This window comes from Elaeis guineensis, chromosome 13 (assembly GCF_000442705.2).
Source record: "Elaeis guineensis isolate ETL-2024a chromosome 13, EG11, whole genome shotgun sequence".
In the NCBI taxonomy this organism is placed as follows: Eukaryota; Viridiplantae; Streptophyta; class Magnoliopsida; order Arecales; family Arecaceae; genus Elaeis; species Elaeis guineensis.
In genome coordinates this window covers 55,421,296-55,493,384 of record NC_026005.2, presented here as the reverse complement: position 1 = coordinate 55,493,384, position 72,089 = coordinate 55,421,296, and the positions used below count along the sequence as shown (strand labels likewise).

The window sequence follows — 72,089 nt, the reverse complement described above, 5'->3', positions numbered from 1 at the left end:
CTCTTAATGGGAAATGATATCCCTGCATTACAGGGAATAAAGATTTGGCTGTCGTCGACCTTCAGAAGATCGACGGGAAGGAGAACCTAGCCGACCCATTCACTAAAGCCATTGCGGTGAAGGAGTTCGACAACTACAAGTCAAAGATGGGTATTAGATACTGCACCGATTGACTTTAGGCCAAGTGGGAGATTGTTGAGAATAGTGTCCCAAAGCCAATCGTCAGCCTGTTGACGGTTGTGCTCTTTGTTGTAATAGTACATAAATTATAAATAAATAAAAGTTATTTTGATATTTTTTCATCACAAAATATTTCATCTTCTAAACTTCTATGTTGTGGTGAAGTCCTTAGGACTATTTAGACTCGACAAAGGAGGATTTGTCGTTTAGTCCTTAAACTTGTTTGCAACCAAATGATACGTTGTTACCAAGGACAACAATATTTATCGAGCATAGGTCGTTGTGTGCCATATAAGTTGGTTGTCCTCTTAACCAAGGAGTGTGGAGACACTGGTATGGCATACAGGTGAGATGTAAAGATACATCTGCACTGAACGTGACCAACTCTGGAGCTATTTCTGCTATCAAAATTTATTTCGATGGAATATGGGTATAAATATCCCTCCGACCTGAGACTACCATGGTGACTTGCAAGCAACTCACTGCACTTAGGCACTGGACTACCTGAATTTTTAATTCAGTGATGGAAGGCTGTTGGGTGTAGTCAAGTACTTGACTTGTCGGTGCGTGTGTCAAGATGGGATTGACCACTCCAGTTTAGGAGCTGTGTACAGCCGTGTTTCAATTTAGCAAAACTTTGGCCAGGGTAGTCCTTGTGAGGAGTCACAGGACTGTTTGAGTTGAGCACGATTCGGATGATTTGATCAGGGTTGATAGTTTAACCCTGAGTCGTCCTAAACACCGGGGTCAAAAGGATGAATTATACAGTAACCATATTCATGTAGGTTCTGAGTGTTGCGATTGTGACTCTTCGACCTATCCGGATGTCGGGTACCATTGCTAGATGGTCACTTCGATTAGTACAGAAATTGGTTCCTGTGCTACCGGCTTAGGTTTGAACCTGTGGGGTCACACACATTAGAGGTTCCTATCTGATCTAATGGCTGATGTAGAATCCTACATATTTGGGACTCAGTGATCGAGAATCAGGATTCTCTGTTCACGAGTTCCACACATTATGGGTACCGAGGTCAAGAGTCCCACTGGTTGGGACTTTTCGATCAGGGTTACATATCGATGAATTCTGATGCCCAATTGCCCATCGGATTTGCACAAAGTATTTATGAGAGGTTTTATTAGTGATTTGATCACTAATTAATTCAATTTGATTGAGTAATTATTTTTGGATCAAGTCCAATTGAATTGGATTCAGTTGGGTTTAACCCGATTAGGTTAAGAGTTGACCTAATCGTCGAGATGGTTTGGTCCCTGATATGATCAAGGGTTGGGCTTAATCAATTTCTGATTTGATTAGAATTTTATTGAGCCTAATTAAGCTTAATTAAGTTGGATTTAGATTAGTCTAATTGGGCCTAACTTATTTGGTTCAATTAGGTTGGTTTAAATAATAAAACCACCTTGACCCATTCTCCCTGCGCCACCTCACTTCCACTGCGCCCATTTGAATTCACGAGAAGTTCTCATGAATTTTTTCTCACGTAAAGCCCTCCTCACACTCTACTTTAATGTGCCAAATGAGTGGATAAGGATGATTGGTTGGTCATTCAAATTCAAAATAAAGTTTGAATTTGAATGAGCAACCAATCTTAGCGCCTTGACCTTATCCTCTTTTAATACCCCATTTATTACACAAAAAAATATTTCTCATGTAATCACTTATGCACAAATTAAGCCATGCCCTCCTCTTCTCACACCCTTAGTGGATAGGGATGAATTGGTTTCCATTTGAATTCAAATGTGCAATTACTCACATTTATCCTCTCACGTGGATAAGACGTTTGTTGTTGTTTTAAAAGGCAGAGAAGAAGGGGGCGTGGGTAGAAGAAAATTTTGGAGAGAAAATCTGGGGTGTGAGGAATTCTTGTGCGCAAGGTGAAGGTCCATATCCTTCCGAGAGAAAAAGAAAGAAAAGAAAGAAAAAAGGTGCGCAGGGTTTCAGTGAGTTCCCCAGGGTTTCAGCCTGGGATTCGGGAAGCGAGAAGGTGAGCTACGAGTGTCGTGAGCCCACCAAATTTTAGAAAGATCTTCATCATCCTCTCAAGCACGTCTACTGATGATCCAGAGTATCCAAAGAATCGGCAGACATCGAGTGAAGGAGTTCGATCAGCATCGGCCGTCGAAAGGGCTCTACAACGAGCTAGCACTCGTGAGGAGTCGATCAGATCGGGAACTTCATGTGGATGATTGGAAGAGGTCAGACATGCTGTGTGGCTGCATCGCGATGATCAGACTCTCCCGACGGTGATCAGATTACGATGATCTACAACCCGCACAAAGGTATTGTGTTCTGAACATATTACAGTAAAGTGTTTACTGTTCGAATTTGAATTTCAAATTTAAATGAATGCATGCTATATATCATATTTAGATCCTAGTGTAGGATAAATTTATATTAATTAATTAGATTAATTAATAATTTTTACTGTAAAATAATGATTTTGAAAAGTTTTAAAATTACCATTTTACCCCTGCACTGAATTACGCAACACTAGGATTGGTCGAGCTACACTCAGATCCGAATGTAGTCTATGTGGATTCTAGTACCCACTAAAGAATTAATGTAATTTCTCGAGTTGGAGGTAGAGGCTACTAATTTATATAAAATTATGAGAGAACCTTTAGACTAAAGTCTATATCTTTGGGATTAAAAGTAATTCATACACTAATAGGCTTTTATTTTTTTTTCAGCTATGGCCAACACATTATCCCTCTGTTCACTGTTGGACAGCGATAAGCTCACCAGACCCAACTTCGATAGCTGATATCAAAAGTTGAAGATCGTCTTGGAGCACAAAAAAATTCGGTACATGCTTACAGATGAGACACCTAAAGAACCTACTGCCAACATTTCTCATGCTGTAAGAGACTTACTTAAAGTGGCTCAATGATCGCACGACTATGCGTTGTGTGATGAGGACAGCGATGAACGATGAATTTAGCCATAAGTTCAAAGATGTGCAGCCAAAGGAGATTATTCAAATATTGAACGAGTCCTTCCGCACCCCTGAGGATGTGGAGAGATATAAAACCTCTTGTGCAATATTCAATGCCCATATGCGAGAGAGAGCTTCAGCCACCGATCATGTATTGTACATGATTGAGCAGATTGAACGTCTGAGCAAACTTGACTTTCTGTTGCATGAGCAGTTAGGCAAAGATGCTATCCTCAATTCGCTATCAAAATTCTATCTACTCTTTCTGAGTCATTATAGAATGACAAAATCTATAGTAAACTACCATGATTTGATAGGGTTACTACAAACTTTTGAAAAGGACCATCAGCTCCAGAAAGAGTCGGTGCATATTGTGGGAGGTTCATCTGTAGGTCGTCGATCCTCTAGGAGAGAAAAGAAGAAAAAGGTGCAAAAAAATCATGCAGCTGATCCTAAGCAGAGAAAAATATCGAAAGTCGATAAGAACCTGGTGGAATACTTTTTTTGCAAGAAGCTGGATCATTAGAAAAGAAATTATCCTACTTATATAGCCACCCTTGATCCAAAAGACATAAAAACAAGAGAAAAAAGCAAACGATTGCTTCACAATGTACTTATATGATAACTCCTTATAATTTCTCTATTTATGATACTGCTATCTAGATATTGAATATCGAAAGTCTAATTAATATATGCAATTAATTATAGAGACTGCAGGTAAGTAGGAAGTTTCGAGAAGGCGAGCAGTTCCTGAATGTTGGAGATAGAAGCCTTGTTCTAGTTCTGACTTTGAAAATTTTACAGCTTATTTTCGAGTTTAGTAATGTCATGTTAGATGATTGTCATTATTGTCCTTCCTTTTTGATGAATGTCATCTTTATAGGCCTTTTGGCCAAACATGGTTTTAAGTTTATAATAAAGGATGATTTTTGTGACATCATTATGAATGATACTACAATTATGTGAGGATAATTAATACACGACATATACATAATATCACGGCCTATTGGTGTAATGTACACATCCAGTAAAAATCCTAAATTAGATAATGTCGATGAATCCTATCTTTGGCATTGTAGTCTTGATCATGTAAACAAGATAGGATTGACAGATTAATCAAGGAACGCATCCTTAAAATAGATGATTGTAAATCATTACTAACCTGTAAATCCTGTCTACTTGAAAAGATAACTAAATCACCTTTTAAAGGAAAAGATGAAAGATCCAATGATGTCCTAGATCTAATATATATAGTGATGTATATGGACCTATGAATATAGATGTCAGAGAAGGATACTGCTACTTCATTATATTTACAGACGACCTATCGAGGTATGGGCATATCTATCTTATGAAGCATAAATCGAAATCATTTAAAATATTCAAACGATTCCATAGTGAAGTAGAGAAACAGACTGAAAAGATATTAAGACTTTTCGATCAGACCAAGGAAGTGAATACCTCACCAGTGACTTCTTAACATACCCAAAAGAGAATGGGATTCTCTCACAGTGGACCCCTCTTGGAATACCACAATATAATAGGATGTCTGAAAGGAGAAATCAAACCTTGTTAGATATGGTCCGATCCATGATAGGCTTTGCAAGTCTGCCAATCTTCTTTTGGGGATATGCTCTAAAAACTACTTGCTATATTTTGAATAAGGTGTCAAGCAAGTCTGTCAATAAAACTTTGCATGAGATATGGATTGGGTGTAAGCCGATGCTCTCACACCTTAGGGTCTGAGGGTGTCCAGCTTATGTCAAGCATTTAAAGACAGATAAATTTGGACCTAAGTCTGATAAATACTTGTTTATAGGGTACCTAAAAAAAACTAAAGGGTACTACTTCTACTTTGTTGAAGAACAAAAGATGTTTGTCAGAAACAGGACAGTCTTTTTGGAAAAAAAATTCCTTAGAGAAGGAACTAATGCTTGTAAAATCGAATTTGGTGAAGTTCAAGAGATGGAAGGACCGACATACATAGAATCAGATTTGATTGAAGAATCAAATCTTGAGCCAGTAGAGGCACCATTGACAAGATTCGGTAGAGTACTGTGTTAGTCGGATAGATACAATAATTTTTTTATCTAGAACGGTGATCCCATCGAACTAAATGAGAATAATGAGGATTCGATCACCTATATAGAAGCCATGCAAAGGTCCGACTCTAAGAAATGGCTAGAAGTTATGAAGTTCAAGATGGAGTCCATGGAGATTAATGGTGTATAGACACTAGTTGATCTGCTCGAAGGGATAAAACCTATAGGGTGCAAGTAGATTTTCAAAAAAAAAAGAGCAGATGGAAAAGTAGAGACCTATAGAGCCCGTCTAATTGTCAAAGGTTTCCGTCAATATTATGGTATTGACTATGATGAGATGTTCTCTCTTGTGGCAATGCTCAAATCCATGCAGATTATGCTTGCTATAGCTACACACTTAGATTATGAGATCTGACAAATGGATGTCAAAACCATATTCCTTAATGAGGAGCTGGAAGAAGAGGTGTATATGATACAGCTTGAAGGGTTCACATCCACAGATGAGTCTGAGGTGTGCAAGCTTAATAGGTCCATTTATGGACTTAAGCAGGTGTCTAGGAGTTGGAACATGCATTTTGATAAGGTGATCAAAATATATGACTTCATTGAACAGAGAAAAGCCTTGCATCTACAAGTGGGCTAATGATTCTGTGGTCATTTTTTTTGTACTGTATGTAAATGACATACTGTTAATAGAAAATAACATCCCAACTTTGGAGAGTGAGAAGCTATGGTTATCATTAGAGTTCTCTATGAAGAATTTGGGAGAATCATCCTATATCCTAGGGATGAAGATCTAGAGATAGATCTAAAAGGTTGCTTAAATTGTCCTGATCCACATACATTGATACCATTTGAAATATTCAAATAATTTTGTAGTGAAGTAAAAAAATAGACTGAAAAGAGTATTAAAACTCTTCGATCAGATCAAGAAGGTAAATATCTCACCAGTGATTTTTTGACATATCTAGAGGAGAATAAGATTCTTTCTCAGTGGATCCCTCCTGACACACCACAACATAATGAGATATCTAAAAAGAAGAATTGAACCCGATTAGATATGGTTCAATCCATGATGAAATTTTCTAATCTGCCAATCTTTTTTGGGGATACGCTCTTGAAACTGCCTGCTATACTCTTAATAAGGTTTCGAGCAAGTTTGTTGATAAAACTCCATATGAGATGTGGACAGGGCATAGGCCGATACTCTGACACCTTCGGGTTTGGGGATGTCCAACTTATGTCAAGCGTTTAAATAAGTTTGGACCAAAGTTCGATAAATACTTGTTCGTAGGATACCCAAAGAAAACAAAAGGATACTATTTTCACCTCACTGAAGAACAAAAGGTGTTCATCAGCAATAGGACAGTCTTTTTGAAAAAAAAGTTTCTTGGAGAAGAAACTAATGTCAGTAAAATTAAACTTGATGATGTTCATGAGGTAGAAGAACTGGCACACACAGAATTAGATTTGATTGGAGAATCAAATCTGGAGCTTGTAGAGGCACCATTAAGGAGATCCAGTAGAGTACCATGTCAATCGAATAAATACTACGGTTTTTTGATCTGAGATGGCGATCCTATCAAACTAGATGAGAATGATGAGGATCCGATCACCTATATGAAAGCCATGCAAAGGCCCGACTCTCAGAAGTGGCTTGAGGCCATGATTTTCGAGATGGAGTCCATGGAGATCAATTGTGTATGGACACTAATTGATCTATCTGAAGGAATAAAACTCATAGGGTACAAGTAGATTTTCAAAAAGAAAAGAGGAGCAAATAGAAAGATGGAGACCTATAAAGTCTGTCTAGTTGCCAAGAATTATCATCAATGTTATAGTATTGACTATAATGAAACATTCTCACCTATGGCAATGCTCAAGTCCATCCAAATTATGCTTGCAATAGCAGCACATTTAGATTATGAGATCTAGCAAATAGATATCAAAGCTACTTTTCTAAACAGAGAGCTGAAAGAAGAGGTATATATGATATAACCTAAAGGGTTCATATCCACAAACGAATCTAAGGTGTGCAAACTAAATAGGTCCATCTATGGATTGAAGTAGGCATCTAGGAGTTGGAATCTATATTTTGATAAGGTGATTAAAATGTATGGCTTCGTTAGGAATGGAGAAGAGTCTTGCATTTATAAATGAGCTCATGATTCTATAGTCATCTTTCTTATATTGTATGTAGATGACATACTGTTAATAGAAATGGTATCCCAGCTTTGCAAAATGTAAAGCTGTGGCTCTCATCACAGTTCTCTATGAAAAATTTGGAAGAAGCATCCTACATCCTAAGAATGAAGATCTATAGAGATTGATCTAGAAGATTGTTTGGATTATCCCAATCCACGTACATCGATACCACGTTGAAATAGTTCAACATAGAGAATTCTAAGAAAGGCTATCTTTCCATAGGCAATAAAACTACTCTCTTCAAAAAAAATTGTCCGACAACCCCTTAGGAGAGAGCATATGTGTGATAGCCCAAAACCTAGCCCAAGCCCAAGCCCAATCTCAGCCCACCAAAACGAAAAAAGAAAAAAATAGAGGAAACCGGGAAGAAGACTCCCGATAGGAGTCTTCTTCTCCGGTGAAATCCGGGCGAGACCGGGAATCCTAGGACCCCTCGGAGTCCTAGGGTCCCCTATAAGAAGACCCCCTCTCCCTTGAGACCGAACATCGGCCTCTTCTTTCTCTCCTTCCCTTCGATTTTTTCGAAGTAAAGCCGCGGTCACCGTTTTGATTTCTCACCGTGACTGCCACTGACGAGGTCACCGGAGGTCAAGGCACGGAAGAATCTCCTAGAAGTTAGTCGATCTGTTCATTTCAGTGCTCCGTGAAAGGTAAGTAATGAATCATCTTCTCGAGGTATTCCATATTTATTCTGAAAATAAATAATTATTCTCTAAAATTATGCATGATTTATGAAATTATGTTTTGAAGAAAAGTGCTTTTGAAATGTTATGGTATATCGATTTATGCACATGTTTAGTGAAAGATTATGATATATATTATGGTACAAAGTATTTTGATACAGATCGAATTTATGCTCTCAGCCTAACTATGTTTCAGTGGGCTCCGCCAATGGAGATTATACGTTGGTACTCAGTGGACCCTGCCAGTGAGGGTTGTGCGCTGGTGTTTGTGGACCCTGCCAGTGGGGGTTGTGCGCTGGTATTTGTGGACCCTGCCAGTGGAGGTTGTGCGCTGGTATTCTGTGGACCCCACCAATGGGGGTTAAACGTTGGTCATAGTCAAGGCTGTTGAGTTACGAGTGTTTTAAATCGAATCAGATTTATGATTATATTATATGTGAATATTTGAAAATATTTGATTTGTATTAAATCAGCATGAAATATACTCTTATGTTTATTTGCAGCATTATTCTTGAAAATTTTATAATATCTGAATTATCTAGTTGAGATATTTGTTACTTACTGGGCTGTCTAGCTCATTACCTTTCTTTTTATTTTTCAGATTCAGATAATTAATATCGAGAATGGGACGAAATATTGGGACAGAGCTTTTAGAAGCGAGATTAGCATTGTCAACTTCAATTGAACTTAGATCTATTGTTTTTATTTTTTTTAGCAAAAATTTTATTGGATGTAAGACATTTGATTTAATTACTTGAATTAAAGTTGAATAATAATTATTTGAATTTATTCCGCTGTGATGCATTGATATCGTGATGAGATGCCTTGCATGCTTATGGAGAGAGTTCTTCATGAGTATGCGGCGGTTGCCGCGACCCTCGATTCATAATCTCGAGTCGGGGGCGTGACAATTAATATGGTATCAGAGCATAAGTGGATAAATTATGACACATAAAATTTGACATAGTATGAGTGTAGGTGGGTAAACATTAGGAATATTGGGACGTTAGAGTATGAACATCATAATAAACCCATCCTAACAAATAGATAAATGAATCTAATAAGGTTTTACTACTACAAGGTTATCATGCCTCCCCGTAGAATGACAAGAACTACTCAAGGAATTGCAAGAGAGACATCACAACCACGGGATGGTAGCACTCCCCATCTGACCAGTGGCACCCCTCAGGAGGAGGGAGTCGTAGATCCTAATGGGAGTACTTCGAGAGCACGTCAAGAACCAGATATGGCTCAGTTAATGCAGACCCTAATCAGGATGGTACAAGCACAACAACAAATACAGCAGCAAATGCTTGAACAACAGCAGATACAACGAGATACACAACAACATCAGCATCCACCACCACAACATGGAGAGCAACCAGTACAACGGAACAACATTTCAGAATTTAAAAAGCTTGCTCCTCCAGCTTTCAAGGGGACTACTGAACTTTTGGAGGCTGATAACTGGATAATGGAGATGGAGAAGGCTTTCGCTGTCCAAGAGTGTCTTGATGAAGAAAAAATTCGATATGCAGCTTATTTACTACAAGGAGAAGCATACAACTGGTGTCAGCGACTACAGCGCAAGCATGAACAAGACGGTGAAATACTTACCTGAAAAAGATTTCGGATTGCATTCTATGATCAGTATTTTCTCCTGAGTATAAGGATCCAGAAAGAGCAAGAGTTTATTTATTTGAAGCAAAAGGGTATGAGTGTGACTGAATATGAAGCAAAATTTACAGAGTTAGCAAAATTTGCTCCGAGATTAGTGGATGGTGAGCAAGAATGTGTTCACAAGTTTGAGATGGGACTGAGAACCGAGATTCGAAAATAAGTGGTTCCATATGAATTGACAACTTATGCCGACGTGGTAAACAAAGCACTGATAATTAAAAAGGAAGTCAATGAAGAACGCATGGAAAGAGAAAGAAAGCAAAGAAAGAGAGTAAAATCAAATGATACACAAGGGCAGAATAATAAAAACATCAAAAGATCAGCTAAGGGAGCAGTAGACAATAAGACTCAACAGATTGATGGTGAGCCGTGCTCTAGATGTGGCAAAAATCATGCAGACAAAGATTGCTATTGGAATACAGGTGCTTGCTTCAAATGTGGTCAGAAGGATCATAAAATTTCTAGCTGCCCGCTAAATACTGAAAATCAAGTTGGCCAAAGAACTTATGAAGGATAACATAAGGGTGGTGGACAGATTCCTAAAAACCAAGGAAGAATGAATGCGCTTACTCTACAGAATGCACAAGCTTCCAATACTATGGTGACAGGTATGAAAAATTTTGAGGATGAAATTTCTTTTTAGGGGTGAAGAATGTGATAGCCCAAAACCTAGCCCAAGCCCAAGCCCAATCTCAGCCCACCAAAATGAAAAAAAAAAAAGAAAAAAATAGAGGAAACCGGGAAGAAGACTCCCGATAGGAGTCTTCTTCTTCGGTGAAATTCGGACGAGACCGGGAATCCTAGGACCCCTCGGAGTCCTAGGGTCCCCTATAAGAAGACCCCCTCTCCCTTGAGACCGAACATCGGCCTCTTCTTTCTCTCCTTCCCTCCGATTTTCCTGAAGTAAAGCCGCGGTCACCATTTTGATTTCTCACCGTGACTGCCGCCGACGAGGTCACCGGAGGTCAAGGCACGGAAGAATCTCCTAGAAGTTAGTCGATCTGTTCATTTCAGTGCTCCGTGAAAGGTAAGTAATGAATCATCTTCTCGAGGTATTCCATATTTATTCTGAAAATAAATAATTATTCTCTGAAATTATGCATGATTTATGAAATTATATTTTGAAGAAAAGTGCTTTTGAAATGTTATGGTATATCGATTTATGCACATGTTTAGTGAAAGATTATGATATATATTATGGTACAAAGTGTTTTGATATAGATCGGATTTATGCTCTCAGCCTAACTATGTTTCAGTGGGCCCCGTCAATGAGGATTATACATTGGTACTCAGTGGACCCTACCAGTGGGGGTTGTGCGCTGGTGTTGTGAACCCTGTCAGTGGGGGTTGTGCACTGGTATTTGTGGACCCTGCCAGTGGGGGTTGTGCGCTGGTATTCTGTGGACCCCACCAATGGGGGTTAAACGTTGGTCATAGTCAAGGCTATTGAGTTACGAGTGTTTTAAATCGAATCGGATTTATGATTATATTATATGTGAATATTTAAAAATATTTGATTTGTATTAAATCAGAATGGAATATACTCTTATGTTTATTTGCAGCATTATTCTTGAAAATTTTATAATATCTGAATTATCTAGTTGAGATATTTGTTACTTACTGGGCTGTCTAGCTCATTACCTTTCTTTTTATTTTTCAGATTCAGATAATTAGTATCGAGAGTGGGACGAAATATTGGGACAGAGCTTTTAGAAGCGAGATTAGCATTGTCAACTTCAATTGAACTTAGATCTATTATTTTTATTTTTTTTAGCAAAAATTTTATGGGATGTAAGACATTTGATTTAATTACTTGAATTAAAATTGAATAATAATTATTTAAATTTATTCCGCTGTGATGCATTGATATCGTGATGAGATGCCTTGCATGCTTATGGAGAGAGTTCTTCATGAGTATGCGGCGGTTGCCGCGACCCTCGATTCATAATCTCGGATCGGGGGCGTGACAATATGAGTAAGATCCTATATGCTTCAGCTGTGGAATCTATTATATACGCCATGACGTGTATGTGTCTGAATGTAGCATATTTACTAAGGGTAGTGAGTAGGTATCAGTCTGATCCAGATGAAAATCATTAAAAGATTGTGAAGATAATCCTTAAGTATTTAAGAAATACTAAGGACCAATGACTTATCTATGGAGACACTAACTTGAAACTTATGGGATATACTGATTTTAATTTTCAATCAGACCATGATGACAGTAGAAGCGTGTCGGACTATGTATTTACCTTGAATGGAGGAGTGGTATGCTGGAAGAGTTCCAAGCAACATACTATGGCTGATTGTGTATGCAAAGTAGAATACATTATTGCATCTGATGCTGTAAAAAAAGTGGTGTGGTTGCAGAAGTTCATCACTGAACTTGAAGTTACACCCATTGTTGATGGCCCTGTTCTGCTGTATTATAACAGTACTGGACTTATAGCTCAAGTGAAAGAACCAAAATTACACCAGCATACCAAGCATATTTTGCATCGCTATCATCTTGTACTTGAGATCATAGATCGAGATAATGTTGAGCTTTAGAAGATCGACGGAAAGGAGAACATAGCCGATCCCTTCACTAAAACTCTCGGGATCAAAGAGTTCGATGATCATAAGTAAAAGATGGGTATAAGATACTATTTCGATTGGCTTTAGTTCAAGTAAAAATTGTTAGAAAATGTATCTTAAAATCAATCATTTAGACAATTGTGCTCATTTTGTAATATGTATATGAATTATTAATCAATGAATAAAAATTATTTTGGCATCATTCATTACAAAGTTACATCTTTCTTGCTAGAACTCTTGTATTGTGATGAAGTTCTTAGAACTATAAAGTAATTAATAAAGGAAGATTTATCGTATAGTTTTTAAATATATTCGCGACCAAATGATACATCATTAAAGGACGATGATGTTTATCGAGTGAAGGTCGTTGTGTGCCATATAGGTTGGTTGTTCTCTTAACCAAAGAATATGAAGACACTGGTATGGCATACAGGTGAGATATAGGAGTACATCGTCACTAAATAAGTGACTCACCTGCTAAGTACTCTGCTGTCAAAAGCAGCTCACGAAGCATATGGGTATAAGTGTCCTTTTGTTCTGAGATCATCATAGTGACTTACAAACAACTCACTGTGCTTTGATGTCAGACCATCTATATTTCTAATACAGTGATGGAAGACTACTGGATACAGTCAAGTACTTGTAAAGTCTGTGTATGGATCAAGATGGAATTGACCCCTCCAGATCATAGGAGTTAATACATCACTGTATTTTAATTTAGTAAAATCTTGATCAGGATAATCCATATGATAGATTTAAAAGGTTGGAATACAATGTGGATGATCCTTCAGGATTGATAGTTTAACCCTATATCATCCTAGAGTATTCAAAGTCAAAGGGATGAATTATGCGGTAACCATATGCATAGGTTCTTGAATATTGCTTTGTAATTATTCGACCTATCTAGACATCAAAAATTATTACTAGATGGTAACTTTGATTAGTACAAAAAATGATTCTATGCTACCAGCTTAGTGTTCGAACCTATGGAGTCATGCATAAAATCAAATGATGTAGGAAAGAATTGACCTAAGTATATATGTTTAATTTAGAAGTACATAACTTGATTAAACAAATAGATTAACTTGATTGAGACTTAAATTATAGGCCATACGGGATTAAACAATTGACTATGTCTAGCTAGCACTAGACATGAGGTTCAGGTTCAATTCCGAGGATGAACAAGATTTGATTTTTGATCCAAAAAGTCTATAAGAGATTGAATTTAAATACTAATTCATTTTAGATTAGATCTGATTTAATTAGACTTAATTGGATTCATAAATTCAAGTTAGACTTGGTCCTAAATCCTAAATAGTTTGAGATTGACTGCCTATTCGAAATTGATTCGAATCAGATTCGAATTGGATTCGAATTAATCCATATTTGGATTAGATCCTTAGAGTCTACTTTTATTGAGACTCTCTCTCCTCATAACTGATCAAAAGGTGGTGGGGCGCTGCATGGTGCCGCCCCACACTTGAGTGTAGGCATGGGTGCATGAGGGCACCTAGTTAGGCACCAATTCTTTTTCCTTTAGGACTCTTTTTTTGATAAGTTATAAATTAATTCAAAGCCTATTTAAATTAAGAATCCTAGTCTTATGGGTCATGAAAAATCATCTATAAATAGGAAGGATCTCTAACTACTATAGCATAATAATTAGATTGTGTGCTAAGGTGAGAAAGAGAGAGAAAGGAGGTGTGAAGGAGGAGTAGGCATCACCCTTGCTCTTGGCGTGTTCCCCCATTTGGATGTCCCTCTTCTCTAAGACGTGAAGGCTCTTTGGGCATCCCCTCTTGCTGATGTGAGGCATCACATCAAAGGTTCTCTCCCCTCCCTTTTTTCTTATAAAGATACATCAATCCAAGACTTCATCCCACTTTTCTACGAAGTTTGGCGTATGTGCAAAGTAGAGGGTTTGTGGATTCAGACCTATGTGAGGCTTTGGATTCAGAATCTTTAAGAATTTGATCCCTATTCCACTGTATATCAGGTAAAGATCTAATCTTTATTGAGTTGTTATAAAAAAATTTTAATACTCCCTAGCAATCTGTCCCCAGAAATAGATTTTTTTTCCTTCATCTGAAACCACTTCGCTCCCGAAAATCCATCTGGAAGAACCTTACACGTGCTGACTTCTTGCATCACAACCTACAAACAGGTACCCTGCACAGTCCTCAGAAAAACTACGATTCCTATTTTTAAGTACTTCAAAAAATTCTCAAATTTTTTGTGTAGGTTTTTAACTTAACTAGTAAGTGAGATTTTAAATTTCATAAGAATCTGAAATCATTTGACTCCAAAAAACCCATCTAGAAAAACCTTACACGTCCTGACTTCCTACATCAAAACCTATAAACATGTATTCTGCGCAGTCCTTAGAGAAACTACAATTTCTATTTCTAAAGACTTAAAAAAACTCTCAAATTTTCTGTGTAGATTCTACTTGACTGATAAGTGGGATTTTAAATTTTATAAGAATCTAAAATCATTTGACTTTCGAACATCCATCTGGAAAAATTTTATACATCGTTACTTCTGCACCTGAAAATAGAGCAGTATCTAACCAGCAATTTGATTAAATATTATTATTTTATTAACAAAATATTTTTATTATTATTTTATGAATAATAAGATTTTATTTTTTGAATAATAATAAAATATTATTAATTGATTAATAATAAATTATTATTTTTATTATTTGATTAATAATAAAGTAATATTATTTTTTTATTATTTTTAAATTTTTAAAATTAATATTTTCTTATTATTAAAATTTTATTTTAAAAATTAATATTATTTTATTTTTAAAAATAATAATAATAATATATATTTTTTTTATTATTATTGTCTTAATATTATTAATAATATTTTATAGTCTTTTCTACCCATGGTATTGCCACCCCTCATTTTGCTGGGGCCTTGGATCCATGGCGCATCTATATGAGGATGGTTTGGAGGAGGAAAGAGAGGTCAAATGTGGCGTCGGAGGGGGGGGGTGTTCGACACGAAGCCTTGACAGGAGAGAGGGGTGGGGGTGCTTGAAATAGTTTTTATTTTTGACTACATATAGCTTACTGATACCAAGGCTGAAACAAAAGTAGATACTGACAGAAATATGTCGACTATGTTTGATAGCTTGAGAAAGAAAAAAAGTGTAAGACTTGAAAATATGGTGCTGAATAGAACGTCTTTTGCACAGAAGGTATCCATGATCACTACAGATTAGATCACTGTACTATGGCAAACCAAATATTGTGATCTTAGATCACCTCAGGATTTGGATCACCAGTAATCTTAGATCATAGCGGTGATCCAAATTAGGTCATCAAATGCCCCCATAGTGCTCTAGGTATGCATTTACAAATATAGATAAAGAGACTACTGTTACTGCTACGTAGAAAGGCCTGTGAAAATGTGTTCTAATGCTATTGTGATCTTATGATTGGCGTATGTTTTCTTCACCTTTGCATCTTTAAAAAAATATATTTTTTTTTTTTCCTTCTTCCCCCGCACGCCACAACCTATGGTAGGGGTCACTGAAATCGTCACCTAAAAGAATTTTAATGAAAATTAAATCAAGTTAAGAAGGCAAGTCTAGCCTAGAAATTAAATTAGAGAAGAAAAGCTGTCAAGAACTCATGGCAGGAGAAAATATTCTAATACCCTATGTGTGGCCTGTCATTCTGATGTCACTAAGGTACAATAGGCTAAGTGATGCTCAATGAGCATGAGGATGAAAAAAAAGCTCGGGATTGCCATGAAGGAGCTTAAAAATGAAAGCAGTATTAAACCAGCAATTTGATTAATAATAAGTTATTTTTACTTGATTAATAATAATTTGACATCGCTAAAGTATAATGATAATAATGATTCTGAGTCAACTTTCTAATCTGCACAAAGAGAGGTGGCGGTGCATACTAGATGCGGAGCCACAGGGAGAGAAGAAAGAAATAAAAAAATAAAATAAAAAATATAAATAAATAAATAAATAAAATATATTTTTAAACATTATTTTTTAAAGATTATTTTTAAAATTATTTTTAGAAAAAGTTATTTATTAATAAAAAATATAAATAGATAAATAAAATATAAAAAATATTTTTTTCTAAAAAGTCACCCTTTAAAAGGTCGACTCACTACAAATATTTTAAAAATATAAATAAATAAGTAAATAAGTAAAATATTATTATTATTGTTTAATACTTATTATTATTATATTGTTTAATACTTATTATTTTTATTTAAATTTATTATTATTTAAATATTTAATTATAAAAGAATATTTAATCAAATAATTGGTTATTAATCAAATAATAATATTTAATTAACAAAATAATTAATTTTTATTCATCTATTTTTTAAGAAAATAATAATATTTTTTATTTTTTAAAAATTTATTTTAAAAATTAATATTATTTTATTATTATTAAAAAGATCAAAATTATTTTTTTAAATTAAAATTTTCTTAGTATTTTAAAATTTTATTTTAAAATTAATATTTTTTATTTTTAAAATTAATATTTTTTTATTTTTTCCTCTTTCGTTTCTCTCTTCCTTTCCTCCCACTCCCCCCCGGCCGATGCACCTCTGCCCTCCACCCTCCTCCGACCATGCACCCCCGAGCACCCCATACCGCCTATGCTGCCCTCGTACCGTCCACCTCCAAATTGCTGATTTAACCAACGATTTTATAGTCACCTTCACGCTGAGGTGGCCGAGGGAGGGGAAATCACCGGCTGCGCCGGCGATTTCAAAAATCAAATCGTCGGCTCAACCGACAATTTCTCTTTTTTTTTTATGGGGGGCAAACGGAGGGCGGAGGGGGACGGGGTGGGGTTTGGGAACCGATGGGTGGTAGCACGAGGCGGTTGTATTTAGTGATAAATTAATAAAAATATATTAATCATATATTTTTATTTTATGATTAATAAAAATATTAATTTTATTTAGTGATAAATATTGTTATTTGATTAATAATTAATTATTATTATTATTTGATTAATAATTAATTAGAGGGGCGGTTATGGTGCCGTGTGGGTCGACCACCGATAGAGGGAGATCGGTGGGGAGGGGGGGTGGGGGCGGTGCTGGGGTGTGGGAGGAAGGGAAGGGAGGAAACAAGAGGAAAAATTAAAAAAAAAAAGAAGAAAAAGAAAAAAAAAACAAAGAAAAAGGCTAGACTTGCGATTCCTGTTTTCAAATATTTTCAAATTTTCTGTGTAGGTTCTTGATTTGACTGATGAGTAGGATTTTAAATTTCATAGGAATCTAAAATCATTTGACTCCCGAAAATCCATCTGGAAGAATTTTATATGTTCTGACTTCTTGCATCAAAACCTGCAAACAGGTATCCTATGCAATCTTCAGAGAAACTACGATTCTTATTTTTAGAGACTTCAAAAAATTCTTAAATTTTTTGTATAGATTCTTAACTAGTAAGTAGAGTTTTAAATTTCATAAGAATCTGAAACTATTTGACTTTCGAACATCTATTTGAAAAAATCTTACACGTCCTAACTTCTGCATCTAAAAATGGAGCAGTATCAAACCAGCAATTTGATTAATAATAAGTTATTATAATTTGATTAATAATAATTTTACGTTGCTAAAGTACAGCAGCAACCATAGTTCCGAGTCAACTTTCTGATATGCGCCAAGGGGTGGCATTACGTGCTCGACATGGAGCCGTGAGGGAAGAAAAAAGAAATCAAAAAAATAAAATAAAAAATAAATATAAATAAATAAATAAAATATATTTTTTAAAAAATATTTTTTAAAATTATTTTTAAAAAATTATTTATTAATAAAGTATAAATAAATAAATAAAATATAAAAAATATTTTTTTTCAGAAAGTCGTCTTTTGAAAGGCCGACTCACTACGAATATTTTAAAAATATAAATAAATAAATAAATAAATACTTATTATTTTTATTTAAATTTATTATTATTTAAATATTTTATTACAAAAGAATATTTAAATTTATTATTTTCTTTTTCTTTTTTTCTTCTTTTCTTTTTCTTCTTTTTCCTTTTCTTTTTTCTCCTCGTTTTCTTCCTTCCCTTCCCCCCACCCCCCGACCGACCTGCCTCTCCCCTCCCCCCGGCCCCCTACGCCCCTGGGCCCTGCACCGCCTTTCCCCACGCCCCGCAAACCCCTCCGTCCTCTCCCGACTATGCTCCACCACCCGACCCCCTGTGCCGCCCATACCGTCCCCAACCGTGCATCCCCACCCCCTGAACCCCCGCCGCACCCCATCTCCCCCGCCTGTGCCACCCCCCTATCGGCCCCATGCCATTGCTCGTCGGCCCCTAAACCCCACCCCCTCCTCCTCCGCCCTCTATCTGCCCCTCGTAAAAAAAAAAAAAAAAGAGAAATCACCGATTGAACCAGCGATTTCTCCTCGCTCGACCACCTCAGCGCTAAGGTGGTTATAAAATCACCGGTTCAACCAGCAATTTCGAGGTGGACGATAGTTTTGAAAATAAATTGAAAAAAAAGATAATTTCAAAAATATAAAATAAAAAATATTAAAAAAAATTTAGTACTATCATTTTTGTTAGTGATATAATGGCTGTGGCGGCGATGATGACATTATAATAATAATGCAGACAAGTGATGCTATAATGATAGTAAAAATCGCAATCATGGAAATGATGTACGGTGATAGTAAGATTGCATTTGACACCGTGTAACTTATATTTTTGTTAAAAAAAATAATTTTTATTTTTATTTTTTTCAAATTTCTGACCACATAAACATGTTTAGTAGTCATTGCTTTATTTTTTAATAATAAAATTAAAAAAATATGTTGATTTAATAGGATCAAGATGGAGACAGCAGAAGAAGAGACACTTGAGGATGCCCTTGGCCACGGCGAAATCGACGACTATTACTTGCAGGCAATTAGAGAAGGTTTGCAGGCAATTAAAAAAGATGTGAACCGGCACCGAAGGAGTGGAGGATGTAAGCGATAAAGGCCTCGATAGAGGTGTTAGAGAGAGGCGGTTGGCACAGAGGATAGGAAGGCCGCCAATGATAATGGGGAGAGCACAGAAAGTGGGAGCGCCGGAGGCGTAGAGGGTAGTGCGGTGGTGGAATGGGAGGTTGTGAGGGATGTCGGAAGGAATTGAGAAGGAAGTTGAATAGATAGAGAGCCAGGGACAGTTGAGATGCCAAGGAGACTTGGGATGCCAAGAGGAGCTGGCACGCATAGGAGAAGGAAGCTCACAAAGTTACTTTCAAAAGAAAAAGTGAAAACAAAAAATTTTTACTTCCACTATTTTTCAAAAATAATAAAAATTATTTTTTAAAAGAAAATAAGATAACCAAACAACCTCCTTATATCAGATTTGATGTCCCAACTTAAAAAGAAATAAGAAATTAAAAAATAAATGATACCAAATAAGCTCTAAAAAAAAAAGATGAGTTTCTTATCTTTGAAAATAGTAAAAGTAAAAATTTCTTATTTTCTTCTTAAAAATAATAAAAATAAATTTTAAAAATAAAAAAACATATTTTTCCTTAATTTCTATGATTATTTAAATAGAAAATAACAAACAAATACAATGCCAAACAGGCCCTCGCACTTAAAACTGACCAAATGATATACAATGGAAAACACCACCCAATTCAGAAGGGCATTTCCAACTACATACATAAAATATACCTAGTCAAAATGGGTTTTAAGCAGGACATTACCGAAAGATTATGTATCAAAATTAAGGATTGGAATGTGGCTGAGAAATTAAAGGTGATTGATAAAAATAAAAGCTTCCTCGATGATGGGTAGAATCAGAAGGCGTTTCCAACAATTTCCAATTGCAAAAAATTCCATCAGCTGAAGACAAGCAGACCAAAAAATAAAAATTTGGCCATTTCATATCATATGACAAACTTTAAACATCCAAAACCATCTGCCATTCGTTATCCTCATATATGGAAAAATTGTATTACCAGCCTAAAACCACATGAAATAGATTACTGTGACAACAAATTGTGACAATAAAAAAATGATCAAGAGCAAAATCTGTTGAAATGTGTTCTGGATGAAAAAAGAATCTCCAATCTACCTAATGGCGCCGCTTGCTATGGATAAGACCTTGCACACACCTGCCGAAGTTGTGAAAGGCACATCCTTGTAACAGGCTACTAGCTCCGCATCTGTATGTAGATCAGCTTGCACCTTTTCCCAGACCTTACTCTTGGCATTTAGAATACCATCTGGCTCACCCGAGTAACCACGAAAGCTTACTCGCTCTCCCACCACAGCAGACTCCGGTGGATCAACCAATTCAACCTGAAATTCCATGAACAAAAAGTGTAATGGCACATTTCCTCACAAGTTACCAAAGAAATTAACCATCCGTTTTATGCTTTTTGAGATTCCAGAGCAACCAATGTGATCATAGCTGTTCCCTTGGTGTTTTCAAGAAACCTATTTAGGTTAGCAGATGTAGAAAGCATGATATTTCAAATTGCGTGACATGTCCGGACCAGATATAAATCAAATATGGAAACATGACAGACGCCTCTAGGATGCATGTCCAATACTTGCTTCTAAATGTACCATATTTCAGAATTTCAAAAAAGACTTTGGATACTTCAAGAATACTCCTAAGATACTTCCTTAACATCTAGTGATGAGATGATGGGCTTTCTTTTCTTTTATTTGTTACAAATATTGATCTTTTAGTGATTCATGTTTTTAATTTTTTTTCATGATGATATTAATGGATGGAGTATGGATTGTGGCCTATTGATTTGAATGATGATTAAACTATGGAGCATGTGGACGCTAATACTATTCTTATGGACTATTAGTTTGATGATCTACCATATTTACCTACCAAAAGGAAAAAGGATAAGCCACTTTACTTTATAGCAAGTTTTTAAAAACTGGATCAAGGCGCTGAACAATAAGTAATTCACGCCTCCAGTCCGAATATACCCAGAAAACCGGACTGATCCGAAAAGACATATATCTAACAAGCCTGTGGACAGAGAAAAAAGGGATAGACTAGCAAGTTGCTCAAACCATTCCAAGTTCATGCAATAGCCTTTTATACATAACAAAAATTGGTCCAGCAATTAGGTGTTATAGTTTGTTTTGACTCAATTCGAGGGGTTTCCCTCATGAAGCACCATGACTCAATAACCTCATCTTCTTCATGGCATGAGCAATAAAAATACAAATGGTTGATGGAACAAGGCAAATGGCACTGGCAGCACCAGGTCCCTCTTGATCCCCGTACGTCTATTCTAGCCCCTTAGGCAGCAAGAGCCTGGCAACATGATGATGCAAAAGCACTCAATTAGAGATGCTCCCAACCCCTTTAGGTCCTCTATCCCTCACCACACTCAGCCCCCTCAGCAGCCAAAGGTCATCAACGGCATCCTTCCTCTCCCCTCCTAGTCCATCTCTAATCTCAAGCCCCTTTGAGAGCCAAAGACCAAGAACAAGCCAGCACAGTGGCACCCTCTCTCTCTCTCTCTCTCTCTCTCTCTCTCTCACACACACACACACACTAGCTCACATTCTTTATTCTCTCCCTCCCATTCCGTCTTTTCCCTTCTCTCAGTCCCTCAGGATTTTGTTTTCTAGGAAACAATTCCACAATTTTGTACCCGAAGAAAAAGTCTCCCTCCTAATGATTTGTATATAATAGCTTAGAAGAAAACCAAATTTATTATACTAATGAATTTTGAATTTTTCTTTATTTTTATCTTATGTATAATTTAGTCTAATATTTATATAAATAATTAATAATTAACAAGATTCAGAAAAAAGACATGATTTCAAAGTTTGATTCCGGTTGACCCTATGGTTGAATAGGTGATCGTTGACTGAACCCTTCAGATTCAATCAACAGTTATGTAGGGGTATAAACAAGCCAGACTTGAGTGAGCCAAGGCTATCAGGAGCTCAAATCAAAAAATCCAAATGATTACTTGAGATCGGCTCAAGCTCAGGTCAAGCTAGGTCAAGTCAACTCATGCTGGGTTCTTTTTACGCTGAGCCAGCACAAGCTTGGCTGATTTTGACTCAAAATACTAAGCACATAATCACAGAAGAAAAACCCAAATCTAATATTTATTTTTTCAAGAAAAAAAACCATTAAACCTCTTTCGCCTCTACCTCACATCTCTCATGTTAAAATTGTCCATGGATCTGAAGATTTATGATTGACGATGGAAGGAGGTGGCTTCTTACCACCCTGAAATTCCTTTACCCTCCTGATTGGGTTGCAAAAGATGGAGACATAAAAGGCAAAAATCTAGAGAGCAACAAGCTCGAGAGGGATTAGATGTAATGTTCTAAGACCCAAAGAAGGTTGGGGGGAGATGGAGGCAGACGTAGAGGTTAGGGGATAGAGGTAGAGGGGTGAGGAGACACAAGAGAGACTAGTGGGCTAGGAGAGGAGTGAAACACCAACCAGAGCCATGATAGAGTACTCGGTAAAGGAAAATGGAATGGAAGGACTATGGCAACTTTAGTTTCCGCCAACTGAAAAAAAACTATTAGATGTTCATCTAATGTCACCAATGCTTATAAACAAACAAAACACTAGAGACATTAGATCTATGAATCTAATGGTTTGAATATTGCATAGTAAATAAATATTTGAGCCAGTAGATATGAATCTAATGGTTGTGCTACTTCAAACAAATAGTTAGATAAGTATAGAACTAACTTTATCTATGCATAATTAGTAAATAATATAAGTTTTATCACATTCATTTACATTTAAATTTATTTAAAGCTACATTAAGCCAAAGATGAAGAGCTAGGCCTAGCTCATGTTTGGCTTGTTTGTTTTCAAACTCCAAGTTCTAGTCAATTTGATTCCGTCACTAATTGAATGAGTAAACATTTAGGGCTTCTCATGAACATGTCTATTTGATGGCCCTAGTTTCGAAACATTGCTTTATACATGCTTTTATATAGTTGCTTTAATATATGCACAAAAAGAGATAGCCTAGGATCTAGTTGACCAGATTTTAAGTCGAATTTCGTTAGATGACATTGGAAGATGGGGGGTTTGTCAAAAATGATATGAGCCATTGGATGTGATGTATCATTTCTAAACCACTTAAAACAAACACTTAAGTTGGAGACCTCTACCCTATGCATCAAATAGTCAACCAAAAAAAAAAAAGGCAGTTGAAATAACATAATATCACGCTTATTCTTGACCACTTGATGCAAAGGTTAAGTATCTAGAAATCATATGATTTTTGGACTAACAAGTAGCTTAGAGATAGTAGATCACATCCAACAGTTTAGAATTTAAATAGTCAATACTGGTCCACTGTCTTTCCATTCCATTTGACCAGATCCAACATGAAATCCAGTGGACTCAGCATTGTTGTATCATAGCCATAGTCTCCCACATTTTCAAGCTTTTCCCTATGAGCATTTTTTTGTGTCACGTCATATCCATATTCCATACTCATCCATATTGCATAGAATCTGCTTTCAAATGACTAAAATATATTCAAAGATATTGAAAATACCTATACAATTTTGATGCCTAATTCTTTCCATTACATTAACATGGCAATATTAGAGGCAGGGTATTAAAATAGTCAGAACAAGTACATACCCAATTGCCTTGCCATAAACCAAGATTTGACTCATGCAACTTATCAGATGAAAGAATTGAAAACTAAAAGGTGAACAACATCTTACCTTACTGTGGTCTTCATTTGATGCAGCCAAGACCATTGCATGTGATTTAATACCCCGCATGGTAGCTGGTTTCAGATTACAAAGAACCAAAACTTTCCGATTCTGCCCATTAAGTAATTAGAATGAATAAAAAGGTATAAAACATATGTAAAAATGAATTGGAGGAAAAACCAGAATTTCTCATCTGAAAGAAAAGTAATAATTTGGTGGGCAAACCTGCATTTCTTCAAGAGGGATGTATTTGACAAGACCACTAACAACTGTTCTAGTTGAGTCCTCGCCTACATCGATTTCTTCCACATAAAGAGAATCAGCATCTGGATGCTTCTGAACTTTCTTGATCAGACCCACGCGAATGTCAAGTTTGGATATAGAAATTTCTGTTTCAGAAACCTTCGACTTGGAACTACCAACAGGCTTAGCCTGTTGTTTCTTTGCATTCCCTTCTGTACCAGTTACATATAAAGCTCAGTAATCTTCTATATTTTTTTAACAAAATATGTAAATAAGATGGATTTTCAAAGTAAGGATGAGTTGGCAACAAAATTTATTTGGCTTCGAGATGGTCCATAGTTGTCATGTGCAATACATTTTACATACATGCAAATCTGTAACTGATTCAGTCTTGATAGCTAAATTTTCCACCTAGGGGTTCATAATGACTGTAGAATCCACTCCCACAACCACTATTTCATCAGACAAAGTATAGATCAATAATATATATGTACCTCATGTTTATTTTTGCTTACAAAAAAACACCTCAGTGAATGTGAAAAGCAAGCAATAAATCTGCCCCATGGCATACTGCTAAAGTTTAGGAACCAATACATCAAACAAATCGTGTCTGATGGGTAAATTATAAGGCATACTGCTTACTGGGGAAAAGCCATCACATTGATCTATTTTACATTTTATTTGCAAATTTCAGCTTGCTGAGGACACAAACTTCTGCACTCCTGGATAATAGCTTGGTCTTGATCCCCCAGTCTGCCGTCTTGCTGTAACCATCAACCAATTCTAAAATCAGTTGCTTTGACTACTTATTCCTGTTTGCTCAGGAAAACGTAGATGTTGATGCATTTGCCACTCCCTTGGCCAAGAAAGTGAGTCCACTTCTCAAATGAAAGAACCGGCCAATATTTGGAATCTAATTTACAATTTGCAGATCCATCAATTATCATGCACTTATTTAAGATCCACACAAAAATAATAATCTTTTATTATTTTGTGATGTTCAGTGTAATTTTATACATATATTTCCTAGATGCTTCTATACCAGAAAATTTATCACAGCTCCATTTCCCTGTTGTTGCACTTACTCCAGTTCCAAGGTTTTGAGCTGGATTATTTAACAAAGAGAGAAATTTCAATAGTTCAGCACAAGACACAAGCTATAGTCTTACAATTCAGTCTATCCAACCTTAAATCAGTATATTAGACATTGGATTATAGCTTCCATTCTATAAATTATTTAAGCCAAAATCATGACAATGTACCAAAAAAAAAAAAAAAAATCTTATGTCATCTATTTGGAGCATCAGCTTTGTAAATCCTTGGTCACTTATTATTGTTGAAGTGATAGTCCCCTTTTTAAGGATTTTTTTTTTTTTTTCAAATTCAACTGAGAAATGCTATCACAAATTTAAGACTTGCTCTTTTCCACCAAACACAAAATATGAAGACTCCTTGTATACAATATCAGAAATTTTTCTGTTGTTTGACCTCCACTGGTACAATGCATAAGCTTAATTTAAGTTACTCATTTCAAACTTCCCGTCTTCAGCTACGACTTACGACACATTAATCTCAGAATTCCTGTCGCTGTAAGTCACTTTAGGTATATAGTCCATCCTTATTACCATCACTGCACAAAAGATTGTCGCTTAATTTTATCCAATAAAACTTGCCCCCATGTACGGAAGGTACTTGGCGAGCCGTCAAGAATCCAGAAGTACCTTTCTACTAAATCCATTATGCTCTAGTTCTGGCAAAGACATCTTTATCAACTTTGTAGAATCAAACATGGAAGATAAAACTGATCACTCTGCAGTCCATGATGTCCCATGGTCATGCATTCTGCTTAAGGCCTCAATCTTAATTATGCATTCCTCAGGCAATGAATAGAAGTGCCTCACCAACAAGTTCCTTAAAGGGATGATAATTAGAAATATAAAGACTTCTACCTGCTATTTTTGTTCTTTTGAGTTGCTCAGCAATTTTTTTCTCATCAGCCTCTGCTCTTTCTTTTCTATCAGCTTGGCTGCCGGCAAATTTCACTCTAAAGAATTCCACATCTTCATCTTTCTGTAAGAATGAGCATTGTTACCAATTGTGAACAATTAATTGAACTGATGTACAAAATTAATAAGGACAAAAATGGAATGACATCTGAAAAAGAAATTATACATACGAGTTCCTTAAATAGTGGCTCGGGTTTCCCTATTTTGTGACCAGAAGATAGGAAAGCCCAAAGTTTTTTTGCCTTCTCAGTTTCTCCTTTCTCATCACAAAATGAAAGATGTGTTTCTGGTGCTATATTAAGCTGCCTTAGTACCTTTCATGCCAGCAGAAAACACAGTTCAGCTCACACCATAGTATCTCAAAATATACAAAATTGAACCGCATAAAAGGTGCTTGTAACATCCTTAAACAAGGGAGGAAAAAGGGGGGGAAAGAAACAAAAGGGGAAAAGTGACTTACTTCAACAGAAAAGGAAGGCATAAAAGGTTCCAATAAAGATGCGAGAAGGTACACAAGTCCAACTGAAGTTTTCATCACAATTGCACATGAAGATGGATCTTCTTTGTAAAGCTTCCAAAATTGGCTTTCCTACATTGCATAATGCAAAGAAAAGTAACAGGCTGGCAATAAAAATAAGGACTTACGAAAAAAAGAGCATGAAATGATACAAAACCTACTTGTAAATATGCATTTCCCTCACTGGATATGTTCATTGCAGTTTTTAAACCTTGTTTCAACTTCACCTGTCATATAACACGTATCATGTTTTGTGATCAGATTGGTCAACAAATAATAATTTAGAGCACCCAAACTAATGCAGTTTGAAGGTTTCAACATCATGAAATAGCATGATCATGTTGAATATAAATAGACTGAGAGACCTTTTCCATAGCCTCAAGATACTGGTCAACCAATTTACCAACTTTCTCTGCTAAAGACTTAGTTAATTGATGTGATTCTGCATCAGGAGCGTCAGGAATGACAGAATCATATCCTGCTCCTGCAAAAGACGACACTTAAGTAGTAAGAATAGCATTTTATCAAGCTACAGAATTTCTCTTCCCATGCATGAAGAAATGATGACGAGCATGCAAAATATAAAACTATATCAGCAACTAAGAAGCAAGCTCAATGATTTTCACAATCAAAAATTATTATTAGTTCATAGCGAAGTTAAATCCATTAATAGAGATATATACACTGTGTTGACACATGATTTCCAGAATAATAATTTGGACTTTATGTCTTGATAGAAATGTTGACTAAAATGTTTCACACAAGAAGAGTGATGATTGCATTCAACTCAACATGGTTTAGAATTCCACAATGTAGGGAAACTAAAACACTGGATAGCAAGATTAATTTGTGTAGACTAAATAGGAAAAGAAAATACTTGCAAGCATACCGATTAACAATGATTAGTTAGGAAGATACATCATCATTGATGATATTATCAAGATTAAAAATACCCTAGATAATGAAGGTTGAAGGGAGCTGAGGTAAGTTTCATTCTAATAAATAGCTAACTTAATTTCCCAATAAGTTTTGCTTGAGTGCAAAATATTAAATGCTGTCAATAAAGAATCCTATATGAAAATTGCAAATTACTACCAGATTATGTGTACCATTGAATAGACCATTAATAGCATGTTTCGATTTTATATTTCCAAATGTTATAGTGCATTATGCCTGTGAGTGTACAAATGTAAACAAGCTTTCGAGTTTATAAGTATGTGAAAATATTAACCATCGAACAAAAGTGATTGGGCTCGAAGGAAGTAATAACTCCCAGGTACCTGAAGCCTATATGCCCAATTTAACCTAAATTCCGAACTTCAATGTCTCACAATTCGACTCCCAAACTTATAACCTGTTAACAATGAAACTCCTTCGTTACTCAAATATTAAATAGTTAACAGAAAAGGCATGTGCCTCGCACGTGCCTTTCAATTTACTTACATGGCACTTCTGGAAGCAAGTATAGGTTGTTTTGATGACACATGGCCAACATTTGCCACCAAAATTGATTAATTTCCCACTAAAATGATGTCTTATTAGAGGCACTGTTTCACAAAGCCAAAAACAACGTGGGAGGACCTTGAAAGGCTTGTCTGTTCTGAAACTAATGCCTAGGACATGTTTCAACCATACTGGAAACCCTCTATGCACACAACAAAAACAAAGAAAGGAAGAAGCTCATCATCTTATTCCCAAAAGACCAAACCACCTGATTCACCCTGTACCAAGCTTAACCGGACTGAACCGCCCAGTTCACCTCATACCGAGCTGAACCGATGCAGGGCCGGATCAGTTCGGCCCTATTTTTTGAAATCATCCCTGAACCACCCGTACCGAGGCGTACTGCCCTGTCCTATACCAAACCAAAGCGTGCTAACCTATACCGAGATAAAAATTGAAAAAAAATGGTCTAACTCGATTTGTTGAACCAAACCGAACCGCCCGATTTACCCCGTACCGAGCCGAACCAACCACCAACAATGCCAATTCTATGGACCTTGCAAGTGGGTAAGCAAAGATGTACCCAAAATTCCACTTCGCACAAATGTAAGGCCCATCCTCTGCACTGTCTTTATAAACCTCACTGATCATACCTCCTCTCAAAAATGTACTGTAACCCCAAATACATGAATCCCAATTAAGACGCCATAACAACAAATCCAAAACACAGCACACTAAATCTTACTAAAAATTTAATAGAATAAGAAATAACCAAAATGGCAGCAGAAAGAATACATTTCCTGGAGAAGGCTCATGGCCATTCCAGAAGACACACAACTACATCACATCCAACCCTCCATTCTTGGCCTTCTGCAAACAAAGACAAAACAACACCAAGCAGCAAACAAGAATGGAAGAAATTTCATATGAAAGCCTCGATGAATCGAAGCACATACAATAATTTGGCTTCACATATTGGTCACTTGTTTTCTATTTTTCGTTGTCATCTTCTTTTGATATTGGTCTTTCTCTATCAAATTTCCTCTTTCTCGCTCCAAAATGTCTAACAAAAACCCCAATCTTTCCTCTTGTAGGCATAAAACAACATAGACTTGCTTCCAAAAGTGCCACATAAGTAAACTGAAAGGGCATGTGTGAGGCACGTGCGTTTTCCGTTAACTATTTAACATTTGAGTGATGAAGGGATCACATTGTTAGTGGGCTATAAATTTAAGAGTCAAATTTTGAGAAATTGAAGTTCGAGGGTTACGTTAAATTGGGTCATAAAATTCAGGGCTTTTTACAAAGTTTAGCCTAAAGGCTGATAATACGATAATTTGATATCACAGGAAATAAAAATCAAAATTCTTAAGTTATAGATAGCAGACATGCTAAACAAGGCACAATTCTCATAGATAGGAGAACCCTAAAAAGACAAGGTTAGCACCTAATCAGTCATGTTTATGGGTCAAGTATTGTGCCTGGGTTGGTAGCCTTCCCCTCTCGGCAGTAATTTCAGGCAAGTTAAACCTGCTTCTTTCGGGCTGTTTTTGTTGCTCAGAAATGGTTCCAGTAGAAAGGTACCCAAGTTTTTTGAGTGCCAGGCTGGCTCCAATCATTAGCAGAGTCCATCTCTACGGTGGTTGAAACCGCACAATGGCATGACCTAGAACATCAAGGATATTGCTGCCCCAACAATGCAAGTAACAGAAATTTTCCATATAATCACCTAATTACTCCCATGATATTGTATACATCGTCTTAAGGTGAAAATAAGAGCCTAAAAGTTTCTCTAGGTATAATCCATAGAATTATCGGCTTAGGAGACATCATATTCCATCAAAATGACCAAAATGCACTCGCAGTGAAGTAAGCAATCAAAGGAAGCATACATTAGTGTGAAGAGCTATAAATGTCCCCACTATGCTCTTCTGGAGGAAAGATAGCAAGCTAAAAAAAAAAAAAGTATGAGAGAGAAAAAAGTTCAAATCCTTCCTTCAGTTGTAGAATGGTTAAGTGTAATTTATGTGGAATCATAACTGAATGGTTATCTTAGAACTTGCAATGATTTAATGGTTAACAAGCTGAAAGACTTGGCATGCATTGCAACCTGACAGACTCCATAGACACAAAACAAGATCAAGGCGCATCCAAGTGACTAGCTCAACTAAAGGGGAAAAAAAAGAAAAAAGTGAGAGAGGAAAGGTGGGGGAGGGCAAAATCCAGGAACACAAGAAAAATATAAGTTTAAATTGAGTATACATATTCCAGGTTTTCCAAATATTTATATAAAGCAATAAAAAAAAATCACTTGTTAAGATGATTAAATATGCATGTTCTTAGTAAAATTTTAAAATTAGCTCAAGGATACCAGAAATTTAACATTTCTGCAAAGTTGTTTTAATACATGCATCCTTAACTAAGCTCTAGAAATAATAACAGCCTACTTCAAACATCATTAAAAGAAAGCAATTGTTAAGACGATTAAATATACATGTTCTTAGTCAAAATTTTAAAATCAATTCAAGGATACAAGAAACTTAACATTTCTGCTAAGTTGTTCTAATACATCATACATGCATATTTGACCAAGCTCTAGAAGCAATAAAAGCCTATTCAAACATCATTATAGTCAGTCCAACTTATGGCCAGAAAGATCAACTCTGCAGGGATCTCTGAACACTGGATAGGAAGAATTTGACGAGTATTTTTAAGAGTTTGACATGAATCAACTTGCAGATATGTATCCAACCCAGATTCTATGAGGTGGACACAGGAGCCCATGTGCACAGACTATAAAATGTGGTTTCACACTGTCGATTAAGCCAATATAAAATAATACCAGCAAATATATAATGGAAACTTAAGGTATCCTCTAACCACAACTGTCCTCTAACCATGCCCCCGAAGCACTTTTCTGAATACTAGTTGCAATGCACATGCAGATGCATGTAGCTGCCAAGGATTTTATATTTGGAATATTTAATTAAAATCCAAATATTAAACAGATCTGAAAATAATTGATTCAACATTATTGTTTTTCTTCTTATGCATTATGTCACTTTTGCCTCTTGGTTCATATTTTCTTTGACCTGTCAGTTCTGATGTCAGTAAGAGTGGGTCTTTTCCTCCATACGGTTTCCACCTTTTTCTAATTTCCTATTCTCAAAGTTAAGAAGTGTTAGAATCCCTTCTTCAACAGAAGTCTAGCATGTTTCAAAACCTTTAAGAAAGCAAGTTTATTAGAGTTATTATTATCCTCAAAGCCCAACACTATCAGAATTTTTTTCTTTTTGGAGTCTAGCATGTTTTAAACTTTCAAAGAGAACTAATAGCACTATTATACAAATATTTTAAATTTTAATGGAGTAATATGATTAGTTTTGGAATTCAAATAACTGAATTTTAAAATATTAAAATATTTAGTTCGCGATTAACTTTCTCTTCTTATGCATTATATCTCACCTTTGTCTCTACTCTCTTGATTCACATTTTCTCTCACTTGTTAGTTCAATAGTAAGAGTAGGTCCCTTCCTGCATACCGTCTCCATTCTTACTTCTTATTCTCAAAGTTAAGCAGCACTAGAATCCCTTCTTTTATATAAGTCTTGCATGTTTTAAACCTTTTTTTTTTGTTAGAAGCACGTTTTAAACATTTCAAGAAAATTCCTGCATATCATCTCCATTCTTACTTCTTATTCTCAAAGTTAAGCAGTGTTAAAATCCCTTCCTTTATATAAGTCTTGCATGTTTTAAACCTTTTTTTGGTTAGAAGCATGTTTTAAACATTTTAACAAAGAAGTTTAATTAGAGTTATTATTGTTCTCAAAATCCAACAATATCATAATCTACTTTTTCCATAGGAGTCTAGCATGTTTTGAACTTTTGAAGAAAGAGATCTAGTTAGAGTTATTATACAAATATTTTAAATTTTAATGGAGTAATCTTATTAGGATTACTTTTCAAATTTAAACAATTGGGAAAATAAACCACTGTTATAAAGCTTAAGGATAAGGTCTCGTACTTTGGCTATGTTAGTGATATGCAACTACAGTCATATTGCTTACCCCTATCTAGCATCTTGGTTAAGCCCAATTATAGATAGAAATGACAATGAGGACTCCAGCCGAAGGTTGAGATCAAAGAAATCTGGTTTGTTATCAGGTTTTCTTAACATAAAAAGAAAGGAATAAAACTAGAAATTTAAATCCATGCCACACTCTATAAACATAACCGAATCCACCCTCCAACTTGCTAGTCAACCTTAATCTACTCAGTTCTCCTTCTAACAAATAATCCCTGCATAATTGACAACCTGATTCCGCCAACTTGATTCAGATGATAAATAGTTAAATGGGAACAGGCTAAAATGTGACCGGCATCTAAACTGAGGCGGTGTTTGGTTCGCAACCGGAATCAGAATAAGAATGGGAATCGGAATAGCTTGGAATCGGAATCGCAATGGCCAAATCCCCTGAAACGTTTGGTTCGTGACCGGAATCGGAATCGGAATCGAAATCGAAATTGGAATGAAAAATTGAATCCATAGAGGAGAGTAGGGATTGAGTTCTATATAGATTGAGCCATTCCCATTCCACCCTGAAATTGGAATCGAAATCGGAATCGGAATGGGACTCCTCCCAACCAAACGGTTGGAATGGGAGTCATCCATTCTGATTCCGATTCCAGACCCCCACTCCCCCCAACCAAACACCCCCTGATAGGCCCATAAATGATCCAATTACAGTTTACATGCACAAATAGATAGCTACATATAATGCAATGACACAAATTTCACATATGTCAATATATGCAGTTCAAGTTTGCATGTCAATCTGCATATGCAATTATCAGATTTTAGGTAAAAAATATCAATATAAAGATTATTAGCATATATAATTTGTACAAAAGGCCGTGACCATTGGTCCCCTATTGGGTGAAGCTACTTGAAATCATAATAAAATGAAACAATACAGCAAACAAAATATTTTAGTTATTCAATCAATAGCTCCATTTTTATAAGATTGCTTGCGCCAAAATCAAAGATTTGGGAGAAAATTGATAATAAACAACAAATTTTAGTTAGTGTAGAATCATTATATATACTAGCTTATAGCCCTATACGATGCATGGAATACAATTTTTCTGTCGGGAGTCTTTCTTTCCCTGTCTCACGTGCATAGCAGGTGAGATTTCAAAAATATTTTTTTCAAAAATCTAAAAAAAATATTTTTTTGATGAAGTAATATCATCCAGTTGATACAATCAACTTTATTCTTTTAATTTTTCAATGCCTTTCATGACATGTAATATATCCAAATATTTCACATGCTTGAACATAAATTATTAAAATCCATCTAAAAAATCCAATCCAAACAAATCATATTAAAATACGACACATGGATTCAAAAGTGCAATAGGCCGATCTCGCATGAATGCTATAGTGGACTTAAAATGGCAATTAGGCTGACTTTTTCGGATATCTAACTCAATCTGAATTCAAATAGGATCCGTTTAGCAATATATGATAGAGTTTTGGATGGATTTGAAATTTGAAATTAACATCCATTCGGATTTAGGGCAGATTTGAGATTTGCCCCTCGGATGTGTGTGTGTGTGTATAATTTTTTAAAAATATATAAATAATTGGAGAAGGAGAGGATTTGAGTCCAAATTTGGATGGCCAACCACTATTTTATCTATTTTTAAGTTAATTAAGAATATCTTCATCCCTTTCAGACTCTTATATAGAAGTACCCAACTCAAAACCCAAGCCACCGTCTAAGCTTTCTTGTTTGAGCGCTCCAAGAGTCCCATCTGACTGAAACTCCTAAATATCCAACTCAAAACCCAAGCCACCATCTAAGCTTTCCTATTCGAGCACTCCAAGCCTCCCATCCGATTGAAACTCCTAAATACCCAACTCAAAACCCAAGCCACCATCTAAGCCTCTCTGCCCGAGCGCTCCAAGCCTCCCATTCGATTGAAACTTCTTAATACCTAACTCAAAACCCAAGCCACTGTCTAAGCTTCCCTGTTCGAGTGCTCCAAGCCTCCCATCTGACTGAAACTCCTTAATACCCAACTCAAAACCCAAGCCACCGTCTAAGCTTTCCCTATTCGAGCGCTCCAAGCCTCCCATCCTAGAGACTAAAACCGCTCCAAGCCTCCCACCCGATTGGAACTCTTAAGGACGGGAAGGTGTGTTCTTTTCATTGGAACTCGAGGATGGGAAGGCATGTTTTTTTTTTCTTTTTCCCCATATATGTAGCGAACATAGGTGAAGACACGTGGCGGACGGAGGCATCTGCGTTGAGATGCCTTCATTTTAATATATATACATAGATGATGATCACAAGCATTCCAGTGTTGGTTTATGTCAATCGTGCCATGCCAGGCTGGTCTTGACACTAGGCATTCATGTGTCAAGTTATGTTGTGATACACAAAAACTCAACACCCACCAGCCCATCTCACTGCATATAACTCTTATTGATTCACCACAGATCAATATAGCTTAGTACCTCCTGGTAGCAACACACAAAAGAAAAAATATTTTTTGAGCATACCACTCACCTTTCAGGCCCCATGTGCCACCACTGGGCCTGCACAATCCCCATCATGCACTTGAATCCTTAAATTATGGATTCCAACCCAATCAGATCTAATAAAATCTGAACTTGATCAATTTATTGGATCTAGATCCAGATACTGCTTCAAGCTGGACCAAATCCATCTGTTTACGCCCCCAACCACCCTTCCTAAACAGACACACATGCTTGCCCTCTTGCAAAGAAGTGCGAGCAATGAAGACTTTAGACAAGATGGTAAGTTTCAAATTCATCACCTTCCTAACAATTAATGTCACAAACCAGATAATATATTACACCGTGTACAAATAGGCTTCATGATCAATATTTAGTACGTTAATTTTGGACCATATTTCTGTCATCTTAGGCTTAAATAAGTGAAGTGCTTAATATTCTCTCAAGTAATGTCCAACCAAAACAGGTCAAACCAGAAAAGCATCAGTTTACCATTAAGTGCATACAATGTAAAAAAGTTATCAACATGATGGAAAATGTTCTGGTTATAGTACCACATAGTCAAATGATATAATTCCAAAAGTAACAAAGCAAAAATTGTCGGACAAAAGAAGTATTGCTATAAATAGGTCATTAAGTTATTGCATTATTATAAAAATATGACCAAAGAAAATGGTGTAAAGAATTCACTAACTCATATTCTTTAGCCACAAAGATTTACTGCCAACTACATCTTTATTTCAGCCTCTAATAAGCTGTCCTCCAGTGATTGCAAAAGTGGCTTCAAGCATCTTCTGTAAGGCTTTTAAATACTTCTAAAAGATTATTAATAAAAATGTTAAAGGACTCTGATGCATGGAAAATTTACCCAGTCAAACTTGGCAATCTAACCTTGCTAGTGGTTGATAGGACCTACATATCACCTAGAAGCTAGAACAATATACATGATAAGTTTTAGAGAGTGACAATCAAATCCAAGCATGTCTGCATTGCATAAAGAATATAGCTTTTATGGTATAAAAAAACACAATATAATAATTATAAGCTTCAGCTGACACACAATGATCATGAGAAAAAAGTAATTTCTAGGAGAAGCTAAAAACATTAAGCTTTATGCTTATGTTTATGCTTATGTGGAGTTACAACTCACACTTGTCAGATGGCTTTGCACATGTCAAAGCAAATACTCATACTCTGTATTTTCAACAATGGCATAAGTGGATTCAGTACCTTGAATTTCAGTAAAACCAATTAGATTTAAACCCAGACCTAACCCAATATCTAAAGTTGGCTTCTAGGAGAGGCCAAAAAGACTTACTTTTAAGCCTATGTTTATTGGAAGCAAGATTTGCTAAACCGATACCGCCAGCTGTATCAGCCAGCCGGCGGTATGGTTTCGTACAGTTTCGTACTATGCGAATCGATACGGTTTCGCACCATGCGAATCGATAAAGGAAACGAGAGCCGAATCAGGAGAAAGAGAGAAATAGAGAAAAATAGAAAGACAGAGGGAGGAAGAAAGAAAAGGAGGGAGGGAAAGGAGGGGGCGGGGCCACTGGATGGCATCTGGTTGGCCGTCGTGACCGCCCGACGGCACAGTCCGCACGAGCAGCACCGCGGGAGTGAAACAGGGGCATCGGCCCCCGTTTCACGGATTTTTTTAAAAAACCCGTGAACAAGTGAAGTTGGCAACCACTTAACGACTTCATTAGTTTTTTTTTAAAAAAAAAATCGTGAGGTCTGCAACTGGGTTGCCAACTTCATGTCTTTAAATCAAAAAAAAAAAAAATCCTATGGGCCCTGTTTTGTTTCGAAGGAGGCAGACCAACGGAGCCGCAGAGGCCTTCCTCCTGCTCGACCGCCCTCAGACCCGTTGGCGTGGGCTCGCCGGCCACCGAGGGCCTCGTGATGAAGGTGACGTCCATCCAATAGGTGGTCCCCCCCTCGAGCACGCTCTCCCTCTCTCTCTCTTTCTCGTTCTCTGAAAAGTCCTATTAAGCGATATGGGGCTCAGAAGCCCTTCGACAGCCGCAGCGGGCCACCACCAGCCTCCGACAGCTCCTGTCTCCCTCTTTCTCACTTTTCCTCTCTTTCCCTTCCGGTACCGCCGGTGTACCGAATTTACTGGCCGAACCCCGGTACAATACAGGGTGTACCGGCCGGTTCGGCACGGTACGAAAAACCCTGACTAGAAGCAACTGGTTATACCTATTAGCAATCACTAGTTTGCCCATGTCAAAGCAAACTCTTATTCTCTGAATTTACACCTATTGTGAGTGAGTTAAACGACCTGAATTCAAACAGGAACCTATTAAATTTGTAAGCTCAAAACAAACCCCTATACTTAGATCCCTGCAACAGGTGTATGGTTGAAGGTGACATGATGGATTTCAAGCAATCCCACCACCCAGGAAGAACAAGCAGTATTTTATGACAGAAGCTTAAGGTAAAACTTCACACATGAAGCATATGCATCAGTGTCATCCTCTTGCAGACCCCTTTCATTTCTTTCAGAAGGAATAGTAGTGAAGTGGTAAGACTTAAAGCATTCCAATATAACAGAAGACAGATTTCAGGTCTTCCAAGACCAAATCTTGGCTCACCTCACAAAACATTAGGCTATGCAACAATAATTTTAGAATTTAGATGCAGCCAAAAGTAAGTTAGTTCTCATTCACAATAAATCAAGTAGTTATGAAAGGTTTTAGAATAATCAGAAATTAGCCAGCCGGACTAGTCAACTTTATTGTTTCATATGATGTTTCTGACCATAACAAACTCAATCTTGTATTACTGCAAACAATAGCAATACAGATTGCAATTTAACCGCAAAAGTTTACCCATTGAAATAAATGAGACCATCATTAGGTCATATAATGTGCTTAGACAAGCATCAGGTCATGCTGCTGACAAACAAACAAGAAAGGGTGTTGTGCATAGTGTCTCCAGGCATGTTATGAATGTACAATTTTGCATAGTGTAAGGCAGACAAATACCTGTAAGCACACTGGAAAATCAGAACATGCATCAGGATTTAATATCATTTTTATGAAAATTTTTAACAGATTGATGTTCGAACAAAATGGTGATATAGTATGTCGGCCTAGAATAAAGTTTAAAGAAACACCAAAAAATGGACCAAGATGCTTCTATAACGAAATTTTAGGTACATTGTACTCAAATGTCCTAAGAGACTATAGGCTAACCAACCTGGAGGTTTGGCAATGAAACTCAATACACGATTAATAAAATTGCCCAGATTATTTAGCAATTCGCTGTTTAGCTTAGCCTGCAAGTCTGCCCACATAAATAAAGTATCTGATGCCTGAAACACAAAAATTAGGGAATAGGAATTAGGTCTCAAGTACAGAGACAATGGGAAAAATGAACAACTCTGAATAACTGTAAGACTGAACCCACCTCAGGCCTATTAGTTAGCAAGTAGTATCTCCATACTTCCGCAGGAATCTTCGTATCCTTTGCATCATTACCAAAAACTCCAGTTCCTTTGCTTTTGGAAAACTTTCCTGCAAGACCAATGAAAGAACATGTATGCAGATGAAAATCTCATATGCCACATATCCAGCTGTCACAATACTGACATATCAAGGTCATTCAAAATGCATAAAAAGTTGTAGCATTGTGTTGCAGCTCTCATCCTTGGCAAAGAAAAAAAGCAGGCATCATTTTAAGAAAAATTATAATGAGAGCCTAAAATAACAAGGATAACCAAATTACAATGTACAGATATGAAAAGAAATATGGAACCTCAGTGCGCAACCTGGACTGGAGATAATTTAGACAAAATTCATGAATGTTGACAGTATACATCACATGGTTGTCCTAAGATACGATAAATAAAAGAACTAAAATGTTTTAGGGAATTGAGTAAACTACAACAATGGAGCATTTCTCATTCATAAATCCAAATTTATCCATTTCATAGTTATCAACATCACCAGGCTTGGGATCAGCCATGACAGTGTTTATCATATCACAATACAAAGTTGGGAAAAGATTGGAATTGGATGGTTATGGTTGTGGTATTTATCATTCATTATACGAACCTGGACAATTATACATCAAGATGAACTTGTGAGGAACTGCGTATGCTTGCGGCATGCATGTGTGACCATGATAAAGAATCTCCTTGATTAACAAGGGCAATTTTCAAAGTATCGACAAGGTTTTGTGTGCAATCTGGTGCCTGAATCCAGGTTTTCGAGGCAGAAGACTACATTGTAGTGTGTGTGTGTGTGTGTGGTCAACATGGATGATGATTTTAGATCAGCAAGTCCTCAGCCTACAAATCTAATGCATTGTTGATGACCTTTATTGCAACAGCCTTTTATTTAAAAGATAATATACCTTTCACAGTATTAGATGGCAGAATATTCAGCTGTTTTTAGGAGTCCTTTATTGATTTCCAGTGGGTCTTCTGGTACAACTGAGGACAGTATAAGAAGGACTGCCTCTAATTATCCTAGAATTAGCAAAACGTAAGACAAAGCCCAGCCCTTGAGCATCAGAAAGGCGAAAAGGACGAGAATTTTGTGAATACAGACCACTTTAGTCCCCTATTTGCAGACTTGAGCCACTATTTTCCTTCTGTTTTAGCAAGAATAACCAAATTTCAAAACTTGCAAACACTTTTGCCCCTTGTTCCATGAAAATAATCTAGCCATTGAAAATTTAAAGTATGTGCACTCAGCACCCAATAAATATGTGCATTAGGTTACAAGAAATGTGCTTGTTCACTACAGAAAATCTGCATTCACTATTAAAAGAAAATATGAACTCAACTCCACTTAAGTACAACTTGAGTGCATCTACCAGGGCCAGGAGCAAAAGCATTCTAAAATTTCAAAACTGGGCCGCTCCTGCAAAAATCTATGAGTGATCCAAATATACAGAAAGAAAAATAAATTAAGCCACCTTTTGCAAAATTCATATCAATTGATTGAAATCACCTCAAGAGGTTTGATCATGCAAACTGCTGGTTTGAATAAGTTTGACAAAAAAGGAATTATAATTCTGCAATTTATGAAGTTATAGATCGTAGAAAAAGGATAGACAACTATTTTTTTTCCTGAGAAGTGGGATAACTGTAAGACTAAGTTATCAGAAATAAAGTTTAATACCACAAGTTTGAAGATATATATGAAATTTGGTCCATGGAAGAAAGATTAAAGAAGTCATTTTGACTTTTGGTCACCGAGAAGGATATACTTGAAAAGCAACATGACTAAGAAAAAGATATAAATACAACTTTTACCATAAGATTGCTAAAGGAAGGATATGGACTTACATGACTTGTACAGATTTGATTGGGATGATGGAGGACCAAGGACCTTTATGATGATCATAATGAGGTAGCGTTTTTCTCAAGGACTTGCTTTTAAGAACACAAAGATTTGGAGGAAAAAGAATGAAAATTTATTTTTTTAAAGATTTGTTCTGAGAATTTAAATGATACTGAGCCGGACCTCAGGAAAGAGAAAGTCGGGTAGTACTTTCAGTTGACTAGAAGGGAGAACTTCAACTTAAAGTTTCCAATTCCCTTATAAGTTATATCAACATTGTCAAGAACAATATTGGGATTATTAATATGTTGAGACTCCTAATGATGGATTCCTCACTTCATTTAATACAAGAAGAGCAAGGAGAGTAGAAGGATCAAGGCAAACTACTACTGCATATTCACTGTACAAGATTGTCCAGAGAGTCTAAATCCCTTCACGCTGAGTGCACATTAAGCAACTAGTTATCCATCACAGCAGAGTGCATTTCAAAATTTTACACGGATTTTTAATTGAGTACTGGTTCATTCAAGCTATATAAGGGCCAGATCCAAGGGTATTCTGCACCTTGGACTTGGAAATCACCTTGAGAATGTCAGTTGAGGTGGAATGATTGCTATCAACAACCGGAAGTAAAGTTGTTCAGCTTTATTTCGTAGTTTAGTGGATGTGGATGAACTATCAAGTGTTCATTGAACAGAAAAGGGAATTGTCAGAAGGGAGTTGGGAATTAGTAAGTTGGTTAGTAGATATTGAAGTATCAGGCATTCGATTAGCGGAGAAGGGAATTTTCAGAAGATGGTCAGGAATGTATATATTGGTTAGGAGACATTTAGGCTCCTACACGCCTATGGTGGTGAGGAACCAACCAAAAATTCTTCTTTTCTTTGGTAAGGAAGCACATATTGATCCCAAGAGAAAGAATAGGCTTTGCAACATTCCATAGCATAGTTAAGAATATGTTTCCCTTGTTCTAGAACAACTATAATTAACCCAAAGCAAATAGTTACTTAAAATACCTGATTCATAATTTAAATATTCTGTGACACTTATAGTCTTCATCATCGTCCACCTTTCACTAGTTCCAAGAAGTGTAGAAGGAAACATAACCTAGAATTGACAGTTCAAGATTCAGTAAAAAGAAATAAATAGTGACACTCATGAAATATAAATTACTAGCTAGAGTTAATTATTGATATGTGTCCATTATTTTGGAAAGCACATATATTACCCAAAAAAAAAAGCTACAGATAGAACATAATGACATTTTTTGGTAAAAAGAACATAACATTTACTCATCATCATTGAGATTAACTTAAATCAAGTCACATGCCACTTTTGGTGTTTAGTCATGAAAGTGCAAGTTTATACAGAATAAGTCACATAGTTTCAGTTAATAGTGCAACAAAAAGAAGAATTGATCCAGTACCAAATTAGGACCATGATGGGGAGTGATTCTGTATGTGTTATATATATTATCATTAATTATAATTTGAAAGTTAAAAAAACATTTGAATTTAATCCCTTATGATCTGCCTCAGGAATAGAGCAAGCTTGCTAAATAAACTATTTAGATGTTTAAGAGGTAGTGCAGAATAGATATTAGATAAGAAATTTAATATTCATAATGGTTGAAGAAAATTTGACAAAAAGTGAGGGTGTACCATAGAAACAATAAGAGGTTGTTAATGAAAGAAAGATGCACCATGTTACACTACATGTATCGACCTTTTTGTGTGCACATGGAAGAATTCAATACACACATGCACTATTAATACATGAGTTTATGAGATCCAGTTGACGGAATACTGGGCCCTTAGATCAATCGGGTAGGGCACTCCTACAATATGCAATTTTAGGAATGATAGTTCTAGCAATTTGAATTATTAAAAAAACTGTTCTAGTAATTTGAATTATTAAAAAAAATATGAAACTGTATCCAATTAGACGGACATTCTTAAACCATAATCTAGTATCTGAAGGAGAGACACGATTTCAAATATTGCAGGTAAAGTGAATATCCAATAAGCAATATGGTGAACTGTCAAAAATGTCTTTCTTTAAGTCCACTACAAGAATGTGAAATGCAATTATCGATCACAAGAAAAAGAATGAAAAGAGTGAAAACCTAAAAACTATTCTTACTGTGTGAAATGGCACATTATCCTTGCCCATGAACTGATACAACTCCACATTTTCAGGATTCTTCCACCACTTCTCCCAGTCCATGGTGTAGCATGCCGTAATTGAGATATATCCAATCGGGGCATCAAACCAGACATAGAATACCTAGAGACAATATCACCATCAATCATTGATCATTCATACTTCAACACAAAAATTGACTCTAGTATTATTCTAGCATAATTTCTTAATGAATCAGCTGAATATCTACGTCCCTGATAGAAACATCTTATTTTGTCTCACCTTATCTTTATACTTCTCATGTGGAACAGGAACGCCCCATTTAAGATCCCTTGTGATACAGCGAGGTTTCAATCCCTCCTTCAGCCATGCATGTGTTGCTTGGATAGCATTTTGGCTCCAAGATCCAGCTACTGACATATTGTTGATATACTCTTCTAGTTTATCCCTTAGCAAAGGGAGCTCTAAAAACAAGTGGTCTGTATCACGAATGCGTGGAGTAGCTCGACATACCTATAAGGATAACCTTGGTTAAGGAATGGTGTAGATATTTTTGAACAAAAATTAACACTTTTAAGATGAAAAATCTAGTAAGAGATACCAATTTTAAGAGTCCAAGGAAAGAAATGCGATAAAAATATTGACAGATGAAACTTACCTTGCACTTGGGATCTTTCAGTTCAGTTGGATTTAACAATTTCCCACATTTTTCACACTGGTCTCCTCGTGCAGACTCATAATTACAATCCAATGTAGGACACGTCCCCTCCACAAGGCGATCAGCTAAGAAGCGTTTGCATGTATCACAGTAAAGCTACATTTTAATCAAAGCTAGAGGGAATCAGTACCTACAAAACAAGAAAAAAGACAGATGCAGGCAATGTATGAATGGAAACAATTTATGCTCATGCGGAAGCTATCACCATACTTGCTGCATGGTGTTTTCAGAAAGCCAGTTATTCTCCATCAATTTGTGAAATATTGATTGGCATACTTCAGTCTGCTGTGGTGTGGATGTGCGTCCAAACTCATCGAAGCTTATGTCGAACCATTTATAAATGTCCCTGTGAATTGCATGGTATCTGCATAGGCAGGAACAACATTTTCAAGGGTAGCAAAACCGCAAGATTAGTCTTAAATAAACATAGTGAACTTTCTTTTATGTTTCATTTTCTCTTCCTTCTTTTCATTTCATAAGCAAAATCTAACAGTTTTTTTTTTATTAAATGCAACTGAAAATTGAGGAAACAGTATAACATATTTCAACAATACAAGTTCATGGCATTAAGTATATACATATACTGATATACATGAACTTTGTTCAGCAAAAAATAATGAAAAATATTACATTTTTATAAGCCAACAACCAAATGGCATGATGGTTGGCATCCCACCCCACTTTGGCGGTGGTTCAAGTTTCATGCTATTGTTCTGCAAGATTCAAAGAAGGGTAATTTACTTGAACACAAAGATGGCATAGCATGTGAGCTAATTGTGCGAGCACAAGCATGGTGTTGCAGGTTGCGGATGCAGATCAAGCATGCATAATGGCGAGCAGAGAGGTAAATTTTAATGAGGCATAATTGTGCATATTGGGCAAGTCCAGCAGGCTAAACATGGAGGCTTCATGTGTAAACTCAGCCCCCTGTTTTAAATGAAAATCTGCATGGTAAATTGCATAAATATCATATATGCTTTCCCATATAGGACAACTAAAGAATGAATACAACATAAGCATTACAATAGTGAATAAACATTTCCACTAGAGATCAAAAACCCTACATGTCTGCAGTAAGAAACATGGAAACCAGGTATGATTTTAATTAGTCCTTATTGTTATCCTTTGCTACTGAGTGAACAGTGAACATAGACTAACAAGCATGGTATGAAAGTCAGTTGATAGCTATCATATCTTCCAAAACTGAGCAGTTACTAATAAGAAACCATGTAAATTGTCAAACAATTCTAAACTGATCTTATGTATCTTTTGACTCTTTTGTTAACATTTGACCTATTGTGGCGTGTATCATCAGTAGAAAAATTTTGATTATACAGAGGAAATGTAACACTTGGGAAAAAGGCCAAGCTATACAAAGTAAGCATGCTAATTAGTATCATACTTATATTATTATCAGTTTCAGAAGCAGTACTGGATACAATATAAATAGCATGAAACCAGTGGAACATTAGTATGATGCTTGATATACAAATGCATATTTGGTAATGATACTTCACACATGTTTCAGGGTTGACATGCCATTAACAATTTATGGTGATAGCGTCATATTAGTACCATGTCACATTATACTACTATTTTGTACAAGTTCCTTTCTCTTGATAAGAGTTCCTTCATATTTCTGGACAAGTATACAACAATCAAGATGAAAATCAGAACATCAAGCACATCTTTAAACGTTAAAGTAACTAGGCAAGCAGAACTTGTAATTAATTTCATTTAAAGGCTTTCAATATGTTTGGCACATTAGATTGATATCATAAGAACCAAAAACAACTATCAATTTAGTAAACTTGCACTATAACATTGTATGGTACATGCTATATGTTAAGTTCCAATAAAACCTTATCAAAAATTAAAATAAAATCGGAAGCAGAAACCACAATTCTGCACAATGTTTGATAAAGGTCAATGTAGTTGAGGCCTGCAGTTAAAATATAGATGATTCTTCAAAGGGCAATAGCAGCAGAAAGCAACAGGCCAGGCTTTGTTAATGTTGTCAGTTGATTTGTTTAGACCAGTTCAAGTGGCAAGTTCAAGGTGCATATAAATTGGGTTGGACCGGAATAAAGGTCGTCTTGGGGCTTTAGGTTGTCTTGCAAGAGAACAGCCCAAGCTCAGCCAACATGCAGCCTAAGCTTCAACCATATTCTAATTAGTTATGCTCGAGTTGGTGTTTCCCCAATTTTCTGGCCAAAAGTAGAGATGCCAAGCAGTTGACAATGCAAGAAGACTTCCATGGCATGCCCATTGGTCCGGAATTTGAAAAGGATAAAATTGGATTTGACTACCTTGAAACTTCAAGGACTTCAAAGATCATGGAAGGCTACCTACTACTATAAATCTACTGTAAAAGAAACTAATGCAAAGTAAAGTAGTGAAGATAATATAAAACAGGTTTCACTGTTCTAAAAAGGGTCCTCTTCCATGGTTACAACCTGATAATTACAAGCACTTTCAACTAGTAAGATGGATGCCACTACTTGGCTTTGAACACTTGTCTTCGCTGTTGTGTACCACATGGGCCACTATTGCCAAAATAGCAGTGCTTCCTTTCTTCTCACATCATGGATGGTGGAAAAATGGGAATCATTACCCCTTTTGGACACTTATCTTTGCTATAGTATGCCACATGGGCCACTACTGCCACACTTGGTAGGTAGTGTTATCCTCTTTTCACATCATGGATGGTAGAGGGATAGTACCATTATTCATTTTGGACACTTAACCTTTCTACTATGTGCCAAATAAACCATCATTCCCACTCATGGTATGTACCATGACCACTTCTATACATAGTGGCAATAGTTGACTAGCCACCATCCTAATACTTTGATCCATAAAGGCCTCATCCTAGGTCGATAACTCTCGCCATCTAGATACACATCCCTGCTACTTGGCATGCACTCTTAATGCCTACACCTAGGCTGATAGGCATATTGGCTTGCACCCTTGGTGAATCATTCTGCACTGTTAGCATATCAACTTGCACTCTTAGCATATATCGGCCTGCACCTAGGCCGATAAGTGTATCAACTGGCACCTTTAGCATATCAACCTGCACCATGGTCTGCTAAACCAGACCGAACTACCCGATTCACCTCGTACCAAGCCAAACCGATGCGGGGCCAAATCAATTCAGCCCTATCTTTCGAAACCACCATCAAATCCTCGATATCGAGCCGTACCTCCCAACACCGTATCGAACTGAAGCATACCAATATGTACCAAGATTAAAAATTTGAAAAAAAATAATTTTACTCGATTTGTTGAACCGGACCGAACCACCAAATTCACCATGTACCGAGCCTAATCGACCACCGACTGATACGGATCCCAATACCAATTTCGCAGATCTTGACCTGCACTTTTAGCGTATCAGCCTACACCTAGGCTGATAGACATATCAGCCTGCATCCTTAGCATACAAGCTTGTACTCTTGGCGTATCAACCTACATTCTTGGCATTTCGGCCTATTTTTCTGATACTTGGTCTAAGATTGGTATTCTTCTAATAGTATTCAACCAAGTATCTATGCCTTTCATCCTGTTGTCTAAGTACTTCAATCTACTGACTGAGCATAACTTAGCCTATTATCTATGTATTTCGGCCTACTGGCTGAGTAATTTAGCCTACTAATTATGTTCTTAGTTTGTACCTTGATATTTGATTGATGGTGGACATCCTTCCAAAACCACTAATTCGGTCTACAAAAAATATCTCTTCTGAAGATCTAATATTACCCGATTTATGCTAGATGGTCTTTTGAGGCCTGTTATTGATGGGTCATCGTATCATAACCATTGGTACGAATGTGGTGCAAACAGCTGGCAAAACTAATAACTTAGGCGAAACAAGCCTATTTTCAGCTTAGAAATAATCCAATCACTGATTGCTAAAATACTTTTTTATATCTATTTATTTTAAAAAAAATAGCATGAGTTCTATTAATTTTATATTTTTGGAATGCAAGTTTAATCGAACTTCCTCCTTGTTATGCTACAACCTAACAAATGCATTGATTATTTTTTTCACCACCATGGGTACCTCATTCATAAGTGGGCCAAGCAAAACCAGGTTGTAAGGCTCAGCATCTACCAGCAAAAGCATTTTCTTTTTTCAAGCTCAGCCTGATCCAATTATTTCTTAGCCGAAATTGTCTTAAACATGAGTTGGGTAAGGTAAAACTCATAGCCTAGCCCAGAAGAATGCACAACCCTACTAGCATATCATACATGACCTGAGTTGTGCATAAATATGGATTGCAGTACTCTGGAACTAAGATGTCTAGATTCATTTTCAAAGAAGACAGTTTGGGTGGACTAAGCAAGTTTCAACCAGATATTGGTGTTCCTTCACATGGCAATGGTTTCAAGTGCTGGTCTACCCAGTGTTACCTGGACACAGGGTTAGGGGTTTTTGCCATGTCCCATGGGGACATGACACAACACCGGGATATGCTGTGATATGCTGGGGACACACTCCTAGGCTTCCATCCCTCCCCAAAATCCTAACCAATGGTCTCCCAAATTAAATGAAAGAGCATCTGCACCCAATCTTGCTGTGACAGAAGCGATGAAGGATTTCTTATATATATATATTTTAAAAAAAAGAAAAAAAATAAAAGAAGAGAGATAAGGACATGGTTCTCATCTCTTTAAGACCCGATTAACCTACAAAAGAAAGGAATGATGAAAAAGGAAAGAAAGAAGAAGAGAAAGAATAGGCAAGGATGGAGCAGTGCACCTTCTTTACCAACCTTTTTCATTACCTCAAAGCAGTGAGAACTTCCTTTCTTCCCTAGTCTCCTCTTTTTGACTTTACCCATCCATTTCTTCTCAGCCTGAGAGGCGATGACAGGATAGGGGAATAGCAGCTGAACCAGGTCTCATACCTTGCAAAGGGTTTAAACTTTTTTCCTGAGTGATGTCAAACTAACAGGAGGCCCAAAGAAATGCCTTGAAGCAAGTGTTTTAAGATCCCATCATGCCCAACACATGGCATTTTGTACGACTGAACTGTATAATTCTCTTCCATTTTCATTTTTGATAAGGTACCAAAACCTTTCTAAAGGATTGAGGTAGAATGGGATATTATTAAACCAAAATACCTATTAACCTACAAGCTCAATTAGTAAATCAATTTTTAGTTATTTTTATTTATTTATTTATATTTATTTATTAGCCATGTTCGCATATCCCCCTTTTTTTTTCAGAATTGCCATGTCTGATTCTTCAGGACACCTGGACACTTGACACTCATGTGTCATGTACTATGCAAATAGCTACCTGAGTTCTTTGTTTCACTATGCAATTTGATAACGTGAACTCCATAAAACTTTTGTTTGGTATCATCAAGCTAGTTTCCTCATGTTTCAGATTTCTATTTCAAACAATTTACCTGGTTTATTCATCATTCAATGAATTTGGATTATTTAATACTCCGCCCCCTCGATCATCCACCAAATTAAAATCTCTATGACTCTATCATTGATCCATTGTGTTGTTTCTATTTGACTTTGTGAGCTTAGGACATTAGGCTTCTTTCATTTCCTGTTATGATTTTTCCAATAGCATTGTTACATAACTACAGAGATCTTTTGAACCTAAATGCTATATTTAATAATAGTAGTTATTTTAAAACCATATGATTTCCAACAAACTTTAAGGTCTTATCAACAATCTGTGTTTTTTTAGAAAAAAGAAGAACAATCTTTATTAGTCAAATCTGCATGAAGCTTGATAAAACTTATCGAACTTGATACTCCCTGTGAAGAACTTCCATGTCCGATAAAACTGAAGGTTCTAATCACAAAGTATGGACTAAAAGTACCCAAAATGTGGTTTGTGAAAAGAGTTTGGATGTTGACCAGGGATAATGGTGCGGACACCAGAGCCATCAAAAATCGGCAACATGATTTAAGTTCGATTTGGATCGAAGAAGCCTCATTAAATTGATTCTACTTCAGTTATTTATTTTCAGTCAATAAATTTTAATGCATTTGGCTTTGGGTCCATGGGGCCATACTTGGATTTGTCCACGTCACCTTTGGAGCCACCACTCTCCACATGCCAAGAGAAGAAATATGCATGCCAGCATGTGCCGTGCTCATGCCAAGTTGTGTCAAGCATCAAGCACCCACATGGAGTTCCATTTCTTCCTTAGAATTCCTTAAGAGTTCTTGGCTACTTATTTTGTTGAAGGCTGATTTCTTTCCTATGGTAGATTATAATGCTTTACTTTTTTGTGGAGGGTTGATTTCTTCCTTGTAAAGATAAGAGATTCCTAAACAAACAGGACCCTTAGAGTCCTATATAAATCCTTGTATCTTTCATGAAAAAAGACAATGAATGATTTTACAAACTCCACAAATACTTGTGTCAATCGCTCCGAGAGGGAGAGGGTGTGAGACCCAAAATCGCCCCACAAAGGGAGGGTGTGAGGCACACTTTTTATCCTATTCCTTCTACTTAAGATTCAGTGTTCCTACGACTTTGATCGACTCCACCATCTACCCACGCAAGCCTATTCCGTCAAGAGAAGATCTGTCTCCTCCAGAATTTTTATCTGTCGTGCTGAGAGAAGGAGTGATTTCTTATTCTACAGATCATATGCTGTCAAGGACCTTCGTTCCTTAACAGTTGATCTTTGATTATTTTTTTTTTTTAATCCGATGTTGGTAAAGACCTAGTTCTTTATCGATGGATCTGTTTGGTTAAAAGATTAAGAGCCCTAATCAGAATAGTTTCTTAACTACCACGATCCGGATTCTTATCATCTTCTTGGATTTTCTCACGGGTTTAATGTTTTATTTTCTCTCGTTCCATTCTTATTTCTTTTTTTGCATTTACTCGTGAGCATGTTTAATTTCTGCTATCTATTTATGAAATTTTCTATTGCTAATTGTTTACTGATCTCTCGAATGACATTCGTCTGTATCATTTAGATTGATCTCGCTTTAGTCTCGTATCAATCAATCATGCCTCCTGAGCAGAGTATAGGCAACTATACTGTCTGTCCTGGGAATAATGAGCCCCTGGCCGGACGTGATTTGTTGTTGATGAACAGAAGAGAGCTTGATTATTAGGATTGATTTTCTTTTTAAGATTGTCCCGCATCAATTTGGTATCAGAGCATCATCTTGATCGAACTGGTTATGGTGCAGGCGTGCCCCTATAGGTCGATCAAGTTCTAGATCCGAGAGAGTACCTGGATTGGGAATCAGGTATGGACCACTATTTTGGATGGTACGAAATGTCTGAAGCAAGAAGAGTTAGGTTTGCTAGGATGAAATTGGTGAGGCAAGCCCGACTTTATTGGGAAAGTGTTGAGCGTCTTCTCAATCAGAGAAGACAAGATCCGATAGAAACCTGGAATGAGATGAAAGAAAAACTCAGAGAGAAGTACCTCCCCACCTCTTACCAACAAAGACTTTTAGATCAATGGCAGAGGCTTACTCAAGGGAATAGATCAGTCACCGAGTATATCACGAGATTTGATGAATACCTCATGAGATGTGGAGTAGCCGAAGATAGAGTTGTTACCTTATCTAGATTTAGAGCTGGATTACGAGAGGATATTCAGCGTGAGCTCTTTCTGCAAGAGGTAACCACGTTGGAACAAGCTTATCAACTTGCCTTAGATTTTGAAAGATTTTCTAGATATTCGACTCCCCGTCGTCCTGAACCCAACCGAGTAACCCCTTCTGGATCGAGACCTAATATTAATCAAACTCCTAGTAACAGACCTCCACTTACAAATCCTATTGGGAGAAAAGAAGATAAAGGAAAAGGAGCTATAGGAGAGTTATCAAAAGGAAGTAGTTCTCGATCTCATTGCTTCAAGTGCCATGGTTACAGTCACTTTGCTGCACAATGCCCCAACCGATCATTATTCGTAAAAGAATTAGAAGGAGAAACTCTAGAAAATATTGAGGAGGAAGTTTATGAAGTTGATCCAGATTTAGCCGAGCAATTTGAGAGTACTGAGGACATCCTAGGTTATGCCACACCTGAGTCAAACCTTAGGCTTGGAGTCGTTAGGTATGTCCTAGCCCAAACTAAGGAAAGTGAAGACTGGCGTAAGACCTCTATTTTCCATACCTTCATAAAATTTGGCGATAAAATTTGTAAGGTGATCATTGATAGCGGTAGCTGTATCAACGCCATCTCCACCGACACGGTTAAGCGATTAGGATTAACTCCTGTAGATCATCCTAGTCCATACCGTGTGTCTTGGATTGATTCATCCTCTATTCCCATCAAATTTAGATGCCGTGTGCCCATCCAGCTTCATTCCTATCAGGATCATGTGTGGTGCGATGTCTTACCCATGGAAGTCGGAAGTATCATATTAGGTCGGCCTTGGCTATTCGACAATGATGTTACGATTTATGGCCGTACCAACTCCTGCAGCTTTACTCATCAGAGTAAGAAGATCACGATTAATCCTTCCCCACCTAAGGCTACTAATAGAAAGATAGGCGATGGACCAAAAGAAAATCTTAAGAAGAAAAGCCTCAATCTGATAGGTGCTAAAGAATTAGAGACGATCATGAGTGAAGGATCACCAGTTTGGATGCTTGTTGCTAGAGAAGTTCGTGAGGATTCTAAGGTGGATTATCCTAAGGAAGTAGCTAGCCTTCTTACTGAGTTTCATGATGTCTTTCCTGAGGATCTTCCAGATTACTTACCGCCTATGAGAAACATTCAACATGCCATTGATTTAGTTCCTGAATCTACCCTACCCAACTTGCCCCACTATAGGTTGAACCCTAATGAGCATGCCGAGCTACAAAAACAAGTTGGAGAGCTGATAAAAAAAGGATTTGTGAGGGAGAGTTTGAGTCCTTGCACAGTTCCTGCACTACTGACTCCAAAGAAGGATGGTACATGGAGGATGTGCATAGATAGCCGTGCCATTAATAAGATCACCATTAAGTACCGCTTTCCCATCCCTAGGTTAGATGACATGTTAGATATGATGGCCGGATCCACTATCTTTTCTAAGATCGATCTTAAGAGTGGTTACCATCAAGTAAGGATTAGACCGGGAGATGAGTGGAAAACTGCTTTCAAGACAAAAAATGGTTTATATGAGTGGATGGTGATGCCATTTGGATTATCTAATGCCTCTAGTACCTTCATGAGGTTGATGACCCAAGTACTACGACCATTTATAGGAGTATTTGTAGTCGTATATTTTGATGACATTTTGATCTATAGTCGAACTAGGGAAGACCATTTAGATCACCTCCAAAGAGTGTGTCAAGTTCTTAAAGCAGAAAGCTTGTATGCTAATCCTAAGAAGTGTGCTTTTATGACAGACCATATCATCTTTTTAGGTTTTGTTGTTACCCCCAATGGTGTATTTGCTGATCCTGAAAAGATTAGAGCAATAGTTGAGTGGTCGGTGCCCAAGAGTGTGCATGACGTGCGGAGTTTTCATGGATTAGCAACCTTTTATCGTAGGTTCATAAAAGGGTTTAGCACCATAGTCGCTCCCATCACTGACTGCATTAGAAAGGAAAATTTCGAATGGACTAGGACAGCCAATAGAGCCTTTCTAGACATTAAGGACAAGATGACTCATGCCCCAATCTTACGTTTTCCTGATTTTTCTAAGGTTTTTGAAGTAGCGTGCGATGCGTCTGGAGTTGGGATTGGTGGTGTCCTTAGTCAAGAAGGTCATCCGGTAGCATACTTTAGCGAGAAACTTAACGATTCTAAACTCAAGTATTCTACCTATGATAAGGAGTTTTATGCGGTAATTCAAGCTTTAAGATATTGGAGGCATTACCTACTACCGCAAGAATTTGTTTTGTACTCTGATCATGAGGCCCTTAGATTCCTGAATTCTCAAAAGAAATTGAATCATAGACACGGTAGGTGGGTTGAGTTTTTGCAAGCCTATACTTTTGTTTTGAAACACCGTGCAGGTGTAGAGAATCGTGCTGCTGATGCCCTGAGTCGTCGTCATACTTTGCTGTCCACCGTTAGTATAGAAGTTGTTGGTTTTGATAAGATTAAAGAAAATTATGAGAAGTGTCCAGATTTTGGTGACATACTTACCGCTTTATGTAAGGGGCCATCTAGAGAACGTAGTGAATATACCCTTCAGGATGGTTACCTATTTAGAGAAACTAGGCTGTGTATCCCCCGTACATCTTTAAGAGATTTTTTAGTTTGGGAATTACATGCTGGAGGATTAGCTGGACACTTTGGTAGGAATAAAACTATAGAGTTGGTAGAAGCCCAGTTCTTTTGGCCAAGCTTGAAAAGAGATGTCGCCCGAATTGTTGCCCAATGTAGAACATGTGCCATGGCCAAGCAGAGAAAACAAAACACCGGCTTATATACACCCTTACCTATACCAGACTGTCCTTGGCAAGATATTAGTATGGATTTTGTTTTGGGATTACCTAGGACAGCTAGGAAGCATGATTCTATTCTAGTGGTTGTAGATAGATTTTCAAAAATGGCCCATTTCTTGCCCTGTTGCCAAACGTCTGATGCGTCGAAAGTTGCAAGGATATACTTTGATAAAATTGTTAGACTACATGGATTGCCTAAAACCATTGTTTCTGATAGGGATGTAAGATTTATGAGCTACATTTGGAAAACCCTATGGCATCTTTTAGGCACAAAACTAAAATTTTTTTCTGCCTATCATCTGCAAACAGACGGTCAGACCGAAGTGGTTAATAGAAGTCTTGAAAATCTTTTGCGTTGCTTGATTGGGGAACATATGGGTAACTGAGATCTTTTACTGCCCCGAGCCGAATTTGCATATAATAGCTCTGTTAATAGGTCCATTGGCATGAGTCCTTTTGAAGTAGTTCATGGATATCAACCTAGAAAATCAATAGACCTCATCCCACTACCCATGCATGCTAGGATTTTCGAATCTGCAGAGTCATTTGCACAGCATGTCAAGAGTCTGCATAAAGAGATCAGTAAAAAAATTAGTATGAGTAATAAAATTTATAAACAGAATGCAGATTCTCATCGACGTGTTCAAGAGTTTGCAGAGGGAGACTATGTGATGGTTCGATTAAAGCCTGAACGATTTCCCCCCGGAACCGTGAAGAAATTACATGCCCGAGGAGCAGGTCCGTTTAAGATCATAAAGAAAATCGGATCAAATGCGTATGTTGTGGACCTACCTTCTGATTTTGGAATTAGCTCTACTTTTAACATTACAGATCTTGTCGCCTATAAAAAACCAACTCGGATACCTAGTGAGTCATTTGAACCTGAACCAACCTTTGAGAGCGAACCTATCCCTGAGTGTCCACCAGCCAAAATGTCAGCAAAACACGATCAGATTGAGAGAATTTTGGATAAGCAGATCCTTTTCACCCGGAGTCGAGGCTATCAGCGGTATCTGGTCAGATGGCGAGGTCAACCGGAATCTGAAGATACCTGGATCACTCGAGAAGAGCTGCAACGCATTGATCCCGATCTACTTGAGCATCACCAGAGCGGAATCGATCCACACTCGACAGGGTCGAGTTTTTCCCACCCCGGGAGAATTGGTGCGGACACCAGAGCCATCAAAAATCAGCAACATGATTTAAGTTCGATTTGGATCGAAGAAGCCTCATTAAATTGATTCTACTTCAGTTATTTATTTTCAGTCAATAAATTTTAATGTATTTGGCTTTGGGTCCATGGGGCCATACTTGGATTTGTCCATGTCACCTTTGGAGCCACCACTCTCCACATGCCAAGAGAAGAAATATGCATGCCAGCATGTGCCGTGCTCATGTCAAGTTGTGTCAAGCATCAAGCACCCACATGGAGTTCCATTTCTTCCTTAGAATTCCTTAAGAGTTCTTGGCTACTTACTTATTTTGTTGAAGGCTGATTTCTTTCCTATGGTAGATTATAATGTTTTACTTTTTTTGTGGAGGATTGATTTCTTCCTTGTAAAGATAAGAGATTCCTAAACAAACAGGACCCTTAGAGTCCTATATAAATCCTTGTATCTTTCATGAAAAAAGACAATGAATGATTTTACAAACTCCACAAATACTTGTGTCAATCGCTCCGAGAGGGAGAGGGTGTGAGACCCAAAATCGCCCCACAAGGGGAGGGTGTGAGGCCCACTTTCTATCCTATTCCTTCTACTTAAGATTCAGTGTTCCTACGACTTTGATCGACTCCACCATCTACCCACGCAAGCCTATTCCGTCAAGAGAAGATCTGTCTCCTCCAGAATTTTTATCTGTCGTGCTGAGAGGAGTGATTTCTTATTCTACAGATCATATGCTGTCAAGGACCTTCGTTCCTTAACAGTTGATCTTTGATTTTTTTTTTTTTTTAATCCGATGTTGGTAAAGACCTAGTTCTTTATCGATGGATCTGTTTGGTTAAAAGATTAAGAGCCCTAATCAGAGTAGTTTCTTAACTACCACGATCTGGATTCTTATCATCTTCTTGGATTTTCTCACGGGTTTAATGTTTTATTTTCTCTCGTTCCATTCTTATTTCTTTTTTTGCATTTACTCGTGAGCATGTTTAATTTCTGCTATCTGTTTATGAAATTTTCTATTGCTAATTATTTACTGATCTCTCGAATGGCATTCGTCTGTATCATTTAGATTGATCTCGCTTTAGTGTCGTATCAATCAATCACGCCTCCTGAGCAGAGTATAGGCAACTATAATGTCTGTCCTGGGAATAATGAGCCCCTGACCGGACGTGATTTGTTGTTGATGAACAGAAGAGAGCTTGATTATTAGGATTGATTTTCTTTTTAGGATTGTCCCGCATCAGATAACAAATGTTGTTTGGATGTTACTGGAGGATAATTGGGGAAAAGGTGCGTATTCATGAAATTGGACAAGTATGTCCTTCCAATCTCTAATATTCAATATCATAACATTTTATAATATGACAATATGATTATAATGTTATACAACATATTATATAGTATAATATTATATATAATACAATACATAATATCACAAAATGGTATAATATATATCAATCATAAAATGATACAATATGAATTATATTATATAATGATATAATATATTTCTGATATATACAATAGTATATTCAATAGAATATGGTATAATATTATAATAACTATTAAATTTAAATATTATATCATAAAGTACTTTCATAGATAATATAACTTAACGGTTAACATAATATAATATATTATAGTTCAGCATATAATGTAACATATAAGATAATGTCATGATAGCATATATTATATATTATTTAGGTAATATCATTAGGACAATATTATGATATCAACATTAATAGTATTTTATATAGCAAAGGGCTAAATCAGTCATTTCTCCTCATAATGGCATGGATAAGAAAGAGAGAGAGAGAGTTTAAACCAAGTTAACCAAGTTTAAACTTGTATCATGGTTCCTTTGATATAAGTTAAACTTGGTTAATACGGGATAGCAAAGGCATTGATCGAACTGTCAGATATAACTTATTCTGACCCCAAAATCTAGCATTTGGCAAGATTTATCAGATAAACTGGGGATAAACACCCTTTATCCCAGTTCTAAGCAATGCCTAAGGGTCCAATTGCGTGAAATTGTGATCCTAAAAGATTATTCCAGTTTAGGTACTTGGCCCATTGAAAGAAGAAATTCACTACAAGTATAAAAATATTAAATGTGCAGAAATAATTAAAAATGAGTTATGATCATAATAAGCTAAGCATAATGATGAATACAAGCATGATCAACTTTAACTTTTGACTCCATACAATAGATTTAACACCACCACAACACATATCCAGCTTGCTTCATGAAATTTTTAGCAAAAGGCAATCTCTAAATATGGAAAGCTAACATCCAAGCGAATGAGTTACTCCTACACAACAGAAATTCCAAAATAGACCTATAATATGACCCATTTAGCTTCTTCATCCTTCTTTTATGTGACCCAAAAATCACAAAAATGGATAGGACCCACTTAGCTTCTTCATCCTTCTTTTATGTAACCCAAAAATCACAAAAATGGATAGGACCCACATGAAAAGTGCACTAAGGCACCCCCAAGGCACAAGGCCCATCTCTAGCACTTTAGCTCCCACCAGGTGCCGCCCCCTTAACAAGCTGCCCAAAGGCACTCCATGCTTGTTTCTTCTACATGAACCCTAACACATATCAAGGCACACCTCTAGTGCCAAACCCACTAAAAGAAAAAGTCCAACGTTATTGAGCAAGTAATGCTAACGAATTAAGAAGCAAAGAAAAACATGACTTGTACACCAAGAATAGAGGGTGAAAGACTATGTAGAAGCACTGGATTAGGGTTTCAACTATGCACTTGTTCACTATTAAATCCTCCACTTCTTTGTCCTCCTAATTCCTACTTCTTGCTTGATAAATTGCAGTTTCAACTCATAGATTCTTCATAGGTTAGTCCTCTTCTTCCTCCTCCTTATAGGAGTACAAGAAATTGTGACCATAATTTCTCTTGTTGGGTGAAACATGAATTTTATCATTTTTCATATTTCCAACTTACTCTGCTAAGACATGAACGTTGCACCTAGGCTCCAAGAAATCTTGGCATCTCAATGTCCCTCGAGCCTTTAATATTTTTGGACAAGACTACTACTGAGACATACGGCTGGACATGAATGCCATAGGTTAGTCCTCTTCTTCCTCCTCCTTATATGAGTATAAGAAATTGTGACCACTATTTCTCTTGTTGGGTGAAACATGAATTTTATCATTTTTCATATTTCCAACTTACTGTGCTAAGACACAGACGTTGCACCTAGGCTCCAAGAAATCTTGGCATCTCAATGTCCCTTGAGCCTTTAATATTTTTGGACAAGACTACTACTGAGACATACGGCTGGACATGAATGCCATGGTAATTCTAGATTTTAAGTCTTACGCTGAAATAATAAAATTTTGATATAAGCTCTCAACTATAGAGCTAACTAGTTATGCCTAGGCAAATCTGCTTTAGGTATATTATAATCAAAATTTATAATTTACATTGTCAAAATTGTACCTAAGAAGATCTATCCTGGATTCCTTTTCATGCCATATAAAGCTCACAAGGATGCTTGTCTTGTAGCAATCAATGCTCTTGTACACTGCCTTTGCTAGTGTTTGAGCACCTCTTGTTATGTCTGTAACAGAATCATCATGTCACGACTTTACATCTAACCTGCCATAGAGCAATTAGATGACAAATCCTTAATCTAATTAACTAAAAAGCTTCCTAAGGTATAAGGGAGACGAGACTAAACAAATGCCAATTACAGAAACAAGGCTACTTAGATATAATTTTGACTCTTGTCAGCAACAAAGAGCATTATTCCTCATTACCCTTATGCATCACATGGTTACCACAAATCATCATGCCAAGCAGACATTTTGGACCAAGCTTGTTTTGAGAAGCTTTACGAACACCATGTCTGAACTCATGTATCTAAAACAACTCCCTCTAGCTCCTATAGTGAAACTCCTACCTTGACCCCCCACCATTGAAATACCGATTGCATTAGCTGGACCTTTGCCAAGTTGAACAAAATCAAGTCATGCACTTTCCATATCAACTTTGCATATTTCTGCTATGACCAGCTCTTTAGTCAAAGCAAGGTGGACGCAATTTCTAGAATGCAACTTAAGACTCATTCGCAGGTACATGCACATAAGTTAAAAGAAAAGGTTATATTTTCTTTCTGACTCAAAATTCAGATAGCATTTAAAATCTAAAATCTAGAACATGTTCAAATACAACAGACCATTATAAACAGAATAGATTTACAGCTCTACATTATAAGTTTCAGTATAAGGTATAAAGCAATATAACTAAATTCATAGTTGAATGTTGGTAGGCACTAACTTATCGCATATCTCTTTCGGTGAGCAATTCTCCTCCATAGCCTTGGTCTCTGTGGCCGTCCCATACTCATCTGTCCCACAAATATAAATAGCATTGTAGCCTCGAAGCCGGCAGTAACGAGCAAACACATCAGCGCTCAGAACAGCTGCAACGAATCAAAACGATCTCATCTTTCCAATGATAGCAACAAAAATTCAAGAAAAAAACAAACATTGATTGAAAAAAAAGGGAAAAAGCTAAAAAATAGAGAAATATGGGGAGAACTTGCAGCCTATGATGTTGCCAAGGTGGGGGACGTTGTTGACATAGGGGAGAGCACTGGTGATGAGGATGTTCCGGCGGCCCGGGACTGGAAGCTTTGGGGCGTTCTTGGCTGGAGGATTTGCCATCGCGAAGTTGCCAAAGAGGTGGAGGTGGTGGTGGTGGAGGACAGTGATGAAAGCAAAAGAGGTAGGGCAACTGAAACCCTAAAAACTTATACCAACGAGCAGGCCGGGTTCCAGCCAAGCGGAGAGATGAATCGAACAGACCACCTGATTAGACTGGTTCAGGTAACCCAATTTAACTTGAACCAGACCGATATGTACTTTCATTTTTTTTTTTTGTAAAAATATTTATATATTTATAGTCATATCTATCTGATCTGCTTTGTACCTCCTTCAATCTAATATATTTTTTTATATTTTGTTTTTCTCTTATAAAATGACGAACGGCATCGCGATTATATTCTTACAATGTACATTTCAAACACATCAAAAGACAATGTCTCCTGTGGAAGTCAGAAGGTAGCATGTTACTCAAAACCCTATCATGTCCCTAATAGCTATATATTGATATAAGGCTTGATGATAAAATTTCTACTATCTTCATGCTAACTTTATAAGTTAGCAACTCTTTCATTCTATAATTTTTATGTATCTAAATGCCTTAGAGCAAATCTTATAGAGTGATTTATAAGTAGACCTACTCTTTGAAGATAATTGTAGATAATAATTATCATAATAATGTCCAAGAACTATATTATGCTGTGTCATCATATAATAAATTTAATATATGTGGCATTAATATTATAATAATAATATGTAAGACAATAATAATAACAAGATTGACTACGTACATTATGTGAAATTATATTTTATTAACTTTTCATAATATTTTTTATTGATATTTTAATATGAAAAGATTCATATAGTCTAATATTTTATATAGCTATTATTTTGAGGAATTTGCTTTGGTATATTTTATTACTGTATTTGTTATCAAGATAAAAATTTTGCAAAGGTAAATAGATAATTATTTTATTTATTAGTTTATCTATTTAATAAATATCTATTTTATATGTTAGTTTATATATTTTCTTTATTTTTTTATAGGAGATGGTGATGTTTTTGCATTGTAATGGGAGAGTGAGATTTTACTAAGAGGGTTGAAGAGCTAATGTGAAGACAGTTGAAAGAGTTTTGGTGAGATGTATTGAGAGAGTTTTGGTGAGGTATCTTGTAGAGGCATAAGGCTTTTTTTTGTGAGATGAGAGCTGAACTTATTGTTTCAATCTTTATTCTCTTTTGAATAAATTAATTTATTCTTTCTCATATTTTTTTTTCATTACTATTGCTTGATTTAATTTGTGTTTGTTTTAAATTCTAGTCCAGTATATTTGATCTACATCGAGTAGCATGTTGTTTTACAAGTAATAGCAAAGGGATTTTGTTTTAGGAAAATAACAACCACTTACATCAGCATGGGTTAATAAGTTCAACTCTTGTGGGAGGTTAGCAATGCAGGTTTGTAGGCCTAAAAGGGAACTAGAGGAGGCCAAATTAGATACAAAGTCTGCTAGTTGATTCTTTTCGTGGATGACATATATGTGGCAGAAATTATAAACTCAAGATTTCAAATATTTAAATGTTTTTGAGGAAGGGATATACAACTTCAATAGACTTCTCATGGATCCAAATACACACAGTATAAGAGTCGCCTTTAAGCCATATATTTCCAGCATTAAAATAGGAAAAGGAAGTCTTAATATCTTCATTTACAAGTAAACTACTTGAGCTGAGGTAGGTTGTAATGGAATAGAAGTTGCAATGAAAAGTTAGCCCTAGTGATCTCTAAAGTTGAATCCAACACCAGCTGAATCATGATTAAGTGAACCACGAAAGATGACCTTGATGTGTCATTATTATGTGGGCAACCAACAAGCATAAGGATGGGATAAAGGGTAATCCTACGGCTCGGGTACTCCGGTCTCTATTTTGCATCAAATTATCCTCTCTATTAGCACTCTGGTACTCACTTGCCAATGCTAACCTGACCATAAAATTTATCATGGTAACTGTTTTTCCTCTTTTAAGTGCTGTTTGAATAGTCCTATCGAATCTTTAGAACTAGAAACGGGATTTCTAGTATTGTAGGATATAAAACTTGGCCCAACCCATAACAACCAAATCTTTTCTAGGAGATTCCTGCAGGAAAAAAAAAATTGCTGAGTCTTCTTTTTTTTTTTTACAGGATTCAGGCTGGCCCACTTTGAATCTATTCCTGATAATTCTATAAATATAGTCCTTCCTGGCTTGTAGTTTTGTAATTATGCTGGATTGCATAGTATTTATATTCAATTTTAACAACTTAAGTGCATGAGTAACAGCAATGTGGGCAAGGATAAACAAAATAAAAGCAGATGGAAGTCACGTCACCCTCACTTGGCTAGATAGGATCTAGCTATGATAAATGTTGTCTATGGTGGTATAGGCCGAAGAGGTAGCATTCGCCTATGAAGCTAATGAGTAGGCTCGAGATGATTAATGATACAAGGCATATGAAATTTCTACTATCTTCATGCTAACTTTATAAGTTAACAACTCTTTCATTCTATAATTTTTATGCACCTAAATGCCTTAGAGCAAGTCTTATAGAGTGATTTATAAGTAGGCCTACTCTTTGAAGATAATTGTAGATAATAATTATCATAATAATGTCTAAGAACTATATTATGCTGTGTCATATAACAAATTTAATATATGTGGCATTAATATTATAATAATAATGTGTAAGACAATAATAATAACAAGATTGACTACGTGCATTATGTGAAATTATATTTTATTAACTTTTCATAATATTTTTTATTGATATTTTAATATGAAAAGATTCATATAGTCTAATATTTTATATAGCTATTATTTTGAGGAATTTGCTTTGGTATATTTTATTACTGTATTTGTTATCAAGATAAAAATTTTGCAAAGATAAATAGATAATTATTTTATTTATTAGTTTATCTATTTAATAAATATCTATTTTATATGTTAGTTTATATATTTTCTTTATTTTTTTATAGGAGATGGTGATGTTTTTGCATTGTAATGGGAGAGTGAGATTTTACTAAGAGGGTTGAAGAGCTAATGTGAAGACAGTTGAAAGAGTTTTGGTGAGATGTATTGAGAGAGTTTTGGTGAGATGTATTTTGCTAGAGAGAGTTTTGGTGAGGTATCTTGTAGAGGCATAAGACTTTTTTTGTGAGATGAGAGCTGAACTTATTGTTTCAATCTTTATTCTCTTTTAAATAAATTAATTTATTCTTTCTCATATTTTTTTCCTACTACTATTGCTTGATTTAATTTGTGTTTGTTTTAGATTCTAGTCCAGTATATTTGATCTACATCGAGTAGCATGTTGTTTTACAAGTAATAGCAAAGGGATTATGTTTTAGAAAAATAACAACCACTTGCATCAGCATGGGTTAATAAGTTCAGCTCTTGTGGGAGGTTAGCAATGCAGGTTTGTAGGCCAAAAAGGGAACTAGAGGAGGCCAAATTAGATACAAAGTTTGCTAGTTGATTCCTTTCGTGGATGACATATGTGTGGCAGAAATTATAAACTCAAGATTTCAAATATCTAAATATTTTTGAGGAAGGGATATACAACTTCAATATACTTCTCATGGATCCAAATACACACAGTATAAGAGTCACCTTTAAGCCATATATTTCCAGCATTAAAATAGGAAAAAGGAAGCCTTAATATCTTCATTTGCAAGTAAACTACTTGAGCTGAGGTAGGTTGTAATGGAATAGCAGTGGCAATGAAAAGTTAGCCCTAGTGATCTCTAAAGTTGAATCCAACACCAGCTGAATCATGATTAAGTGAACCACGAAAGATGACTTTGATGTGTCGTTATTGTGTGGGCAATCAACAAACATAAGGATGGAATAAAAGGTAATCCTACAGCCAGGATACTCCAGTCTCTATTTTGCATCAAATTATCCTCTCTATTAGCACTCTGGTACTCACTTGCCAATGCTAACCTGACCATAAGATTTGTCATGGTAACTGCTTTTCATCTTTTAAGTGCTGTTTAGATAGTCCTATCGAATCTTTAGAACTAGAAACGGGATTTCTAGTATTGTAGGATATAAAACTTGGCCCAACCCATAACAACCAAATCTTTTCTAGGAGATTCCTGCAGGAAAAAAAAAATTGCTGAGTCTTTTTTTTTTTTTTTACAGGATTCAGGCTAGCCCACTTTGAATCTATTCCTGATAATTCTATGAATATAGTCCTTCCTGGCTTGTGGTTTTATAATTATGCTGGATTGCATGGTATTTATATTCAATTTTAACAACTTAAGTGCATGAGTAACAGCAATGTGGGCAAAGATAAACAAAATAAAAGCAGATGGAAGTCACGTCACCCTCGCTTGGCTAGATAGGATCTAGCTATGATAAATGTTATCTATGATGGTACAGGCCGAAGAGGTAGCATTCGTCTATGAAGCTAATGAGTAGGCTCGAGATGATTAATGATACAAGGCATATGAAGTTGGATGGCCAACAAGAACAAATAGAGGTAATTGAATCAATTTTCAAGATATTTCCAAAGTACAAAAGATTATATTATTGACTGAAGTAAAGAAAAATGGCTAATATAAGATATCTAAATAGGTCAAGGTTGAAAAGACATAATCATTGGCCTGACAGTTGGTGTAGAGCAATTGTGCTAATGAATATGTACACTGGAGGACAACTGATACCATTTATCGAAACTGTCAGAAGTAGAGGCTAGACATGATGGCAATTATTACAGTAGAGAGTTATGATATTTTAGCACATATAAGAGGAACTTATACTCTATATGGATCCTTCGACAATCCAAATCAATAAATTGTATCTTATCTTAGTTGTTAATCTACCAATAGTTTCTATATTAAGAGTAACTATGATTTAAAATCCTTATTACTATTGTCCCATGCTATAGCCCTATCTCTTTCCAGATCAATCTCCTTCAAATGGTGATATGACGATGGAAAAAATCTTTGAAGATCAAGAAATCTAGACCCATGCTATTCTCTATCCTCCCTTCGATTGATATCTTTTCAACGAATCCGATGCCAATAGCATGCCTATGTCTATATCATTCCCCTACCATCCAAAGTGTGCAAACAAGTTCTTTGGTACACCCATTCCTTAAGATGGTGCAAGAGAGACTCCATGGCAAATATGTAGAATTATCCAAATAGACCCTTAAAGATTTTATATCCCTGCAATGCAACAATGCCATAGAATATGTGTCAAATGAGACTTTGAATCTGCCATTTTGGTGTAAGTGTAGGTTGAGTCCTATACAAAAATTACTAGCAATCTGGTCTTTTTTTAAATGAGTAAAGCATGTGTAGGTGATTATTATTTCCTTTGACATTATTATTGAGATAATTCATCATGGATACCATATATTTCCATTATGTTACAGACTGCCAATTTGTTTATAAGGAGTCACGCTGTTGCTTTGTTCCACAGACTCCTCAATTAGCTCCATACATCTACCATGTGTTTGAGGACATTAATGTAGTCTCTCTCTCTCTCTCTCACGCACACACACATATATCACCTATTGTTTGTATGAGACTTCCATTAAGACATTGTATATGTTATAGCTTCTATCTTGTTTGTAGGGTTACAACCTTGTATTTATAATAATGATCAATATACCATTCCACTTCATATCCATTCACAATTAAAAAGAATACTCATGAATTTTATGTATTTATTTTATTAGGGATAGGTGGTGAAATAGATGGTAGAAGGACAATATTCAAGAAAGAATTAAATAAAAAAGAACAAGATTAGGTAATACAGGGCAAACCAAAGTATTTTCTTTAATGTAGTGATCTTGCCATGATAGATACAAATAGATTCTTGGAAATCCCATCTCCAAGAGAAGAGGCTTAAAACATTCGAAACCTCAGAAGTTTTGGGTCCAAGAACTATGGATAGGATGAACGTGTTCCTTGGCTCAGAACCATCTTTAATGTACACCAATACAAAACGTGAATTGTTTCCAGAAGCGCCATTAGATGTTTCTCGTTCCTCCATCACCTCTTTTCTTCCTCTTTTCCTCTTTTTTTTTCTTCTTCCTTAAACTATTCATATGTGTATAATAATACATGCACAATTATTATAAAACTTTTTTTTTTTTCACTATGGAAGACTTCCCATGTAGCTTGGGCACTTTCATCTCCAGTAGTTCTACCTAATATGGGAATAACCCAACCCTCCCTCTATGAAGTCATAATATGGAACTTCAGGAGCCTGTTTGGAAAGGATAGGATTGACCCAAATCTTATAGGATTTGAAAATCCTATGGATTAAAATCCCATTTCCTATTCCAGCCACTATTTGAGGATTGAATTATGGGATAAAAAATCAATAAGATGTGGCTAATCCTATAGAAAAAAAATAATGAGCTCCGAAAGTTATTATTTTTTCCTACGACCCTATCTTCCCACCCCTTTTATGTCAACGAGCGATCTCCTCCCCCTCCCCCGCCCTCCTTCTCTTCCAGCTCCTCATCCTTTCCAAGTGCCCCCCTCCTTTGTCGCCCTCCTCCGCCTTTTCATCTCCCTCCCCCATGCCCTCCGTCTCTTCGCCGCCTTCATCGACCGCCACGAGGGCCCGCTTCGCACCACTGCCCTCAACCTCGTCGTCGCCATCCTCTCTCGCTCACACCACCACAACTCGCACAGAGTCCCATATACTTGAAGAAAAAACCCCAATCGGAACCTAAGAAACCCTCTGATCTCCCTCAAGTTCTCTCCTTCCCCACGGATCTCTGAAAAAGAGAACGAAATAAAAAAAAAAACACGAAAAGGAAAAACAATGATCAATCTTTGTGAGAAAAGGTCTTTCATTGATTTTTTATATGATTTCCTTCGATTTTTCCTCTATTTTTTATGTCCTCTGAATACTCAATCGGGTGCGCGGCTTGGAGCGACCGAATAGGGAAGCTGAGATGTTTGAGGTTTCGTGTTGGGTGGCTTGGAGCGGCCGAAGAGGGAAGCTTACATGGCTAGGGTTTTGTGTTGGGTGTTTAGATGCGAGAGTTTGAACAATATGGTAGCATTTGGATATCCAAATCTAATATATCTGCTATCTACCTAATCTAATCTAATATACCTAATATATCTAATTTAATATATATATATGTTGTCCAGCTATGCAACTTAAGAGGAGGAGTGAATTGGATTTTTTAAAAATTTAAAAAATTAACTTACAACTATGAGGATTATTTAATAATGAGCAGGATAAATATGGAGAGTGAAATTTATGCAAGGTGTAGAAGTTGGATACAAGAATACAAGAAGATAAGGAAATTTAAAAGGAGAGCAAGTAAGCATAACACAAACAAAAAGATTTATAGTGGTTCAGTGCCAACCTTGCACCTACGTCCACTCTCCAAGCTCCTCCTTAGAAATTCAAATCTACTAAATCGTATTCAACCCGAATACAACGTCAGAACCTCCGATTCTAGCTATTCCAAGTTAGAATACTTATTTTTCGGATACAAGCCAACCCAATACAATTCGATTCAAGGTTCGGATCAACCTTTTCATATTTTGAAATCCTTCCAAAATAAAATATCAACTCAAAATAGAGTATAGCAGTTAATCACACAGAAATACAGATGTAGCTCCTTTAATGAGCAAATAAAGCTTTAAATACACTTTACACAATAAGAACGAAGCTCTTCTAATTTCTCTCAAGGTGGTTGAAGACTTGAATGAGCTCTTGAGGGGTTGGTGAACTTGAAATAAAAGCTTCTTGAACTTTTAAGAGTGCTCTTGCTTAGGGTTGAAATGAATGCTTGAAGAATCTTTTCAAAATTTTATTGATTCCCTCCTTTAAGTGCCTTTTATAACTTCAAATAATGGTGAAGAGTAATCTGGACTGAAATAGAGCCGTTGGAGCACATTAAATAGGCGTTTAATGCAGCCAAAACGAGCTAAAAACTAGCCGTTGCAGAGTTTTTCCGTCACAGGGATCGACTCATAGGGTCGACTCATGCATAGGGGTTGACTCATGGGGTCGACTCATGCATAGGGATCGACTTATAGGGTCGACTCATATGGCGCAGAACAGAAACTGACAGTTCTGTATCTTTGGCTTGCACAGCAATAGAGATCGACTCATAGGGTCGATTCATGTACCGGGGTCGATTTATGGAATCGACTCAATTGGATGTGCCAGCTAAAAATAACGTGCCGTTCAGCCCCTTTTGATATGAGTCGACTAAGTCGACTCAAATATATAAACATGATTTTCTTTCAAAATACATATCCAAAAATATTGAAATTGCTTCCAATAGATTACAAATCTTATGTTCTTGCTCTTGAGGCTTCCGAATCAGAACTTGATAAAATTATTATTTTGTTCCTGAAATATAATAAATTTTTTTTCAAGTCAAAACCATTAGTAACCCCCTCAAATGCTTTGTAATCATCAAAATCAATTCAAGGAGCAACAATTTCTCCCTTTTTGATGATGACAAAATACTTGAGCAAAAGTATATATAAAGCATTGAACATGAATTTTAAATTTATGAAGATGCATCACTTCAATATCATAGCCAAGTATTTGAACGAAATACATCATAAGCAGTTTGAAGATCAATTTAAAATTTGCTTATAAGTTCATTTGCTTTGAAAATTAGATAAAAAAGAAGCTGACGATTTTGGTTCTTTGACACATTTGCTTAACAATTTTACTTATTACTAATTTCTTTATTACTTATTGCTCATTTCTTTATTGCTTATTGCTCATTTTTTTATTACTTATTGCTCAAATTCGATTTTGATTCTCTACTCCCCCTTTTTGACAGCATCAATTAAGATTTTTTACTCCTCCTTTTCAGGAATCTTGAAAGGACAAATTTTCTTTACTTCTCCTTTTTGATAGCATCAATTAAGATCTTAAGAGATTTTAAGGATAGAGAAAAGAAAAGAAAGATGACAAAAAGGACATATTTTCTTTACTCTCCCTTTTTGATACAATATTTTACTTCTTTAGCCCCCTTCTTTGATTGCTTATTTTTCTACTCCCCCTCAACATAGCAAATATAAAGGATATATCAACTTGCTCATCTAGAAGATATTGCAATTCATAGTATTTCTCAGTCCTAATATGAGTTATTTTTCATATCTCATAATTAAAATAATTTAATTTGATCACATTCATAGACATTCATTGAAAGTCAAAGAGCGCGCGCGCGCGCGCACACACACACATATATATATATTCAAAAGTGACTGAATACAAAAGGTGTCCCAATATACATGAGTCAACTCAAAATACAAAAATCATGGATAGAAACTATCCGAGAGTTAATTAGCCAACAAATACAAGGCCCATAAGATAAATCCTAAACATAGGAGACAAACTAATCTAGATCTAATAGATGTTATGGCTAGAGGGATCAGAATCTGAAGAATCAGAGATAGGGTGAGGAGATGTAGGATCAAGTCCATGAGCACGACCTCAACCACGTCTGCCTCGGCCATGGATAGAGGTACCAGCACGAGTAGAGGGGTGAGAGGATCCTGGAGCCTGAGAAGCTACGGACTATGCAATAAGAAAAAGTCTGATGGTGTCCAAAAGATCCAAGGCTCTCGATATAGACTGCATCAGTGCACTGAACTGAGTAGAAGCATTCTCACTGGAGCTCCTGATCTCTCTCCTCAAGAAGTCAAAGCCACTCTCTAAAACTCCTCGAAGTCTAGCCACCTCTGCAGTTAGGTCTGAGACCTTTGTGATATTCTCATGCGGCTGGGGATGGGCTAAAGCTAATACTTGCCCCTGTAAGTCTAATACTCTGCCTGTCAATCTCAAAATACATCCCTCAAGCTACTCAATGCGTACCGACTGATCAGTAAGCATCTGAAAAATAGAAGAAATGTGAGGGATCAGAGTCTGATCTGAGTTACCTTGGGATGTCGATCTCTGAGCAAAGACTGAAGTGGCAAACTGCTGAGATAGAATGGAGGCAACACACTGAGACATCATCTCAATCTGATCATCTACTAGTCTGAACTCTGAAGGATGTGCCCTGCTCTCTGACTGTGAAACTGAAGCATGCCTCCTCACAGACTCTAAAGGACCAGTCTCGTGATCAAATATAAACTGAATATTTGGGGATGCTCTGTGATCATGAAGAGATGAAGATGGTCCCTCCTCCTCTACTCTATCCTCTGCTCTCTCCTCAACACCCTTTGTCCAACCACCATCAATCTTAGAGAAATCCATGCGATGCAGTGTGTGGCGGTTGATGGTGTCGGAATGAGATAATCTAGCAACTGCCTTCTCCTCAAAATTGACTCCGAACCTCCTAAAAACTAAGGTGAGTGCCATACCAAAAGGCAAGTGAGCCTTAGACCTGTTCAGGGTCTCTCTCATGGCCTCAAACATTAATGCGAGAAGGTTCAGCGGGGTCTGTGTGATCATATAGTACACAATGCAAATATCCCTATCAGATAGAAGGTCGTGTCTACCACTTCTAGGGATAAACAGTTTGGTTACCAAGTGATGTAACAGCCTCATCTCAACAGAAAGAATTTTTACTTCCAATTTATTTAAACTTCCAGTATAAGTTCTCCCTAAGATAACATTAATTCCTTCTTCTTTAATTGGGAGCTCCATATTGGTATAGCCTTGACAAGGCAAATGCAATATCTGTCCCAAATACACTGGATTAAGAATAACATCAATACGTTTTACTGTAGATTTCATTGTTCCATTGTTATAGCTCAAATTTAAGTAAAATTTTCTGACTAGATCGACATAAGTATTTTTCTTTAAAGAGCAGTAAAATTTTTATCCTTGATACTTAATCTTTGATCCAATAGTGAACCCTTCTTTTTTAAAAAACTTGAAATCAATATTTTTTCCAAATTCCACTTTTTGGTCAGAGAGAGGTACCTTGCTTGGGCTGATTGGGGACTGAGTGGAAGCTGAAGCAGGATCTAGAGCAGAGATTGGAGCAGAAGAGGGCTTGACTGCTAATCTCTTTCTGCGCACACTCTCTTCCAACCCGCGAATAAATTTTCTCTTCTGTGGAAGCTTCATTTTGGGAGCCATTTGCACAAGGACTTGCACGGAGCTTTGGAGACTAAATGTGAGGGAGAGAGGAAAAGATTCTAGTGGAAAGACAAAGATTTTGGAGAGATGATGTACCGATTTGGAGAAGACAGGTAGAGTCTAGGGCAAGCTCAAACCGCCCCAAATGAAGAAGGAAGAGGAGAGGAACTTAGTTCCTAAATGGATGATTTGAAGAGTGAAAATCGATGGGAGGAGATATTTGAGAGAAATCTTTGGTTTGAGAGAGAAGAGATGGAGAGCTTTTGATTCGATGGGAGGAAGAAGACGAAGGGCTGAGTCAGCTCAAGAAAAAATTTTCAATAAGAAGAGAGCACCCGAAGGATTTTGATAAAATTACAAGTTTACCCTAGGGTCGACCCTGGGGGTCGACTCATGGCACAGAAAAATTCAAAAGAATGATGGGACAATATCGAAAAAATTTGAAACTCTGAGAGAAGGATGTTTACCCAAATATTGATCATGTGAATGATAGTTTTGAGCTTTTGAGCTCTTAAGAAAAATAAAAATTGAGCTCAATAGATTTGGTTCAATGAATTTTTGGCATTAAGAATTTGGAATCAGAGAGATACTTAAGTTGATGGATCAAGGATTCCTAGTTCTCTCTTAATTTCACAAAATCTATCTTCACTTAAGGCCTTGGTAAAGATGTCAGCTAATTATTTTTCAATACAAATATAATCAAGAATTATATTTTTATTTTGGACATGTTCTCTTATGAAATGATGCCTAATTTCAATATGTTTTAATCTAGAATGCTGAATTAGATTTTTAGTTAGGTTTATAGCACTGGTGTTATCACATCTTATGAGAGTTTCATTGAGTTTAATGCCAAAGTCTTCAAATTATTGCTTAATCCATAAGATTTGAGTACAACAACTTTCGGCTGCAATGTATTCGACCTCGACCGTAGACAGTGCTACCGAGTTTTGCTTCTTGCTAAATCAAGAGATTAAGTTAACTCCAAAAAATTGACAAGTTTTACTAGTACTTTTTCTATCGAATCTACATCCAGCAAAATCGACATCTGAATATCCTATCAAGTCAATTGATGAGTCCTTAGAATACCATAGTCATAGAGTTTGTGTACCATTTAAATATCTAAAGATTCTTTTAACTGCATTCAAATGAGATTCTTTCAGATTTGATTGAAAGCGAGCACAAAGACAAACACTAAATATAATATCTGATCTACTAGCAGTTAAATACAATAAAGAACCAATCATGCTTTTATAAAATTTTAAGTCTACATTTTTACCTCCTTCATCCTTGTCAAGCTTACATGATGGGTTCATGGGTGTACCAATTACTTTGGAGTTCTCCATTCCAAATCTTTTGAGTAGTTCTCTTGTGTACTTGCTTTGGGTGATAGAGATTTATTCCTTTGTTTGTTTGATTTGGAGTCCGAAGAAGAATGTAAGTTTTTCCATCATGTTCATCTCGAACTCCCCTTGCATGAGCTTAGCAAAATCTTGACAAAGAGTTTCATTAGTAGACCCAAAAATAATGTCATCAACATATATTTGTATAACTAATATATCATTTTGATTTCTTTTAATGAAAAGGGTTGTGTCTATATTTCTTCTTGAAAAATCATTATTAAGCAGAAATTTGCTTAGCCTTTCATACCCAGCCCTAGGTGCTTGTTTCAAACCATATAATGCTTTGTTTAATTTAAAAATATGATTAGAAAAGCATAATTTTCAAAATCTGGAGGTTGTTTTATATAAACTTCTTCAACAATATATCCATTTAGAAAAATACTTTTGACATCCATTTGGAATAACTTAAAATTCATAAAGCAAGCATATGCAAGTAGAAGTCTAATTGCTTCTAATTTAGCAATAGGTGCAAAGGTCTCATCAAAATCAATTCTTTCT

General features: G+C 36.4%; 1 protein-coding gene across 2 annotated transcripts; it reads right to left on the bottom strand.

Moving 5' to 3' along the window:
- Nucleotides 1-20,167: 20,167 nt before the first annotated feature.
- Nucleotides 20,168-59,254, bottom strand: LOC105032792 (probable methionine--tRNA ligase). 2 transcript variants are annotated; one of them, XM_073247633.1, is made up of 17 exons: nucleotides 59,055-59,254; nucleotides 58,787-58,931; nucleotides 43,136-43,289; nucleotides 42,866-43,021; nucleotides 42,490-42,720; nucleotides 42,208-42,351; nucleotides 41,082-41,172; nucleotides 38,183-38,289; nucleotides 37,973-38,087; nucleotides 27,141-27,259; nucleotides 26,937-27,002; nucleotides 26,719-26,847; nucleotides 26,429-26,572; nucleotides 26,202-26,322; nucleotides 24,235-24,461; nucleotides 24,019-24,120; nucleotides 20,168-20,625 (listed from the first exon to the last, which is right to left on the bottom strand). In XM_073247633.1, the coding sequence occupies exons 1-17, from the start codon at nucleotides 59,173-59,175 to the stop codon at nucleotides 20,395-20,397; spliced, it is 2,403 nt and encodes an 800-aa protein (XP_073103734.1). In that variant the 5' UTR covers nucleotides 59,176-59,254; the 3' UTR covers nucleotides 20,168-20,394. The 2 variants fall into 2 exon arrangements, with proteins under 2 accessions (XP_073103734.1, XP_010905659.1); XM_010907357.4 differs by having other exon boundaries at nucleotides 24,235-24,464; nucleotides 59,055-59,253.
- Between the last annotated feature and the right edge of the window lie 12,835 nt (nucleotides 59,255-72,089).

What these genes read in the sequence shown, in the direction of transcription:
- LOC105032792 (XM_010907357.4), bottom strand. Translation starts at nt 59,175, where the DNA reads ATGGCAAATCCTCCAGCCAAGAACGCCCCAAAGCTTCCAGTCCCGGGC. An exon ending in ATAATGTGCCATTTCACACA is followed by an intron (nt 41,173 to 42,207) that starts GTAAGAATAGTT and finishes TGTCAATTCTAG; the next exon opens with GTTATGTTTCCTTCTACACT. An exon ending in TGCCTTCCTTTTCTGTTGAA is followed by an intron (nt 26,573 to 26,718) that starts GTAAGTCACTTT and finishes CTGGCATGAAAG; the next exon opens with GTACTAAGGCAGCTTAATAT.